The 72,089-nt window shown below is 39.6% G+C and overlaps 1 protein-coding gene across 1 annotated transcript; it reads right to left on the reverse strand.

Annotated features, from left to right (window-relative positions):
* Positions 1–8,648: 8,648 nt before the first annotated feature.
* On the reverse strand, positions 8,649–56,695 carry Trpa1 (transient receptor potential cation channel subfamily A member 1). The gene is made up of 27 exons (XM_075974650.1): positions 56,482–56,695; positions 49,991–50,150; positions 48,135–48,310; positions 44,790–44,897; positions 43,459–43,567; positions 43,147–43,292; positions 42,144–42,280; positions 39,687–39,735; positions 37,891–37,990; positions 37,223–37,323; positions 35,919–36,088; positions 35,671–35,835; positions 34,085–34,199; positions 30,849–31,015; positions 28,627–28,720; positions 27,686–27,745; positions 26,649–26,747; positions 25,477–25,547; positions 24,793–24,955; positions 23,813–23,902; positions 19,353–19,522; positions 17,442–17,571; positions 16,753–16,935; positions 15,281–15,349; positions 12,555–12,665; positions 10,887–10,984; positions 8,649–10,225 (listed from the first exon to the last, which is right to left on the reverse strand). The coding sequence occupies exons 1-27, from the start codon at positions 56,590–56,592 to the stop codon at positions 10,027–10,029; spliced, it is 3,351 nt and encodes a 1,116-aa protein (XP_075830765.1). The 5' UTR covers positions 56,593–56,695; the 3' UTR covers positions 8,649–10,026.
* Between the last annotated feature and the right edge of the window lie 15,394 nt (positions 56,696–72,089).

Below are 72,089 nucleotides of genomic sequence, written 5' to 3' on the forward strand. Positions count from 1 at the left end.
TCTGCTGTCTGAGGGAAGGGTTGTTTTGGTTCATAGCCCACGACCAGCCAGCCCTGTTGCTTTAGGGCTGCAGCAGGCAGACTATCTGAGAAATGCTTGGCAGAGGAGGCTGCTCATCTCCTGGTAGTCAGGACACAAAGGACAGCAGAGAGCCTAGGGCCTAGGATCCCCCTTTAAGAGCATAGCTGCTATGACCCACCTTGTTCCCATTAGACCTCACCTTTTGCAGGTTCCAACATCTCTTGATAGAACTACAGGATAGAACCAAACTTCCACTTGGCCTTTCAGTGACATTCGGAATTCAAACTACAGCAATAGACATCTGCTAGAAAAATGCTAGAGATGACCTTAAGTTATGTAAAAGAAAAAATATAAATGTCATTATCATAGTCATATTTGAGGCTCTAGGAAACAATGGGTCTGGTCTGGACTAGCCTTGAAGACAATAGACAATAGACAATACAAATAGCAAAAATGGATCAGGTAGCATTTTTTTCCTTTGTCCAGAAGAAGGATATTTTATATGCATCTGTGATGCCATCAATGACACTCAACATTCATTTCCAAATAATTATTGTCAATCACTGCCATCTAGTGTTAGCCAGATGTATTGATTTTTCTACATTATCTCAGCAGTTTTCCAGACCTGCACCTCTGGTTTAAAATGGAATATATGAACCATCTCTCTGGCATGTTGAGGGTAGTGTTATGATATCTATACCCTGAAAATACATGGCTTATGCCAAACCAGGCACAAATTGTAGCTCAAGGTCCCCAGTTAATCTCTTTTTGTGTTCCATGGGCTGTTGTCACTAGTACGGGCCTGGTTCATGACCTTTGTCTTCAGACACAGTCTCATAGGACCAAATGTATGAGCTGTTGGACAGAAAGTTTATAATTCACAGACAAATGAAAGACATAATTGAGAAAGGTACTTCTCCATTTGTTGTAAGGGAGATTAAACAGTGTGAGAAGTACCTGCTGCGGAAGTACCAGACCCGGAGTTCAGCTCTCAAGAACCCATGTGAATCGAGAGCAGTTTGCATATGTAATCCCAGTGTGCCTATAGAGAGATGGGAGGCAGATAGAGTCCCTTCAAGCTACTAACCAGTGACCCTGGTCTACAGAGCACATCAGAGCACCTGATACAGGAGGTTATCCTCTGACATCCAGGTGCGCACACACGCGCGCGCGCACACACACACACACACATACATACACACAGACCACACACAGTGGGGGGAGACAGAGAGATGCAGAGAGACAGAATTTTAAAAGCTATGTATTTGAGCTTCAAATCTTCTTAGGTAACACTTACCCAATATTGTCTCTTGAGTCTTCTTTAACTATAGTAAGCTGTTTTCCTCAAATCAATAAGAAAAGAACAATGTTTCAAACTTTTCTAGTGACTGAATTGCTCATATTCCATTGCAGCTGTCTTAGTGAACTCATTGTACAAAAATTATCAGCACAATATTATATCAAAAGTACCCAGAAAAGAAAAAGAAAAAACATTTACTCCTAATAATATAAGTAATCTGCTCTTGTAAAACAGTATTCTGAGCTCTATCTGACTTTGTCTAGAGCAATTGTATAATAACTTCATAGACATGAAAGTAAGACACATGACCCTCAATATCATGTTGTCTGAAAGATGAAAAGTAATTATCACCATACTTCTGGATTTGGAGTGTTGGAGATTGAATCTATTTCCACTTTCTGGATGTAGGAGGAGAAAACAAATCCTTCACTTAATGGAAGGCCATTTTCTATTGTTAACAGAGTTAATGGGGTAAGGACAAGCTCTTGTTCTGTTCAGTTGACCTGCTCACACTGCCTCCTAAAAACCAGAGTTTTTAAAGACAAACACTTCCTAAAGACAACACTTCCATCCACAATGGTGCACTCGTTCCTTCTGTCTGGAACTCCTGTTAAAACTGCATTTCCACTGTAACAAGGAAGAGGTGGAGTCTTAAAGAGGAAATTAGATCATGGGGTCTCACCCCTTTCGAGTGGGATAAAAGGTTGTGTTTGGTACCGTCTCGCCTTCTGTCTCACCATGTCATTATGGAGTCAACAGAACCTTGTCAAATGTTGGCACCTTGGCAACAGACTTCCAATTAGGGTCCCAGGAACATAATTCTGTCTATTAGTATGTATCCTGCCCTGGTGTTATTACAGCAGCAAGAATGGATGAAAACATTGTCCCATGTTTCATTCCTATAGCAGGGTTCTCCAGAGAAATACGCCCAAGGGGCCATGCGTAGGTCCGTAGAACAAATCATAGCATAGCATGAAGTATTGGCTCATGTGACTATGGAGACTAAAAGCTTCCCAGATCTGCTGTCTGTGGAGGCCTGACAGAACTAGGGAAGTGGTTCCATTCCAGACTCAAAGGCCTGGGAACAAGGACACTGATGATGCATGCTGTTGTTCGAGCCTGAAGCTCCAAGTGCTACGGGGAAGGGCGCCGTTTATTGGCAGGAAAAATGGATGTTTTAGTTCAACAGAGCCACTCACACTTGTACCACCCTCCTGTCCTAGTCATGCCTTCAGTAGACTAGTTAATAGATGCCCGTTCACCAGAAAATGGCGATCTTTACTAGTTACCTCACTGAAATGTTGGACTGCTCTGGAAACACCTCTGTGCACCTTTGCTTGTGGCGCTGGAATTGGAATTTAGGATATGCCAGGGAAGTACTCTGCCTCTGAGATACAACCTTGCCATCCCCCTGTAGGTTTGAGGAGTCCTTTGTTAAGTAAGCGTGCACTGGGAAGCCTGAGCTTGCAAGGAAGAGGGACAGAAATGGCGAGTAAAATGTGCACCATCCTCGTATCTTGGAGCAGCCCTGTTTTGGGTTTTGCCCTCTTTGCCAGATTCAGGATCCAGCACTGTCACTGTGAAACCTCCATATAAGAGCCTGTCATAGAGTGCATTATGCACGTATTTCTGTGAGTGGATGACCAGAAGCTCTCGATAAACTGCAGAGTCTGCTTCTGCAGCTCCAAGCGAGGTTTGAAGTTCTGCATGTCTTCCAAGCCCGAAGGACATGCTGCCCTTTCTAGGACTCCACACTGTTGGGCATTGCAAAGTAGAAGAACATACTGGAGATATGAAGAAATATTTGATACCAGAGAACCATTATGATACCATGGACGTTTCTTCTTCATCCTCGGGGTCAATAATTTAAACAAGTGTGCTCTTGAGTTGGAGACGACGGAATGAGGGGGAAAGCCATTTGAAGAGTGGCTTGCAGTGAAATGGTGACAAGGTTACATTTAAATAGTCAAGGAGGGCAGACCTCATGAAGCTGGAATCTTCTGGAGTAGCGATTTTCAACCTTTCTAATGTTGTGACCCTTTTAATACAGCTCCTCATGCTGTGGTGACCGCCAACCACAGAATTATTTTCATTGTTAACTTCATAACTGTAATCTCGCTCCTGTGATGAACCATAAGGTGCAGGATATCTGGTATGCAACCCTGTAAAGGGTTGCTCGATCACAAAGGGGTCATGACCCACAGGTTGAGAACCACTGGTCTAGGCAATCACTTAAGCTCACAAAGGACTCAGCAATGGTGTCACAGCCCTTCATTGCAATTTGGGCCAAGGTGGCTTCACTTTGGGAATGAAAACCCAGGCAAGGAGTCCAGGTGAAGTTTTGGTTCTCACTAATTTTCTCTTTCCATATACAAGCACAAATTCCATGAGTTCTGACAAAAATAAAAATAAATAAATAAATATTCTCTTTAGTCATTCTAAATGGGATCAAGTGATAAAAATTGAAAGAGCAAAATGTGGACAGATATAAAAATAGATAAAGCCATGCCAGGTGAGGGGGTGACATTTAGCTAGGAAACACAGTTATCTATTGATCTGAGCTGTAAGCCCTCCTCTCTCATTGACGCCATCTTCCTGGCCAGGCCCTGGACTAGTTTGGGGAGTTCATTTGAACATCTGTATCAGTCTAGCAGCTGGCATCCTCTGCCGACTGACTCATCTTAGCAGACTCTCCTGGTTGCTTGGCAACCGTGTTTTAATAACCTTTGCGGGTGGGATGCTGTGTAAGAATAGAGGACGGGACAGACCAGTGTGGGCGTGATAACACTTTCCGTTTTTCTACATACGGTTTATCTCCATCAGCACCGTATTTTGTTAGTTTACTTAAAATGTAAGAGTGATAACATGATTTCTCTGTCAGCCAAACACCCCTTAGCGTAAGTAATAATTTTATCTAAATTTGTACTTTCCTTAGAGTTTTTGTATTAGACTCCTTTTGCTACTTCTGCTATGTCCACTTCCTTGTTTATATACCTTTAATAGCTTACGTCAGAATCTGGAAACCACTCCTGAATGCAAATGGAGACTATTTTGCCTTTTATTTTTGAATTTTTTCTAATTTTGTCAGAAATGACAACTTTATTTTTTAGTTTATGCAGTATTGATTATTATTTAGGACTTCTGTGGGTCCTGGTTTATTTAGTAATTTTAGTTATTTCATAGCAGATATAACCTGAGAGCAGGAAGATATTGGCTTAGTCTTTGGGACATGGGCTTCAGTGGTGCTAACTTGTGAATGTGTGAGTTGTTTGCTATGAGGATTTGCCCTTGGATCTGAGGTTATAGACCACATTTAACTCTAACTACATTTCTGGCCTGACAGGCACCTACACACGTGTACCCAGATGCATGTGAGCACACACATGCAATGAAGATGTTTTAGGCTGCAGTGGTCCAACATGACACAATGAAGCGTCATCCATCATGACACTATACAGTGAGCTGAATGGAAAGCCCCGTGGAGTTGGAAACAAGTCCTCTGCCTTTGGACTCTGACGTCGCTGGGTAGGAGGCGTCGTGTCTACATGTGATCTGGAAGTTCTTCAGTTCCTGATTTTCTCAGTTTACTCCCAAAGACATTTCAGATCTTGAAGCAGAGTTTGGTAGAAAGCTGGGCATGTCCCAGTTTTCACTGCATATTCTGACTAAGTGGTTTAATAAATATTTCTTAGTACTGGGGTCGTTTAAAAAGAGTGTTTTCTCATCACAGTCGATGGCTCATTTTTTTGAAAGGATGCAACAATGTCTAAACTGCATTTTAAAATAGAACTGTGCCTAAAAGTATCATTTCAAATAAGCCTGTGGCTTAAATACATTTGACAGAGAAGCTGGGGGATTGCATATAAGCACTAATATTTATACCTAGTTCTCAAATTCCGTGTTTTCTCTTCATTTTCTTCTTTTACCCCCATGCCCAATTTTTAACCTTCTTATGAATCATCTTCCCTTGAAATCAGGTGACTAAGAGTCTATTTGAGTCACAGTAAGAGAAGCAACTTGCCTGTTTCAGTTTTAACAACTTACAACATGTCATTTGCGGCCTGATGAGATAGTGATGGCGCATTGAGTATATCAATCAAATTATGCTTATGAAATCTGGAGCCAAGCTGGAAAACGTTGTAAGATATGATACATCACTAAAGTTTTGAGATAGATTTGCATAGTTTTTATTTTCCTTTGTCTAGAAGAAAAATAATCTTTAAATAAATGCATAATTTTCAGATCTTTGTAACTAATGTATTTTCCATAGTATTTATTGAGTGCTATGTTGCAAGTCACTGTTTCAAATATTGTACTGCTATTCACTCATTTAATCTTTAGGGTATCTCTGTGAGACATGTGATATTATTTAATCTAACAGCCAGCTACAGAATAGAAGGCACTGGGCGGTCTCCGAGAAGGCAAGCCTGCACTCTTGATTTCATTGCCTGCATGTCCTGTGTCATCCCCCAACCTTCTAATACCAGCAATTACAATGTTTCCTTCTCTGCTTGAGTCCTCTCAATAACCTAAGCAGGAAGCCATTGGTGGAACAATGTCCCCTTCTCTTGTTTGTTTTTAAAGAGAAAATGTAGGTGCCTGACTGAACACAAAATCAGGAAAGGTGTAGTCATGTCCCTGTCTGTTATGTGACTGCAGGTTTGGCATTCAACCTGGAAGGATTACGAGGATTTTCATAAAACAGGAGCTATCATCAACATCTACATATTGTTTTGAGAATCTCAAGAGTTGAGATGTGGGTTTCTAACAGGGTCTGATCGACAGGAACCCTCACAAACCTTTCTCTTGTTATTATTTAACCTGATCCTATAAAATGTCTAAGATAGTTTAAAATGCTCAATGATGCTGCTCGGTGGTCAGTGCTCAGCAATGTCTGTTCATATCCATCTGGGGCAAAAATAAGTCTAAAATGTTGAGAAGTTTTATTTTAATGAAATATTTTCACAATATGTGTGATTTATATTATATCCTGAATAATGGGCTCTAGGAGTATCTGGGAACTTCAGTTTATAGCAATATGATAATTAACTTCAAGGAAAATTAAAGATTTAATTGGCAGGATGCAAAACTTCCAAAGTTTTATGTCTACTTTTATCTACTGCACCAGTTTTCTTAAATTAGCATTTTTTGGCTAGATATCCTGGGTACACACTGTCTAATCTTGCCAATTACACAAGGGGTCTAAGTTATTGTCATCAATGTAGAGATGAGAAAAATCAGTTACTGAACTAATAGGAACTAAAGTCTGCAGGCATACACACTGACACACTGTTCTATTCTGAAGTACAAACTCTTTCTATTGTCCATTCTGACCATAGTTAAATGTGTGTGTGTGTGTGTGTGTGTGTGTGTGTGTGTGTGTGTATCACACAGTTCAAAGTAGTGAGAAGGAAAAGCATGGTCACGTGGCTCTCATGAAACTTGCACTCCTCAGGAAGATGTCTTTTGTTGAGTAGGACAGGGACATAGCACAAGGGCATAAGCCACTTTTGGGGCAGTTTCCTTACCTCCTTTTTCTGTACTTGTCATTTTCACTGATTTTTGTTGATTGGTGTTTGCATTTGTTGAGCACCAATTATGTGCAAAGTGTTCTTCTAGAAACCACACAAAGTATGAAAAAAGTGAAGAAAGAAATGTGTCCTAGTTTGTGTCACCTAAGACTGAAGTGAGCCATAAACAAATCTATGTAGTGCCTGGTTAAGGGGAGGAGGCAGGTAACGGTCACCATCATGGGCAGAAGTAGGAGAGACCAGGAGCATAATTCAGAGGGATTTCTATGTGAAGACACCACAGAAAGTAAACTTTGAAAGAGTTGGAGGGGGAGTGGTCTACACAGAAGACAGTAGGAGGAGGGAGATGAGAAATCACAAACATTTTGAAAAGTGAGTCCCTACCAGAAGTGGCTAAAGTAGATAAAGAAGGCTATGCTATTGCTGTGGAGGAGAGAGGTCTCTATGATCTCTGCTCTTTAGTTAGTAATACTGGGGAAGGACTCGGGACGTCAGAGATAGCATGAAAGCATTTTACTAGGGAGATATTACTTTAGTGTGGCTATAAAACCTTGGAGTTTTTCCTTAGGAAGAATGCCTCAACAGACATTGATGCATGTCAATTTCAGAAGTAGGGGCCTGAGAGAATGCTGGAATCTTTGATGGAAAGTCAAAACTAGAGCAGTCAAGATCTGTTCTAAATTCAACATGGGATAGTGGAGAAGGACGAAGGACAGAGATGAGGAAAAGGAAAGAGTTATCTTGATTGAGGAAGCCATTATAGGGTTAGCAAGAAACCTGGTTTTAAAGAAATTTCCAGGAATCCACAAGGATGATCCCAGTTAAGACCCTAAGCAATAGAGGAGAGGGGCCTGATCTTGACTTGCCCTGTAGTCAGACTGATGAATATCTTAAATAATCACCATAGAACCTTCATCCAGCAACTATTGGAAACAAAGGCAGAGAACTATATTGGAGCACAGAACTGAGCTCCCAAAGTCCAGTTAAAGAGTGGGAGGAATGAGAATATGAGCAAAGAGGTCAAGACTATGACATCGAAACCCATGAAGACAGTCTACCTGAGCTAACAAACTCCAGCCAGATTGAGAAGGAACAACCATAGAACCATACTAGTCCCTCTGAATGTGGTTGACAGTTACATGGCTAGGGCAGACTGAGGGGCCATAGGCAGTGGCACCAGGATTTACCTCTACTGTATGTACTGGCTTTTGGGCAACCATCTCTTTGGATGGATAATTTGCTCAGCCTAGATATAGTATGGAGGGCCTTAGACCTTCCCCAAAGCAATGTGCCTTACCCTCTCTGAGGATTGGGTAGGGGTGGGGTGGGAGGGTATGTAAAGGGAATGGGAGGAGGGGAGGGAGTGAGAACTTGGATTGGTATGTATAATGAAGAAAGATAGTTTGTTTTCCTTTTAAAAAAATAAATAAAATGGGGGAACTTTCGAAACAACACTTTCCACATATAACATAAAACCATGCATAGCCAAAGTCACGCTCATGGAGTAAATGTCTTCTGGAGTTGGTGAGAGAATAGACATGAGAATCACCATATGAAGTTTGATGCTAGCATATGTGAATTCACAGCTTTGTATTACACATGGAAAGAATAAAGGTGTGGATCTGACAAAGGACATTTGCAATTTTCATAAAACTTAATGCAATAAAAATTCATACTGCTGTCCCTGAGGGATGATTGTATAGTCCTTATCCTTTATTAAGACCATTGGTATGTAAGTCACTTTCTGTTGCCACAATACAATACCATCACCATGACCAAACACGATCTGAGGGAAAACAGTTTATTTTTGCTTACAGCTCTAGAGCAAGAGTCGATAATGGGGAAGAGGTCATGGTAGCAGGAGCAGGAATCTGACTGGTCACATTTTCACCCACACCCAGAATGTAGAGAGCAAGCAAAGTTGAATAACTTCCCTAAACAGAATCATCAACCAAGGTCCAAGGGTTCAAAGGCATGAGCCTGTGGGCAACAGTTCTAGTTTACCAACACAATTGACAGCCAACACAATTGACAGCCAACACAATTGACAGCCAACACAATTGACAGCCAACACAATTGACAGCCAACACAACTGACAACCAACACAATTGACAGCCAACACAATTGACAGCCAACACAATTGACAGTCAACACAATTGACAGCCAACACAATTGACAACCAACACAATTGACAGCCAACACAATTGACAACCAACACAACTGTCAACCAACACAACTGACTACCAACACAATTGACAACCAACACAATTGACAACCAACACAATTGACAGCCAACACAATTGACAACCAACACAATTGACAACCAACACAATTGACAGCCAACACAATTGACAGCCAACACAATTGACAGCCAACACAATTGACAACCAACACAACTGTCAACCAACACAACTGACAACCAACACAACTGACAACCAACACAATTGACAGTCAACACAATTGACAGCCAACACAATTGACAGACTAAGCAGAGGGGGAACACACAGCTACTGTCACATTCACGTGTATCATCATTTGCTGATTAGGACTTCAGTTAAGTGTCTTAAAGTGATGCTAATGAGAAGAAGATGAAGAGCAGGACTATTGGGACAGGATTACAGTGTCCCACCCCAGGTTCTAACACAAGAAGGCCTTACATGGGAGAAGTTTGAATCTAATACTTGGAACTATAGACATCTCATGTTATATAGTTATGCTATATCACCGTATATATATATATATATAAGCTATAGTCACACGATTACATTATATCAATAAATATTGAATAGGAATCTAATATTGACATTTGTGTCCTGGCTTAATAGTTTCATTTATTCCTGTCCTTCATAATGTGTATTCTAACGACTTTGCTTTCAAATGAGTCAAACTCAGTCAGAGGAGATTACCCTTCACTAAAGTCCAACTTGAACAGGTCAGAAAGGATATTCCCAATACAGAGTGGTTGACAGAAAATATGAGCATATAGAGACAATTTGTAGGAACTACAGTTTCCCATGCAGCGGCATCTGCCAAACTCCTGTTTCTTTGATTTTCCAAACTGAAATTCACTGAAGTAAGTCAAGCAGTCCCCACTCCCATTAGGCATCCCACTAAAGGCCTGGGTGAATAACACTTAGGACTAATATACTTATAATATTTAATATCTAATAATATTTAGTGTGGTTTGCTCTTAACTGCATTCAACACAAAATTCCATTTGCTCTGCATCTGTTCTAGCCGCTCCTTTTTGAACTTGTCCTGGAAAGAACAATGGTTATCTTCGTCCTCTGTCTCTGAGATGATTTCCATCTTCTGGATGATGAGTTTGATGAGTTCATGCTGCTTTTCCAAGAGAGAAGTGAGGTCCTTCAGCCTGTGAGAGCACACATGTGTCATGAGCTTATTTTCAACCCTCCACCCCCATGTTTAGTCCCTGACTGCAGCAAGGACTAGGGACTAGAAATGTTTTATACCAAGTACCTGTGCTTGGCTTGTAGCCTCACAGTTGCCAGCACATTCCTGAAGCTGGAGTGAGTTTCCCTAAGTTCCAGTCTTCTTTGTGACTAGCTGTTGTTTCTAGCTATTGTTTCCAGTTACCAATATGAAACCTGCATAAAAAGGTTAAGCCGCCTTCCTATGGATATAGCTACTAAATAGTTGATTGGGAATCTAAACTCAGATAAACTGTAGAGCCCTCTTGCATAACTCCTGTCCAATAGGTAGCTATTCAAGGAATCCTCCCACTCTTCTTATGCTTCTGTTATATGAACTAAGATGACTATGAAGAATACAGTTTATGATAGTTAACCCAGTAGTAAGGAAATCAGCATTTAATCCTCACCTATTTATTCCTTGGAGGACAAACTGGCTGGCGAATTGTCACAAGTAAATTCAGTCCTACAAAATGTCTCTTGATTTTCACTGCATGAGCAATGTCCCTCAATAAAGCCTAATTTCATATACAAAATAAATACCAGTATCATAATGTAACTGAATCTGATTTCTCATATGACAGTAGATGGAGAAATACAAACCTGTATTTCTGCTTCAATATTTCTATTTCCAAACACATGTCAGTGTTTGGTGCTTCTTGCCGTGTTTCTTGTGTACAAAGAAAGTAATGAAAAAATCGCTGTGGGTAAAACATGGAAGTTACTAAAGGTGAATTAAATTTAGAACTATTTCATGAGCATGCACAAAAGTTCAGTCCCCAAATCAGGCTCCGCAGAATGAATTTTCCTAGGCTACCACTATGGCCTCACAAAGCTCCTGGTCTACGTGGGAAACCATCAGGCCAAAAACTACAGCGAAGTTATCTATAAGAGAAAGATGTTAAAATGCAAATGCTATAGAAGGCATAAGAGGAAGAGGGAATAGGGGCTTCTGAGAAAGGGCTTCATTGTACCATTTTACAAATACTCGTGCAAAGTGCCCAATCTGCACTGTGTGCAATACCGTTCCATATACAAGGTGTTTATTCTTTGAAAATTCTCTGCCTCATTAGTCATCACAACTCAACTACTGAACAATATTTCACATATAGACGTTTTAACTTTAGTAATTTTTAACTTAGTGCCCTCTTTTTCCTGGTACCAGGAACAGAACATACAGGGCCTTGCACACGATGAGGAAGCTCTTTAGCCTAGAGCTGTACCCCAGCTCAACCCTTTATATTACAGTTGACTAGAGAAGGTCAAGAGTGAGATAATTCTAGGGTCCAGGACACAGAGGAACTCAAGTGAACTCTGTATAGAAATAGAGTGGGCCAGAAGAAGAAGAAGCGGTAAGGGGATGCCGTATAACCAGGATGGCTGGCCCACCCAGGCTGACGAATTGCATGGACATGAATTGCAGAAATGAACCTTAGGAAAACACTGGAACCTTTTCACTGTGGAGAAGAGAGGGTGAAAGACAGTGAATGTGAAGATTGCCTTTGAGTGTGCTAAATTTAAAGAAGCTTTAAGACAGACAGTGGAAACAAAAAGTAGTCAGTTGGACATGGGGACCTGGACCTTAAAAGTAAGCTCTCAGCTAGAGAGACAAGTTACTGGAGATTCTGGGTATAGATGATGATTGAAACCATGTACAAGGTTAGGGGATAGCGTAGAGACAAAATAAAGCCTAAACTGCTGTGCAGAGATTATCATTTTGTGATTACACAGGTAAAATCCACCTAAAGAACTCAGGAAGAGAAGTCGTAAGACATGAGCAGTCTGGGCATGGAAGTTAGGTTCTGGAACTTGTGAGTTTTAGTATGGCTCTTCTCTCTTACACCACACTGACCTGGCTTTTAATTATTTTTCATGTCTTTTAAAGTAGACACTCTCATGCATATTCTCTATTTTGCATTCTGTATTTGCACTTAGACACACACATCTGGACATAAATATACACATAAACGTGTGTGGCAAGTGATTAGGAAAAGCAGATGAAGAACGCCTACCCTGCTAGACAGCTACTAAAAGGGTACAGCTGGCCCATGTGTCTGCCTGAGCTCACAGGGATGCGATGCTGTGTATGATCATTTGTTTCCCTCCCGACATCCTGTTTTTTGATATGTTCTGTGCACTTGCAAAAACAGAACCACGTCTTTCCCACAGGCAGAGTAGATCCAAAGCCTCCCTGGGAGTACAGCTGAGGCCAACACAGTGAATGGATGTCATGCAACATCTCTTGGTATGCTTTCCTTTAGGAGTACTTACTAACATCCTGCCATGCCGAGGTCTGTTTGGATACACGACGGTGTACTGCTGATCTACTTTGCGTAGGAACCACAGTGGCAGCTTTTTCTCCAAGTTGGTATGAAGTTCCACCTAAAACGCACATTGGGTTTATTGACAGACCTGTTAATTAGTATCTAAAACTATCACCTCAAGGGCATAATAAAAATGAATTCCTGTGTCCATATTCATACACAGTGACTGAGCTGGCTTCCTTCACCCGCCACCTTCCATAGCTCAGTCACCTAGTTGTCCCTCCCTCGCCTTATCCTCCATGAGGCCAGAAAGCACTCTTCAAGCAACGTGGAAGAAATGGTTGAAGAACTTAATGTAAGCAAGTGGGTGGTTAGTGTTCAGGGGCTGTAATCCACATTGGAGATACAAGGAGGATGGCAGAGCCTGCACTCTTAGGGGGTTACAGTGCCAAGAGTTCAGTACTGCTGGGAAGTGCGAATGGTATGAAATGCCCAGGACAGGAGAGGAAGGGTGGCTTAGCCGGGGAGACACAAAGTGAGAAGACAAATGCAGGTAAATGCACAAAACAAAAGGAAAACAAAAATGCAAGCTCCTTCTGTGGGTTTTTCTTTCTATATTAGCAGATATAGAGAGTTCTACTCATGACATATATTGAATATAACTTCTTTTTGGAGGCACAGTATTTTATCTCTTTAATGTTTTTGTTTTGAGCTTGTATTTTGTTTAATTCCCCTGTTATTTATTAATTTTTTTTAGCAGTACTGGGGATCCAACCCAGGCCTTTAGGCATGCTCAGCAAAGAGTTCACATAGTCTTCCACGGAGCCCTTTGTCTTTCACATTTCCTGTATTCCAGCCCTTGGTGTCTCTTTGGAAACAGTGGTTGTGACAACCGCATAGCGGTACTCATGTTCTAATCTAAGTTCACAGTGCTTTTCAATACCTAGGATTTCAATGACCTTTAGAAACAGTCAACTGTAAAGACCGTCCTGAGCAGAGTGCCTCAAATGAAGTGTGCCCCAAGGAGGATGCACTGACTATGTGGCTTACCGTTTACTATTGTGATGTGCACAACCCTTTACAGACTGTAAAGTCGTTTGTGTTTCAAGACATCTGTATGGTGCTTTGCTTACAATTCTGGTTAAATATTTGTTTTAATTTTTATGATAATTTGCTAAGGATCAAGCCCGCTGTCTTTAAATGCTAGCCAAAGCCTTTACCATAGAGCAACATCTCCAGGCCCTCATGATCCACACTGCCCACAACCTTTCAGCTTTCAGTCACCCTTCCTCTAGGCAGTGCAGACACACTGGCAGGAAAGAAGCTTCTTTAAAGGAAACACTGTCTCTCCCCAGGCCTCTTTGCCTATGAGACTGTTCAAACACTGGAGTCAGGTTCCATTCTGAAGAAAGGAAAAGGGTGGAGCCCTGATGCCAGCAGCATGTTTGATAGGAAGATATTTCACTTGGTTTTTACCACCTGTAAGACCAGTTTGCAAGACAGCGTGGAGCCAAGACAGAAATAAGTCAATGGTGGGTGGAATCACACCTTGATAATGAGTACTTAATTATATGTGTTTTGGAGCTAATTATAATATAATTTTTAAGTTTCTAGTTGCATATATTCAACTGATAATTAAATATTCCAGAAGCATCCATGGTGCCATTCGCAGTTGAAATTTAAAGACAATGACATTAAGAACATTAAAAGAAAAAAACTACGTCAAGATTCAGTAGCCAAAGACCCATCCACAAGTCTTTCACTCTGAAGGACTTTATATTAAAATGCCTAACAATATAATACAGAGAACTCAAGAGAACAAAGCTTCATAAATCTAGATAGAACTTCAACATAAAACATGTGTATGGACTGTGTGGTCACATGGCAAACTAACAGGAGCACCCCTGAGCTGAACATTTGGACTGCAGTAGGAAAGAATTCTTCATATTGGATTATGGTGGCACTCAGGCCTATCAGCCCAGCACTCAAGAGGCTAGGCCAACAGGATCATAAGTTCAAGGCCAAAGTCAGTGACAAAGAGAGTTCAAGATCAGCCTGGAGGAATACTCACGCCTACACATACACCCCTTCACATGCACACATACACACACCTACACACAAACGTACATACATACATACACAAACACACCTACATACAGCCACGCATGCACACCGCACACCTTTACACATGTACACACACATACACCACACCTACAACGACACATACACCTACACACATACATACACACACATCCACACATGCACACTGCACACATTCATACACACATATGCTCATACATACACATATATAGATACACACATACAAACACCTATACATACACACCTGCATACACATATATAGAGACATAAACATACATACATACATACATACAGATACATGCACACATACACACACACACCCACACCCTCAAACCAATGTTGCTTTTGGGTTGGCATGTAATTAATCCGGTTTCTCCAATTTATCATACATTAACCTGATACAAGTTGTCAAACAATTTCTCTATTTTTTCTGGGTATATTACTCCAGGGTGTTTTTTCTGATCTATTGATTATAACAAGAATACCAGAGAACACACAAACAGGCACAGGCGGCAATTCTCCATATGGATAAATAGCCACACTAAGTGACAGGGCTCTTAGTAAATCAGCTCTTCTTATACACAAGGACTCATGAGAGTGTTGATTTCAATACGTGTTTAATAATTATAATACCTGCATAGCAATCCTCTTCAATGCGGCATGCTTCTGGACCTCAGCAATGTCCCCAACTGCCAAACCTATCTGTAGTAAGACAAAAGATCAATCAAAGCACAACAAACAATACAATTAATCAAGTCTTACTTTCCACTCAAGCTTCAACAACTAAATACCATCGAATAAATGGTATATAAGCAACTAGACACCATGGGCCAAATCATATAATATAAACAATGTGAATTTTCTCTCTACGTTTCTGGGGCCAGGAAGTTTAAAATGGCGGTGTTAGCAGATTCAGTGTTGCACACAGTGTTGTGTATGTATTCTCAAGCAATAGCGGGCATGAAGGTCAAAGGTCGTACCGAGCTCCCTCATGTCTTTTTCACACCGTGTCAAGATCTCTGCCAAAGTGGAGTAGTGACATAAGATAAGGAAGCAGCATCCAGTTCAGACTAAAGTGATGGGGATGGAGCCATTGACTAAGAAAGTCTGCTCAAAAGCCCTGGCACTTGGACTGAACTTTGAAAGATTAGAAAGAGTTAGCTCGTGGTGGAAGGGTTTTCCAGGACGAAAGAAAAGCCTACACAGGAGTTCTGGAGGCAGGAAGGAAAAATGGAACAGTCCTGGGGAAGATGGGAGTTGGGTGAGATCAAGATGGTGGTGAGCCAAGCATACAGAACAGACGGGTCTGGTCTGGCTTCTAAGGAGTCATAAAAACAAATGTAACAGGCCCACCTTTAAATTGAAATGATCAGCTTTTGGTTAGCTGTCTCTTTAGTGACAATGAGTGGGGAGAACTTGGCAGAGAAATGAGATAGGAGATTCCTCCAGTGACTGCTGTGACAGAGCAAGTGCCTTGAAGATGCAGGCCAACTGGAGGAAGCTGTGGTAGTCACAGAGCAGCAAAGGCTGGGAGGTAAAAACTAAGAAACTTTTCATGATCTGGACACAGGGCCTTTGGACCATGGGAACCAGCAGGTATTAAACCGTATCTTACTAAGTTTGCTGCCCTCTGAAGTTTCTTGTAACAACACAAAGCTGACTAATACACCGCCCCCCAGAAAAAAAATTCTTAAAGAGGTTGAGAATCCTTAGTATTTGTGGTAGTTTGGGGGGAAAAATGGCCCTTAAAGGAAGTGGCACTATTAGAAGGTATGGCCTTGTTGGAGGAAGTGTGCCACTGTGGGGTGAGCCTTGAGGTCTCTTTTTCTCATGCTTCCCTCAGTGTGACAGTTGACTTCCTGTTGCTTGGAAGATGTAGCATTCTCAACCCCAGCACCGTGTCTGCCGGCTCGGTGTCATGCTCCCTGTCATTATCATAATGGACTGAACCTCTGAAGCTGTAAGTGAACCCCCTCAATTAACTGTTTTTTGTATAAGAGTTGCCTTGGTCAGCGTGTCTCTTCACTGCAACAGAAGCCCTAACTAAGTCAGTACTATTAAATGTCCCAAGTAACTAACAGAGTGAACAATGAGGTGCCACTTACTAGTAAATTCATGAGAACAATTGGGACAAACATTGTGAAGGCAATAAGTTGCCCAAAGGTCAGGACTGGATATGCCAATTCCTTTTTTAAGAATGGTTCTAGGAAGGCATCTCGATAGTTGATGTCACCCAGCATCATACTGAACGTCTGGATTAAGGAAAGCAACGGAGTGCTGAAGGCGTCCTGAAAAAAAGAAGGAAAGGAAACAGGAAATGAAAATCTCCTATCATGAAAAAGGGTTTCCTGATGACTAAGTGATAAGAATTATACTAAGAATACTTTTTAAAATTCACAATGCTGCTCTTAAGATACAGTCATGAGAAGTATTATTAACTACAATCAACAAAAGTAAATACAAAAGACATTTTAATGCTTAAATATAAATTTCTTAACCAGAGAAAAATCTGATAAAATTATATTTTTTCTTCAATAAAGATATATAAGATATAAACTGTTAAGTAAAAATAATAAGAAAAGGGCAGCTCCGCCAATGCAAGAAATCCAATTAGGTCAAATCAAACCAGGCCAGGTTGGCTGGGATGGATGCCAGGAGCTGAGGGTTACACTCCCAACTTAACATTAACTATCCAAATAAAGTTATTAATTTACTAAGCCATTAGGATTTAAGTGTAAATATCTGTTTCCAATATTACTAGTAATGAAGTCAACTAGAGATGTAAATATCTCACTTGGAAACTCAGGAGGACATAAAAGCTGAGGCCAAAAGCCAATAGGAGGAAGATGAACACTCCTGTAGATCTCAACAGAGTTTTAAAAATCACCTCCAACATAACAATGAAAATGCCACAGTTCTCAAACCTAGAAAAGCAAAAGGAAGAAAGCAGTTGCTTACTCTGGTGTCAAAGGGTATTAATTCTGTATTTATTGTGGAGTAAGTTAGATAGGAGGTTTAACAGATGAAATCGCTAAAGCAAGGCCTTTTGGTACAAACAAATGCAAATCTGCAAGTAACCAAATCTTTTCAACTGACTATTGGACTGCTTCCTCCTCCTCCTCCTCTTCTGATTCTCTTTTGTTTTTTCCTTCCTTCCTTCCTTCCTTCCTTCCTTCCTTCCTTCCTTCCTTCCTTCCTTCCTTCCTTGCTCTCTCCCTCTCTCCCTCCCTTCCCTCCCTCCCTCTCTCCTTTCCTCCCTCCCTCCCTCCTTCCCTCTTTCACTTCTTTCTTTTTCTCCTTTCATTTCTTTTTTGAGACAAAGTTTCTCTGTGCAGCCCTGGGCAGAGTGTTTCTTTCTTATTAATATAATATTTGCCATCTTTCATCGTTTTACCACTTGACCAAGGTGATGGCAGTTTTCCCTAAGTAATAAACAGAAACCATCACAAAGTAAATAAAAGAAAATTATGTCAGTTGTTTAATAAAGGCATTAGGGACAGAAACCCTGTGGTGGATCAAATGGAGATCAATTACAGGAGATCACGTTTTCAGAAGTCCCCAAGACTGGGCACAAATACACATTTACACTCATCCATCCCTACAACCCACCCCCAGCATACTATACTGTGAAGTGATTGACACACAAGTGCGACATCTGGCTACGAGCTTGCATTCTTCCTTTGTCAAAAACTCTCAGAAGAAGGAATCACATGTAACAAAATCCCACTACTTAATTTATACCAGAATCTAAACATACACTTTTTGGAAAATCTGAAAGGAAATTTAGCTATGTTCCCAAAAAGAACCAGAAATGTGGCGAATCACTGATAGTGGCTGATTTGAATCTGTGTTCCTTCAGGGTCACTGCTCTTTATCCCCTCTCTCAGTCAGCAGGGCTGCACTATTTACATAAAGGTACACAAATAAGAGTAAGCTTATCCCTGGAGACTCAATACTTCGGTCCAAACTATTTCTCAACTTACTAGCTGACCTTCAGTAAATTTCCCATACTCAGTGTTTAAGTTTCTTCTTTGATGCAATGCAGATAGGGCCATTTACTTCTTGTTATCATAAACACATGTAAAAAAAAATGATGCTTAACTCAACACCAGCAACTGTTAAAACAAGAATTTAGCCACTTTCTCTTTCTTGAATCACTTACTACTTTTTTTAAAAAAAATTAGATTATTTTATTCCCTGTTTTTTTTATTACTTTTTTCAGTTAATTTGAGTGTTTTAACCCAAAGTAAATTTTTACCAAATGTCAGATGAAACAAGAGTAACTAACACTCTCATTTTGGTTTCTGTCTTTGTTTGTTACAGGCTTGCTGATGAAGGTAGACTTGGCACTCAGGGGCTGTGGCCATGTCTGGGTACCTTTGAATGCTACACTGAGGATGGCGATCTGCAGCTGGCATCTAGTGGGGAGACATCTGGAATGTTGTTCACTACACACAACGTGGTTGCATATACAGAACTGCTCCCTCTTCACACTGACATGCACCGAAAATAATTAATGGTCCCAAATTGAGGAGCTAAAGCCTCAGTCTGCACACTCAGCCCTTCAGGATTAAGATGTTCAAATCCTTAAATTTAAAACAACTAGAAACAGCGAGATGCAAGTTACAAATACACATCACTTCTAATAGTCTTTCTTTGACATTAAAAGTTTAGAGAACATAAAAATCATCCAAACTGGTCTTACCTCTGAAGATATAACAGGAAGTTCATCCAGTAGAAGAATATCGCTATTGCTCCGCATTCCCACTGCATATAGGCCGGGATGTTGAGAAACAAGGGCAGCACGAAGATGATGCTGGTTGTGTAGATGACCCACTCCAGAGCATTGTTGTAATCCAGGAAGTAGTTCCTTTTCTGCACAGAGAAGGATGGAGAGTCACCACATGGAGAAACCTGGGGTCACATCTGTCATTCTGGAGTGACTTACAGTCAGTGCTAGAGACGGCTGAGGCACTGGCTGTCCTAGAGCCACGAGCAACTGGTAACTGAGAAAGTGCTACAGTCTTTTTCTTATTTGCCCTGTCTGTGATGTATAGCCTATTCCCTCTTAAGAGAACTTTTTTTTTTTTTTTGGTCTTTTTACTGTTGTTGTTGTTTCCTGTCAAAACAGGGTTTCTCTGTGTAGCCTTGGCTGTCCTGTAACTCACTCTGTAGACCAGGCTGGCCTCGAACTCAGAGATCCTCCTGCACCTTCCCCCAAATGCTGGACTAAAGGCATGTGTCACCACCTCGCAGCTTTAGGGAACTTCTAAAGAACTGCAGATTGGTCTCATAATTCTTGAGACCTTTCTGCCTCTTAGGGCACACGTTTGTGGTCAGGCTCTGTGAGTAAGTCCAGCTATAAAGACGGTTGAGACATGAGCAGAAAGTGAAAGAACAAAGTCAAAGCACAATGGGTGCTTAGTGGAATGTTCTGGACGTTAAATGCTCCACACTGTAGACCATTTCAACATAAGCCAGAAAGAGGGAGATCAACTCTAACAGAGAAAGTGTGTAATGTCAGAGTTTTTAAACTATCAATTGCAATGTAAAGTTAGGAAGATGGGAGAAGATAAGAGAGTCTGAATAAAGGGTCTTAAATCATTTAAGGTAAAACAACAATGCAGCTTTACTCTCAGGAGTGTGACAGTTCACTGACCAAAAGAATACACACACACTAGGGAGTATTTGATACATTATAGAAAGTGAATGTAAATTTGCATTAATGTCATTTGTCTTTAATATGGATATCTGTGGACTTACATTATACAACAAAGAATATTTTTAAAATGTACTGCTATAAAAGAGTTATCATTTATAAAAAGTTGAAAAATATACAAAAGCTATAAATGAAAATTTTCAAACTATATTCTTAGAAATACAGACTCTCAGGGCTGAGCGATGGCTCAATGGTAAAGAGCACTGACTGTTCTTCCAGAGGTCCTGAGTTCAATTCCCAGCAACCACATGGTGGCTCACACCCATAAGATCTGGTGCCCTCTTCTGGCCTGCAGGGATATGTGGAAGCAGATGCTATATACATAATTAATAAATAAACCTTGAAAAAAAAAAGAAATACAGACTCTCTCTCATTTGTCAATCCAAGAAAAGATCTTTGGGTACTTTATGTAATTTGTATATCTAAGCTGCACCTAACCTAACTCATCTTAAAAAGAATAATTAAGTAAGAGACAATGCCATGAAAAAATTTCAAGCCATGGTTTGGCACATTCAGATAACCACAGGATTCCAAAGGTGGTGGCAAGCAGACTGTGAATTCAAGGCCAGATTCAGCCCAAGTAAGAACCCCAGCTCAAAAAAGGCTCCAAATTTTATAACAATTTGGCTTTCAATAAAAAGAAAAAAATCCTCTTATGGCAATGATTCAAAGATAGACCTGTTTGAAATGGGGTCTAGAGAAGTTCTTTAAAAGTACTTATATTTCAAATTTTAAATTGGATTTTAGTAGTACAATTAAAATTGACTATAAGCAAAAATACCCTAAATAATACAAGAGCAAACACGGTGAAGTCATTTCTAATGATTGCAGTGGAAAGACAGACCCACCTGGAATCTGAAAGGGTAGAGCAACTCTCTCATGTGTATCAAAAGGCAGAGTGACCTTACCAAAAATTACGTTAAATAAAGGATCTTCTGGAGGCATTACCATCCCTGACTTCAAACTCTATTACAGAGCTACAGTAATGAAAACAGTGTGGTACTGGCATAAAAACAGAAAAGTCGACCAATGGAATCGTATAGAAGACCCGGATTTTATCCCACAAACCTATGAACACCTCATTTTCGATAAAGGAGCTAAAAGTATACAATGGAAGAAAGAAAGCATCTTCAACAAATGGTGCTGGCACAACTGGATTCAACCTGTAGAAGAATGAAAATAGACCCATATCTATCACCATGCACAAAACTCAAGTCCAAATGGATTAAAGACCTTAATATCAGTACGAACACAGTGAACCTGATAGAAGAGAAAGTGGGAGGTACCCTACAACAGATGGGCACAGGAGATCGCTTCCTATGTATAACCCCAGCAGCACAGACATTAAGGGCAACATTGAATAAATGGGACCTCCTGAGACTGAGAAGCTTCTGTAAAGCAAAGGACACTGTCACTAAGACAAAAAGGCAACCTACTGACTGGGAGAAGATCTTCACCAACCCCGCATCAGACAAAGGTCTGATCTCCAAAATATATAGAGAACTCAAGAAACTAGACTTTAAAATGCTAATTAACCCAATTAAAAAATGGGGCACTGAACTGAACAGAGAATTCTCAACAGAATTAGTTCAAATGGCCAAAAGACACTTAAGGTCATGCTCAACCTCCTTAGCAATTAGGGAAATGCAAATCAAAACAACTTTGAGATATCATCTTACACCTGTCAGAATGGCTAAAATCAAAAACACCAATGATAGCCTTTGCTGGAGAGGCTGTGGAGGAAGGGGTACCCTCATCCATTGCTGGTGGGAATGCAATCTTATGCAACCACTTTGGAAATCAGTGTTTCGGTTTCTCAGGAAATTCGGGATCAACCTACCCCTGGATCCAGCAATACCACTCTTGGGAATATACCCAAGAGATGCTCTTTCATATGACAAAAGCATTTGTTCAACTATGTTCATAGCAGTATTATTTGTAATAGTCAGAACCTGGAAACAACCTAGATGCCCTTCAATGGAAGAATGGATGAAGAAAGTGTGGAATATATACACATTAGAGTACTACGCTAATAAAAAAACAATGTAAAGGTAACAATGTAATATAATAAAAAAACATAGTAAAAAACAATGACTTCTTGAATTTTGCATGCAAATGGATGGAAATAGAAAACACTATCCTGGGTGAGGTAACCCAGACCCAAAAAGATGAACATGGGATGTACTCACTCAAAATTGGTTTCTAGCCATAAATATGGGCCACGGAGTCTACAATTGGTGAACCTAAAGAAGCTAAATAAGAAAGTGAACCCAAGGGAAAGCATATAGTTATCCTCTTGGCTATGAACCTTCATCTGGTGATGGATGGAGATAGAGACAGAGACCCATGCTGGAGCACTGGACTGAGCTCCCAAGGTCCCAATGAGGAGTGGAAGGAGGGAGAACATGAGCAAAGAAGTTGGGACCACGAGGGGTGCACCCACCCACTGAGACAGTGGAGCTGATCTATTGGGAGCTCACCAAGGCCAGCAGGACTGTGACTGAAAAAGCACGGGATAAAACTGGACTCTCTGAGCATGGCGAACAATGAGGGCTGATGAGAAGCCAAGGAAATGGCTCGGGGTTTTGATCCTACGTAATGTGCTGGCTTTGTGGGAGCCTAGCCAGTTTGGATGTTCACCTTCCTAGACATGGACGGAGGGGGGAGGACCTTGGACTTTCCACAGGGCAGGGAACCCTGACTGCTCTTTGGACTGGAGAGGGAGGGGGAGAGGAGTGGGGGGAGAGGTTGAAGGGTGGGAGGAGGGGGAGGGAAATGGCAGGCTGGGGTGAGGCCGAAACTTTTTTTTCTTTTTTTTCCTTTTCTCAATAAAAAAAATTTTTAAAAAAAGCTAGATAATCATATCCATTTTTAGAATTTCTAAAGAATAAGATTACAACTGTTGAGCACATAAAGGTGATATACAAATAATTTAAAAATTGACTTACACCTGAAAATAATATCATAGGTATGGCATAAAACAGTCAGCTGATAACAAAAATTTAAAAGTGTCATATTGCGAAGGACTAAACATAGAGCTTGAATCTCTTTTATTTTTGTAATTGCATGCCTGCTGCTGGCTCGGCATAATATGGATAGGATGTGCCTGGTTAGATAGAATCATTTGGCTTGCAAGATAAAATTAATGATATAGGGTAAAGGTCAATGACATCAAGAGAGTGGAGAAAAGGAAAAGAAACTAAAATGGGCAAACATTAATAATTCTTAAAAAAATCATTTAAGAAAAATGTATTGAAACTGTTCGTGCTTGAATACATTAGAGCTTATATGAATACAAAAAAATATGTTATTTCTACAATTTGAAGTATCTACATGAGTCACACTATGTGAATTGAATATGGCAAATACCATTTAAATAATTGTTTATTAGTTAATTCTCTATATTAAAAGGATTAGAGCTTAGAAATACAAACTGAATTATGTACCTGTTGGAAGATTTGGACCACTTCTTTGCAATATCCAAATAAACTTGATAAAAACACTAGAATCATACATATTTTTATTGGAAATGAATTCTGAAACAGAAAGTATAATGAGGGGTTTGAGTAGATTAAATTTAGTACCACTATAATTTTCCACTAGTAAATTTCATTTTATATTTGTTTCATTTCTATGCATTGTCCACAATCGCATTAAACTGAAAATTCTCAGCACGCCAATCCTTCTCTCACTTAGTAGAGATAATATACTCATTTCTTAACATCCCTATTACTATATGTTCAAAGATTGTCAAGTGAATTATAAAGGGACACAGATCTGCAAGTCTACACATATTTTTTAAAAGTATGGTAAAGTACTTATCATAAAATTTATTGATTTAAAATAGTATTAGATATATTTGTTACTTTATTTAGTGTGCATGTGTGTGCACACACATGTATGCATTCATACACTCATGTAATAGGATGAAGGTAGACATCAGAGGACAGTTTGAGGAAGTAGGTTCTCTTTTCCTATCATTTGGGTCCTAGGTATTGAGCTGAGGTCATCAGACTTGACGACAAGTGCTTTTAGCTATTGCTCCATCTCACTGCCTTTCCTCCTAATTTGTAACTTTAAAAAAATATACATCTTAAATACTTCTTTACACTATAGAAATACAATTCCTCTCATTAACCAATTCATACCATTACATCATCATCACAATTATTTCCAAAGTTTTTACATTTTTTCATAAAAGCTTGGACTCATGAACCAGCTCTTCCTATATCCCTTTCTCTGCATTCTCCACAAAGACCATTTGTTAATATTTTTTTCTGAACTCAAAAAAAATTTTGAAGAAATTTATACCACAAATAAGTTCTATTAACAATAACTGATGTCAGCTTTATCATAAACTTGTTATTTCTAAAGAAAAACACAATTTTACGATCTTTAATTTTAAAATGTTGAAGTTTTGAAATACCAGAGTGTCTACTGTTTCCAAATGATTAGTAGTTTCGTTGATTATTCCAGTTGAGTTGAAGGCCATTCCAGGCTTTATTTTGACAACAAGAAAGGTCATAGGTATGAGACCAAGACAGTAAGATCCTAAGTTCATCATATGAGCTCTGAATCCATAGGCACACCTGCAAAAAAACGAACAAATCATAACTGAGTCATCTCAAATAAATACATTTACAGATATCTACGGAAAATAGTAATGATCTATTTCAGACATCTATTTTATAAATTCCTTATATTCACAACCAAAAGTTCTTCTAATATATGTTCCTCATTTTCAGAGATAGAATCTCAGTTGCTGAGCAAATGGCAATGTCTCACTTGCTCATGGAAAATAAATCTTTCATCCATGTGTCTTAGCTGCAAATTGAGCCTTCCTGTACTATGCCCCTATTGTCTCACTGCTCACTTAACTTTGTGACCCAGAGGGTGATTTGTCTCACATTAAAAACCACACATTCAAAATGTATTAGAGTCAAAAGACAATATTTTTTAATGACAAAATTTGTCTTTAATGCTCATTCTTCTTAAATTCTACAATATAATAATATCTAAAACAACAAAATACAACTGCAATAAAATGATTGAGAAGGCTTTGAATAGAGTCAAGGGTAACACTGTTTTAAGCAGAAGTGCTGGTACCCACCATTTCATGAGTAAGTACTCCTTACACACAGGGTGGTTGAGGAGCTCTATGCGGTTATGTTGTACCATGACCTGAACAAGGAAAGAGCAATAAGTACACAGTGGTGTTAAATAACTGAGGATGAACTGAGCCTTCTGCTTTGCTTTTATATTTATAATGTTATTATGGTACTTTAAGAGCAATGTTTGCTTATTTTAAAAAAATCTGAGAAGTTTAAACTTTCACAGGAACTAAAAATGTACTGGGCAGTGGTAGCTCATGCCTTTAATCCCAGCACTTGGGATGTAGATGCAGGTGGATCTCTGTGAGACCGAGGCCAGCCTGGCCTATAGAGAGAGTTCTAGGATAGCGAAGGTCACACACAGAAACCCTGTCTAAAAAAAATGCTAGAGAGACAGAAATACATATATAGGTAGGTAGGGAGGGAGGGAGGGAGGGAGGGAGGGAGGGAGGGAGGGAGAGAGAGAGAAATGAAAAGAAAGAGAGAGAGAGAGAGTCAGAGTAAATATTTTTATGCAGGTGCAACCACTTGATTTAGTCTGTCCCTTTTAATCTCTGTCCCAATAATATGGTATAATCTTATTGATCTAAAATAGAGTTACAGCAGAAATAGAAATTATAGACAAATTGGCAAGGGTTTACCCTCATTCTGTCATTGAAGAAATTCAGCCTTACTTTTTTAGAAGGAATTCTATCAGTAGGGTACATACAAGCAGTTAAAATAATATAGACATTATAAATCTGGGGGGTGTTATTTGTAACTACAGGTATCTATATCAAAATTATTATACTTTAATTATCCTAGGCCTATATAAAGAAAATTAATAATCTCTAGGGAATAAAGAACCCCCCAGATCCTCTATGATTCATGAAAACGCTAATGTTACTATAATACATAGACATACTACTTTGGTGAGCAACGGATCCTCATTTAGAAGGATCTTCCTTGCCAGATGAGCATGCCAACCTAGAAAGGATATCCTACAGAGCAGATGAATCCTAGGAAGGCCAGAGTGATAAAACACAGGCTTGGGCAACAGAAGGTAGTAGATATGGACGTTGAACTAGAAAACTATTTCCCCAGAGCTCTTCCATTTCCAACCATCATGTTGTAGGCAATCAATTCAGAGTCCAAGAGGAAACAAATCAGTTAATACAAGCACTAGACTTACATTGAGGGTTGCAAGAGGCTCGTATCTCACATCCTGGGTAGGTGTTAATTTTTTGGTCAATGCTAGTGGGCACTGAAGATATTTGAAATTATATTCAATCTGTGGAAGACATAAATTTAAAGTATTAGTCAATAATCAGCCTAGTAAAGGCCTCCAACTACTTCTTTTTAAAATGTTTGTTGAGATGTATTTGTTTATTTTAGATGTATAGATGTTTTGCCTACATATATGTCTACATAATGCATATGTGCTTGGTGTCCACAAATTCCAGAAGAGGGATTTGATCCCCTAGAACTGGAATTGAAGACAACTGTGAACCACAATTAAGGTGCTGAGAATTGAACCTGGGTCTTCTGGAAAAGCAGCCAGTGCATTTAACCACTGAACCATTTGTCTAGACCCCTGTCACTCCTTCTTGATAAATCAAATATGAAAACTCAAACTTTTGCTGAAAGTCAACTGGTATAACTAGTAGTAATCTCAAATGGAGAAAAGAAAGCCAAGTTATTCATGTAATTAATAAAAATAAATAAATTGGAAATGTATTTTTAATTTCTTTACAGAAAGAAGAAAAAATTGGCTCCCTGTTTATATAAATGATCTAAGTCACCCAAAATCTGGTGGTCTAGATTCTTAATCCTGAGGGGAAAAATGATTGCTTGTCATGTTGTCCTCTCAGAGCTAGGAATAACAAGATATAACAAGATAGCTTCATATATGCCTAAGAAGCTCCTAGACTTCTTAGGACAACTGGTCAGCCACGCCCATGAGACATTAGTCTCCTAGATAGTCACTCTTCCCATAAAATATACAAGTAAGTGTAAACACTGGAAGCAACACTAACTGATGGGATTAGAAATAACTAAATATTTGGGGAAACAGAATGTGAGGAGAATATTCTCTCATAAACAAATAATACAATATGAAGCCAAGACTCATCATCTACTATAGATTGTAGAACTACAATAGCACCACTTTCATATTTCAAGGAATTTTTATAAAATACAATTCAGATTATCATAATAAAATAAACTTACATGGTAGTCCTGACAGGATTTGTCCTCTGTGGAAGGTATCATGCAGAAATCTAAAAGAACCTTTGAGAAAGAAAACCCAGCTGAGATGTTGGGGGAGTAGGCTGCACATGAGAAATGACTTTGTTTCATGTCTAAAATCATATACAAGCTGGTTCCATGCTTTACTTTTTCTTGTTATTCCTCCAGGAATAACAAGAAAGTGAGAGTTTTCTTTAGTGGCACTGCTGCGCTAGGAAAGGCCATGGCGAGTTAAAACCATGACTTTGCTTCCTGTCACTAATATGGTCCTTTAGGTTATATGTTCATCTGGGGTGCAGGAGCCTTATAAACAGGTTTTTCATTGCTGATCAAGCCACAAACTGTTATCTTCATGTTTGAATAGTCACATATATTGAACAACATCTTCCTAGTACAAAAAAAAAAACAGTTCCATAAGAATAACCATATATGACCACTGCCACTTAACTGAGCATGAGAAAGGAAAAAATGGGTGTGCCATGTGGGAGAGGTTTCTACACTCAGAAGCAGCTGGTGTTCAACCAAGCAATTCTGTTGTCTGAGAAGGCTGTCCTAGGTATTTTGATTCCTATAGGAAGTCAGGTGCCTGTATCCTTAAGGAAAGGCATCTTAGATATAAATACTAGAAACAAATGCAAACTTGAAGACCTTTCATTCAACTATCAAATACTACTGTGTTTCTGCCCTAAATATGAATTATTTGAAGAAGAAAATCTATTTACCAGATTTTATTATATTACAGGAAATAATTGTTAGTATTATTTTTCCAAGCAGGCCCTCGTTAACTATTTGCTAGTCTTTGAAAATGAGAAACTGCAAAGGTAGGAACTGCTCCTGCAAGGTTAAAATTCTAAGAGCAAGCCCTCCTTCCACACTACATGTCAAGCACATACCCACAAAGACTTTTGTTTTAAGGAGCTTACCTTCATGCACTCAGGTAGGTATTCCACCATTTCCATGATTGGACATCGATTGCTTGGAGAATAATGGCTGAAAACCTGAAAACACTCATCCCATCTGCAAATAAAACAGAAGAGAAGTGATGTGGAATTCTCTGTATGCTGTGAATACCACTGATTAATAAAGAAGCTGCTTTGGACCTATAGGCAGAACATAACTAGGTGGGGAAAACTAAACTGAATGCTGGAAGAAAGAAGGAGGAGTCAAAGGATGGCAATCACCAGAGACAGACACACTGAAACCTTGCAGAAAGGCCATGAGACTCATGGTAAAATATAAAATAATGGAGATGGGTTCATACTAAATGTAAGAGCTAGCTAGCAATACACTTAAGTAATTGGTCAAGCAGTGATTTAATTAATACAGTTTCTGTGTGGTTATTTCGGGAGTCTGAGCAGCCAGGAAATAAACAAGTGGACTTCCTACTACAGAGAAGTACAATAATTAATCACCCTTTTGAGTTGCAGTTGAAACTGAAGATTTTATACTTGTAGTGGAAGCCTAATATCAGCTGTATTCTATAGCATCATGTTCACAGGCTGACCGCAGTGGAGCCATGTGAGCCCAGATCAGTTCATCTACATCACACTAATCTGTTAACGGGGATTAGGAATGTGGGTGAAGTTCAGAATGGCTGCTATCTTTCTTTAAATGTCTTTTAAAGAGGCATGTCTTTGTCTTAGTTCCCACCTGCAATTCTGACATGCTAAGTAAGTACTTCCAGAGGTTATTGTGTTAGGTGGGGAAAGTTGTATTCACATACTTGAATCAGCAACTTTGTATGACATCCATATTTGACTCATATATGTGATGTATTGAGTAGAATCAAAACATAACAAATCTTGAATGTCGTAGTGAGGGTAGAACCTGACATAACATTACAGAGTGTTTCTTTATCACCTTCTAAAGAGATGGAACTGGAAGGTACTTAAAGAGAAATTAAATCAGTAACAAGAAGCAAAGATGAACTCATTATCTCTAAGATAATACCTGTAAGATAAGCCTTATGGTACTACTACTAACACGAGTAAATTCAAGTGGAATATCTGCTTTGTTATCAGAAAAGATGGCTAATCACTTTGCCTCACTGGTGTTTCAAAGCTAACAAATTGCTCAAAATTCCACAAGCTCCAAATCAAGGCTAGATCTGCTGCCTTGGATATAAATTTTTGGTCACTTTGTGTCCCCAAATTGGTGACAGAAGTTGTCTGAATATTTATTTGTGCTGTTATAGAGAAGTTTTGTTTGAAGAATGGAAAAACCACCACCAAGCTTCATCATTCAAAGTCTTTGTATGTGCTAGAGCAATGGCTCAGTGGTCAAGAGTACTGACTGTCCTTCCAGAGGACTTGGGTTCAATTTCCAGCACCCACATGATGCCTCACAATTACCCACAAGGCTAGTTTCAGGGGCTAACTTGCTCTCCTGACCCCTGCAGGCACCAGGTACACATGTGGTACACACACACACGCACACACACACACACACACACACACACATACACAGAAACGATAAATTAAATAAATGTTTGAAAAACTAGAGTAAACTCCTTAGAGGATGATTTACAAAGATATCTATAAAAGGTCATGTGTTGTAAAGGGACATTTCATTAAATTCCATTAGTAATCTTTATTATACTTTTTATATTGTTATTATTTACATGTGTTTGTTTATTGTGTTTGTCTGGAGGAACATGCAGCATGGAGGAACTGGCTGTGTGCTTATTTGGTTAGAGAACAACCTGTGGAAGTCAGTTCTTTCCTTCTACCATATGTGTTCTAAAGATCAAACTCAGGTAGCAGGGCTTGCGGGCAGACATGGTGACCTGATGGGCTACCTCCCTAGGCCTAGACCCATCTTCATCAGCAACCAGTTTGCGAGTTTTTGTTGGCAGGCAAGTCCAGGAAGGCAAAGCAGAGTTTGCTTGACCTTGTTGCCGATCATTCCCTGTGTGTGGACCCCAGGGTCTCACAAAGGGCTAAGCAGGTAGTGTTGGGCTATCACACTTGGTTTGTAGAAAGGAAGACTGAGGATGAAGCAATGCTCCCATTGTTATCAGTAACTGAACATTTGCGTAAACTGATTCATAGCTGAAGCGCGTTCCTTCCCTCTCACTTGTCCTCAGGCTAGGGGTGCACCCTGTTAAATGCGGACATAAGTTACAAGGAGACAGGAAGACACACACCTTTTACTCCTGATGGTTGTGAGAACCACTTCCTTCCGCTTATTGTGCAGCGCGATATGAAGAAAGGAGGCGTGCTGCTTGTTCAGGAGGATTTCAGCGTTGTAGTTCAGGAGCATGGCAACAGCCTTGGCGTGGCCTTCCCGTGCTGCAAAGTGGAGCGCTGTGTTCTTTCAGACAAAAGCAGAGCACATAAGTGGGTTGAGTGTGGTAAAGCCCTTTGTCCTTGCCTTGTTTCACTGCCGAATTGCTTAAAAGAACCATCAACAAAGCTCTAACTACTTAGTAGCCAGCATATGATTTAAACAATGGCTTTATCACCCAAAGACTCTATGTGTGTTACTTTATGGTGTTCTGTGTTGCTTCTGTGGTGAGATGATTGCCCAAGGACAAATGAGAAGCTTCAGAAGTAAGGCTTTGATAGTAAACACAGAAGCACTTGTCCCTGAGGACTTAGCACCTATTGGAACTGTGGATTCCAGACTTCCGTGTTCTACAAGCTCATTAAGAAGTCAGAGACTGGCATAATGTTGCAAATTTGTCAATTTCCTAAATAAAAATATTTTTTAAAATAGAAACAGAAATCGTGATGGCCTATCCCAGTCATTTCTTGAGGAAATACACATTTCAACACTCCCTAAACAAATAAGTAAAGACTGCAGCTTTAATTGTTATCTTGACACAACCTAGAAGAGCATTTCATTTGAAGAACTGTCTAGATCTGGTTGGCCTGTGGCCCTGTCTAAGGGGATGTGGCTTGATTGTTGATTGTTGTAGAAGGGTTCAGCCCACTGTGGGTGGCATCATTGCTTTGGCAGAGGTTCCTAAACTAGAAAAGACAGGAGAAAGCCATATGGGAGCCAGACAGCCAGGGTCCACTCTTCTCTCTCTATTCTTGGCTGTGTATGTGATACAGCTAGCTGCTTTGAGTTTCTGCCTTGACTTCAGTGACTGGCTGGAACATGGAATTGTGAATCAGATACACTCTCTTTTGTGTTTTGTTGGCCTGCTTTGTCACAGCAGCAGAAATGAAACCAGAACAGAAATCAGCACTAACAGAGATAGGGCTTTCGCTGTGATGAACATGATCTCATGAATGTTTATGCCTTTGAATCATTTCGTTGGAGGACTGTAGGTGATTTTGGAACTTTAGGTTGGAAAAGACATTGAGTGCTCAGGGCTTAAAGGGAAATTCTTGTGTGGGAACTTGGACATTAAGAATGCTTAAGTGACCTCCAGATAGTGGATCATGATACCGGGGGAGTTTATTGATAGCAGAGATAGGGGCCATTTGTGTGATGTTTGGCTAAGAATCTGTGTGCTGATCATGCTGGGGCTGAAGAATCAGCTGTAATTAATAGGAGGTCACAGAAGCCCAGTGAAGCCTTCAGTGCTTCCTTGGGAAAATAGGAAAACATTTCCTCGGGTTTTGTACATGGGAAGTAATACAGTTGTGGTCTGGTGAGGTGAGGGCAGGCAGAACTGGTAGTGAAAACATTGCCCATGGGGGTATGGGATTCTGAAGACAGGAAAAATGAAAGATTGAGGAGATCATGGAGTGGCTGAGGCTTGACCCTTTGTATTAGGATGGAAATCCACATGGAGAGTCCTCACAAAGCCATTGGTGCAGGTGAACATTCTGCTGCATGAAGACAGGCCAATACTGTGGTATATCCACCAAGACCAGATGCAGGTGTGAAGCAAAACTGGCCCAGGCCTAGAACAAAAACTGTGTCCTGTGGATGGCAGAGCTGGAGACGTTTGTGATGCTTTTTGGATCTCAGATGTTGGACGGTGGGATACGAGATTTGTATATCCAACTGGTGGGGTTTGGGTTTACTTAGATGCCATGGTCCACTTCTTCTGTGGTTACTATTGCTGTGATCAAACACCATGGCCAATGCAGGTTAGAAAAGAAAAGGTTTATTTGACTTATGGTTCCATACCATTATTCATCACCAAAGGATGTCAGGACAGGAACTCAAACAGGGTAGGAACCGGGAATCAAGAACTGTTATAGAGGCCATAGAGTAGTGCTGCTTACTGACTTGCTCATCAGGGCTTGCTCAGCCTATTTTCTTATAGAACCCAGGACCAACATCCCGGAATAGCACTGCCCACAATGGACTGGGCCCTCCCCCATCAATCACTAAGAAAATGTCCTGTAGCTTGATCTGATGTAGGTATTTTCTCAATTGAGTTTCCCTCCTTTTAGATGGCCTTAGCTTGTGTCAAGTATACAAAAAACTAGCCAGCACATTTCTTGTTGGACTGATCATGCTTAGGTATGAAATTTATTTTTTACAGGATCCCACACTTAAGAGATTTTGGACTTTTAAAGAGACTTTGAATTTTTAAAGAGTTGGCTTTATAAGGACTGGAAACTTTTACATTGGATTTTATTTTATATATAATATTAATGTGAGCACTTGAATATAAAGAAAGGAAGACTATGGTTTACAAGTCATGATGGTGTTTATATGTCAAGTTGACAAGTGTAGGATTATGATGGTGATTGTCAACTTAGAGACTAGGGTCAACCCAGCCTAGGAGCAGAGTCTCAGTTAAGGAGTTCTCTAGATCTGATCCACCTGTGGGCATTGTCTTGAGTGTTAATTGACTCTGCCCACTGTAGGCTGGAAGAACCATGCTGAACAGAAAGCAAGCAGCAAAGGCACATTCATTTCTTCTGGCTCTGTTGTGGATGTGATGGGTCGGTGCTTTGAGTTCCCGTCTCATGTGCCCCGCCTCTGCCCCAGTGATAGGTTGTAACCTAGAACTTTCAGTCCAACAAATCCCTTCCTCCCCTAAGTTCCGTGTTAGGATGCTTTATCATAGCAACAGAAAAAGAAAAAAAAAGCTAGAATAAACCCCAATAAAAATCAGTAAAGTTAATCCTTTCAAATTGCTGTAACATATCAGATGCCTCTCTTTAGGAATGAACACTCAGCTCTGCTTTCTTTATTTTTCTGGGTTCTCAGAGACAGCTAAAACTTTAAGGTGAAATCCCAGGCTCTGTAGATATGAAGGGGAAGCTTCAGCTCACACACATCTCCCACTCCTCTCTACGTCTATTCTCCTTTACTTATTCCTCACTCCAAGAGACGACTTTTTAAAAATTCAACAAAAGACTAAGAACAGAACGAGGGATGGAAAGAGGGTCATGAAGAACGCTTTCTATCAAGCTTGGAAGTTTGTTTCATGTCAAGATTTATTTGGTCAGAGGATCTAGTACCTACCCCTTCTTCATCTAGTCGATCAGTACACTTCAGGTTAGTGTCAAGGATGACCTTCATGGTCTGAGTGTACCCACCCATGGAGGCATGATGCAAAGCCGTCCAGCCATTGTGGTCACTGTTAAAGAGGTAAGAAAAGTCATGCAAACACACTTACAGAACAAACATGGAAAGTGATGCCTCTAAGCTGGCTGTAGCCTGAACGGATGGCCAGGCATGAGATGTAACAACTCAGTATTTCATGTTTGTTTATGAAGAGCTTCAAGCAGAGCAGTCTTGTTCCCCTGAACATTGTGTCAGAAAAATTTCCATAATAGGTGCGTTGTCCTTACAGTCACCAGAGATGGCACTGTTGTAAGACGGTTAATGTTGTTTCTAAGTGTTCCAGTCTATGTTCTTTGGTGTTGTCAACGGCATTTATCCCTTTTCTCCAGAAATTAAAGACGCAAATATAATGGAAGCTTGTCAGATTGGGGATACTTTAAAAACTACGGCACAGGAAGGAAATTGCACAAGTTAATTTTGTTACTGGTTGGTAATTGCTCAGGTTATGAGAGCCACCTTGCTATTTCAGTAGTACATAATTAAACAGCAACTACAGAGCTGGATCTGCGTGTGTCCCTTTTGCGGGTCGAATGTTCTGTGTCCCTTAGAAGCAGGAAGAGGGGCAAAGCACGCAGATCCAAACTGTCATTCATGTTACAGTAGACTGATGAAGAACCTGGCTCAAGGACATGAGCCTAAAAACCTGCTTACTCTCTGCCACTTCCGGGAGCTTGAAGATAGCTCATTGTACCTGGAGAAGTGTCTCTAGGGTGTTTTTTCCTTCTATGAAGATGGTATTCAATTACTATACATGGTTTATTCTTTCTTCTTTTAACTTGGTTTTGTTAATCTTGTTAACTCCCCTTAAGTATAAGAGGGTTCAGTTCATGTTGAATGTTGCCCATGGCCACTTTTTTGCATCTCTCATTTATTAGACTGAAGGAAAAGCCTTTGTTCTTGGATGGTTCTGTTTCTGTATGTGTGCTATATACATATACATGTACTCAAACACACAAATGTAGCTCTGTATTTGTAATTTGTACAAGAAGATGAAGGAATAATGACATAGAATACAAAAAAATATTTCAAAGATCCAAAGCCACTTACTCGGTGACAACAAGGTCCTACTGCACGTACTGGCTTTGTGGGAGCCTAGGCAGTTTGGATGCTCACCTTACTAGACCTGGATGGAGGTGGGACGTCCTTGGACTTCCCACAGGGCAGGGAACCCTGATTGCTCTTTAGGCTTTCGAGGGAGGGGGACTTGATTGGGGGAGGGGGAAGGAAATGGGAGACGGTGGCAGGGAAGAGACAGAAATCTTTAATAAATAAATAAATATCTATACACTTAATTTGTCATTTGAGAATTATATTGAAAACCATCTTAGTGTTCCAGAGATTATTTATGTTTTGAAAAATTAAATTAGATAAATAGTTTTTATTTATCAGTGGCTAAAGTCTTATGCCCTAATTTAAAATATTACAGAAAACAGTCTAAAATGCCTAGATTTAAAACATACACAATCCCACACATTCTGCCTCACCTGAGGAACAATGCGCCTTTCTTCAGAAGAAGCTGAACGACTTTATCGTGCCCGTTCTTTGCGGCCAGGTGAAGAGGGGTCATCCCATGGAGATCCCCTTCGTTCAAAAGCCTTGTGTCGCTTATGTCTTGTAGAAGCCTCTGACATGTGTTGATGCGTCCATAGCTTGAAAAGGGCGGGTTCATATGCATGAGACAAAACATAAGACAGAAGCAGACATGCTCATGTGTTGGGAGGCTGGTCCTCACCTGGCTGCAAAATGCAGGGGCGATTTCTTATCTTTGCTTTTGGAGTGAATGGACACGTTGAACCCGAGGAGGTTATTTACAGAGACTGGAACTCCCTGCCTGCACGCATAGTGGAGAGGCGTACACCCATCGTTGTCTTCGTCCATCACCAGCTCCTTAATGTGTTGCATCTGTGGGAAGAGGAGTGTTATAATAGAACTGCCAACATAGTCATACGGTAGGTTTCATTCTACTCTGTAGCATAGCAGCTTCTAATCTATTCAGTGAAGACAAACCTACAAACCATGTAAAAGGCAGCGAGAGGAAAGTAAATACAGATGAGGTCTCTTTCTTTGCTTCCATCATGTCATGTCAAGGTTTGAGAGACCCTGCACTTAGGGAAAATGCATTCTCCAAACTAGGTGACCAGGGTCCCCTCAGCTTCTTCCGTCATTGTTTCCATAAACAACACTTAACAGCCTAAGATGTTACATTAGGCAAAACAAAACAGATGGAGGTCTTGAAATTGGATTTACTTAATTTCAAAAAAATAGATTAAATGAGAATAGAAAAGGCAATTAGTAAGCCAATCTATATCATAAACATTTACTTTTGTTTTAAAGGTTGAAGCCTATAGGCATTTCGACTCTTTATTAAACACACTAACAACATGAAAATCTACTTATTCTATTATGAAATCCGATGCATCACATACACTTAATAGTAAAGTAGTGAATATGAACTTGCTCGCTAAGTGTGGTCCTGCTGTCAGACTCAGATGTGTTCAGTAGTTCTCTTAATTGATGGTGGAACATTACTGATTCATCTTTATACTTGGCTTCTCCACTCATGGGCAAGTCACAGAAGTGAGCCGGTGAAGGAAAATGACTGATTAGCCATGGGCCCCAGTTATAGATGAGAGTACAAAACCCCTGCACCTTTCAAAACTCAGCCTGGATTATCTTTATCAACTAATTATCACCATCCCCACTTTCATGATGGAAATAAAGTTTCTTCATTTGGAAGCAGTTCTAGAATTCTTAGAATGCACTCTCATGATACAAATGGCAACAAAATCAGTTTACTTCTTTTATAAGATTATTTATTTATTATGTATGAATCTTCTCCTTGAACACTAGAAGAGGCCACTGGATCTCATTATAGATGGTTGTGAGCCATCACGATGTTGCTGGGACTTGAACTCAGGACCTCTGGAAGAGCAGCCAGTACACCTAATCCCTGCGTCATCTCTCCAGCTCCTGCCCCCCAATTTTATTCTTTATTGAACACAACTCAGTTTACAAAAACTCATGGAGATACAATACCTGCATAAACTCTGGCCGCAAGTTTTTTAGTCCATAAGGCTGTTGTACAGTCAAATGTAAAAAGTTACGCCCCAGATGGTCTTTTATGTCTACTTTGGCACCTGGAAAAAAGCACAACAAGAAAAGTAAAATCTGTTCCTGTGTTCATAACACAGCCTTTGGTGGGCTTTCAACTTTCCAAGTCTAGGGGCAACTGCACTTAGGTGGAAGAATTGAACATATTTCAAAAACAAGTTTACTTTATGATGTGTGGGTTTGTGTGTGAGTAAAAGGGTGAAAAAATCTGATACTTTACATTTATATGTGAATCCTTATGTTTTAAATATAAAATAAGAATATGAAATGATAAAGAAAGGAGAAGCTATGGACAGCCCCTTCTGTTCCCATAGCCCCGGCTTGTCTGCAATGCGGACAGCGACAGCAGTTATACATATGTCTGCTGTGACAGAAAGCTACAAACCTTTGGTGTTTAATAGCTGTCTGATACACATTAAATATAACTGCTATGAACTATCCTTTCAATATTTTTTTACTGGACTGAACACTATTGGAGGCATAAACTGTATTCCATTAACATTTCTGTGTATAGAATATGTCCCTGTGTCTGGAAGGAGACAGACGGTTGACAAATGTTTATCTAAGGAAATCGGCTTGCTTCCAGTCGGTACCTTTAGAGAGGAGCAAATTCACAATATTCCAAGATGCAGATGCAGTTGCTAAAATAAGTGGAGAGCGTCCTTCAGAATCCGTGCTGTTGATGTCTGCTCCCTAAAACAAAGCAAGCCGCTCAACAAGATTAGACAAAGTAGCAGTTGATTCTGTAACACTTAACAAATGTAGAATGTCTGCATTACCCCAGCACTCGATCTAAAGACTAATCATAGGATTCCATGACATTTCTCTAAAACTCAAATAATATTAGAAATCTCATAATTTCAACAATGAAGTTATTTTCCCATGTTAGGCTCTTGATTAACATCTGTCAATAAATCAATTACTACTCAAGTTTTTAAAAACAAAAGTCTCTCATCTAAAACACTATTTTAGTTTCTTACATACATCATTTTTTAAATGTCTCTAATTTTGAGCTTTCCCACACTTATTAAATTAATTACTTGTGTAATTTTTAAATCATTAATAAGAAATCACACACTTAAAATACTTTATTTGAAATAGATAAACTGAGACAAGTGAATTGAAATCATGAAGGTAAGAATTTAGCCAAACATCCATATAAAAATTCACATTTAAAAATTACTTTCGTTATTTTTCTGTGTTATGAGACTATATCCCACATGATAAGAAACAAAATGCCTTTAACTTTTCCACAGATTGAATTCTCTCCTTTGGGCAGAGTAGTAAAATCAGCCTTGCTTGAGTCTGTCCTTTCTCTTTGCTCTTGCAGAGCATGGGGGCCATGACCAGCAATAACTTCATGGGAAGGTAATAGCAGTGAGTGAGGGTCAGCCGTGACTCTCCTGCCAGGAATTTTGCAAGAAAGCACACATGTTACAAAAGATGGTTCTAGTGAAGCTCCTCCAAATTTTGCTGTGTAAATATCACAACTTCAGTAGTTACTGCTAGCTCCACAAGAAAGGCCAAATATTATGAGTGAAGCTTTGTTGGATGTCCATCTCGTGGAGATAATAAAGCTACCACACAACCACCCAAGTGCAGATTTGTGAAAATGCCAGCCAGGAGGAGCTAGCCAAGTTGGCTTCTCCAAGTGAAGAGTATCATGTGCTTTTGTTGGCAGAGTTTCTTCAGCATAGTTTTTAACTTCATTGTTTTTCGTGGTTTGGAAGATGATGCTGAGGAGGTGGGGCTAAAAGCTTATATTGGAAGATGAAAGTGTCATTGATGGCCTGCCCTCTATCTCTCCCAAGAGAGCAGTGTTATTAAGACTCAGCTGACTGTCTGCACCCAACAGTCCTCAGAGGACCCATTGACAGCCCTCCAAGGGGCTTTCTTTGCAACAGACCCATGAACCCTAAGCACAAACAAATGAAAAGGACATCAAAATGTACACCCCGGTTCTTTTAACTCCATAGGCTGACTACTGTGTATCCACAGGAAACACCCTGCAAATGTGTCAGTCAGACCTCTGGAAACTTTGGCTGCCAAACAACTACCCATAATTTCTTTGTACTTCCTTTTTAGTAAACCTTTAACTCCCACCCCACATACTTTGTTTTTCTTAGTATAAATTGCAATTAATAAGAAAAACTCTTATGGTCATGATTTAAAATGGCACTTCAAATATTTTTATCATACTTGAGTTTGAGTCTAAGATTAAAATAATTTTAATTTTCATAAATATATCTATTAAATTTGAAGTACACAGATACAGATACGTTAGTGAAGAACTGCGGTTTCTTTTAGAAAACCCATGCTATATATTTAAATGACGTTTTTAATGTAGCTAGTAGTTTCAGAAAACTAGGCCCGCCAGTTGAATAATTACCACTGAAATTAAGTAGTCTGCCAGGTCATGGTGATCAAACAATGAGGCTCTGGAACAAAAAAGAATTAAGATTCTATTAAATAAATGGGAGAACTAAAGCTACTTCATTCAGAAATAAGTTGAATGGGACATTAAATAACAAAATGTTATATTAAAGAATTCAGTTTCTGAGTGTCAGAATGAGGAAAAAGCACAAAAATCACTCTCTCGTTTTCTAATGAGCCGTCTCCCTATAAAATCTTCATTCTGAAGTGAGTAACACCATCTATCTTTTAACGGAGATGAAAGAACTGGTGGACATCGCTGTGATTGTAGGGATCACGTAAGACATGCCTAAACTGTATCTGTAGCACTCAGAAGGTCTGAGGGGAGGGTGGCTGGGTGGGCCTCTGCTTCAGCAAAGCCAATACATACACACATAATTTATGTACATACGTAAATTTCAGAACACACTTGAGTGTTAACAAAAGTTCACAAGATATAGCATGAAGGCCCCATTTTCCTAATATAATTGTTTCTTTGGCATATTTGTATGCTAAACTATGTTATGGGAGGTCAGTGGGTGTCCAATAACTGAACCTTAGAATCAAAAATATTCTAAACAATGTCTGAGCACACTCAAGTGGTTCTAATAGAATCTGGGCTGTCAGAATCAGCCCTGGGAACTCCCAAGCTCTTGCATGTTTCTTATGTGCAGCAATTTTTTGCTTCTTTTATTTATTTTATTACATTTATCTATTTATTTGTGTGTGTGTGTGTGTGTGTGTGTGTGTGTGTGTGTGTGTTATAGTGCACATGTAGAGGTCAGAAGACAATTTGCAGGAGTCATTTCTCTCCTTCTTCCACGTACATCCAGCCATCTTGATGGCCAGCACCTTCTACTGAGATCTCTTGCTAGCCCTACGTTTTTGGTTTTAAGGTTTCTGTTGGACTCTTCTGTACTGACATCTTGCTCATTCATTTTCTATATTCTTCTTTTGTCATCATATAATTTATCATTCACTTTTTCAAATCTTTGAAGCACTGAAATATTTTGCTTGTCACTCTTTCAATCTGGCTCTGTATTTTATGTCATTGGAAGTAAATAAATCTTTTGCTAGTTTGGAGATCTACTCCTTTGTTCTGCTTTTTAAATACTTTCCCCTTGTATTATGGAATTGTAGTTTTCCAATTCATCCTATGTGAGACCCTGCCTGCATATCTGATCCATTCTAGTGGTCTTGCTCATCTGGATTTTACCGCTGCTTCCCAGTTGAGAAGTACATCTTATACTGCCGGCTTGCTATTCTTATCTGGAGAGATGATGCAGCTTTCCTGCTCCAATTACTGACTGAGAATTTACTGTTTCTCTTCCGTCATTCCAGGCTTTTACTTACTTAATAAGTAAGTATGGAGGAGAAGAGAGAGACAGGTACAGAGAAACAATGCTATCAATTACAGAAGGAATATTTAATCCTTGTCTTCTCAATGGGATCGAATCCCAATCTACGAAGTCTGTTTCGCTGCCCAGCACCACTGAAACAGTTCTCTTTATTTGGAACCTTGGTTAGAGAATTTCCTATAGATACTTCACATTTATGTATACTTTTGGGTGAAGGTAGAAGAGATCAGAGGGGGAACACAGGGGAGGCTGCATAGATCTGCGACCTGCTCATCACTGAGACCACAGCAGAACACACCTGAAGAACTGAGTGTAGAAATGGCTTAGATAATCTCATGTATGGGCTTCCTTAGCCCTTCCTAGAGGATCAATGACTGGCCCAGAGTATGTCCCTGCTCTTCTGTAAAGCTCTATTTACCATCTTACTTTGATTCCTGCAGGACATTAGAGCTTCTAACTGCAACACATCATTGTGATAAATTCTCCTCTGACCTTTGTCCCTTTCATGTTTGTCTTCAAGCCCGACATATTTGAAAGGCATATAGCTACTGCAGCTTGATTGGATCTTCACTGCGTCATGTGTCTTTTTCAAACCTTCCCACTTTTGTTTCTATGTAACTTTACTAATGAAGTGAATTGCTTGTGTTGTTGAATCTTGTTTTATGACTCTTCCTGTTGATGTCATTTGACTGGTGAATTTAATCTATTACTCAAGGTTTTACTGTTAGGCATAATTTTCCACCTGACACTTTGGTAATTGCCCATTGATTTGTACGTTTTTAGAAATGCCCAAATTCATTCATTTTTGCCTCTATTAAATTATTCATTATTAGGGTCTTCTGACTTTCTGATTGTGTGATTCTTCATCTTCCATGTATAGGCTTTGTTTATGGGTATGGTTTTATGATAATAGTTATCTTTTTCTCTAACCATTGCAAAAGTGTTGCTTATAGGTTTGTTGAAAATTCCTTTGCTTCCTTGTCATTTGAGATGAATGATAAAACTTTAGAGCATTAACTACCATACTGGCTAACTTTTTTCAGCAATATATACTTAACATGTGAAAGGCTACTTGCCTGTGAAGCAAGGTCTCCTGGTTGCCATCGACTGCATTCACAATATCACGGCTTCCAGTGTAAGATGAGATCATGAGTTTAACGATGTCAGTGGCCCCTTGGGTGGCAGCAAAATGGAGGGCCATGCATTTGCCATTCTATAAACGAGATTGATGTCAGCATTAGCTTAGATCCCAAGGTAAGGACCTAAAACAGGTAAATTCAGCAGGAAGTTTATTCTTCCCAGATCTAGGATGTCAGAAGGTGATGAGCTGCATCCTTTGATTTACTGAAAACCATGAGTATGGAGGCTTTTCTGGCAAAGAGTACTTCTTAGCAACCCGAGTGTTCCTGGCACGCACTTCCATCACCATTACTTAAATACCATTCTCTGCTCAAGGAATATGAGTCCCTTTCATTTCTGCGGCTACTGCAGCAGCTGAATGGAATGATTTCATATGAATAGGGTCATTTCTATTTCCAAGAATTTGGAAGCCATAGAAAGAAGCTTCATGTGATTACTAACCAAGTTCTGCTTCCTTTAGGAAGAAAAGGCCCTTGTGGTAACCGACTCAGCATACTCTAGGGAAAGTCCCTGTAGTCTAGGCTTATCATCAGGCCAGGACCCAGACTCAGTCAAATCTCTTGCATACATATCCTGAGGAGTGAATTAGGTGATCCTCAGTTAAAAGATGCAAGTTGTTAAACCAGAACCCAGGACATTCAGACTGGGCTTCAGAGCTCCTGGCTGGGAATATTACTGCTATTATTATTGCTGTTAGGCCTTACTACAGCTCATGCAGTTAAGAAGGGGGGACCTATTGCTGCATCTGCTTTGTCGCTTGCTTTGGAGTATTGGAATTTATAAAATTAGGGAATATTTTTCTCAGAATGGACAGAGGAAAAAATTTCTTTGTGCTAGATGTATTTCCAATCTTACCCGAGTATAAAGGAGCCACAAAACATTTGGGAAATACTAGATGGGAATTCTCAAGTCACGGCGCCGCACAGACTGAACACTTGCCTCTATCATGTCGACGTGTGCACCGTTGTCTAGGCACATCTGAATCATGTCCAGATCACCACTTTGAACTGCGAGGTGGAGCGGGCTGACTTTCTTATGATTCACGAAGTTGATATGAGTCTCCCTGCTAAAGCCATGCTTTTCGCCTTTAGAAGAAATCACCATTTAAGATGAACAGTGGAAAGAATAGGATCCTGAAGACAGGACATGTAGAGCTACATAAAGGCCCATGTATAAAGTCTATCCTTTTTTTAGATGACGGGTATAAAGGTTTCTTTACTATGGAGAATATAAAAGAAAACATCAACTCACCATACTTCAGTATTAATTCCATGCATTTTTTGGCACCTGAAAATGCAGCCTGGTGAACGGGGTAGTCTCCCCATTTATTTGATTTACACAGTTTAGCTCCTTTTTCTAACTGGAGGCAAAGAAAAAAAAACAGTGACAATAATTAAGTGACAGAGGTAGGCAAGAAATTCTGTGCTCCTAGCAGGCCATTCCAGCCAGCAGGCCACTCCAGCTAGCAGAGCCTGGGGGAGACCACGCAGAAAGCTCTATAGATATGCTGTCTGTGCAAGTATGCAATACAGAACTGGGTAAAACCTTATCTTATAAAGATGAAGATACACATAATACAAAAATATCAGTCTTAATCTCCTAACAAGTTCAATGTATATATTTTTTCCATTTCATGTGAAATATTTAATTTTTTAACACACGGGTTATTTGAGTAATATAAATATTATACGTTTAAAGATAGCTGCTTGTGGCCAGCAGAAGTACCTAGTGTGATGAGTAACTCAGAAACAGTTGAAAAGCTAATTTGGTGAAATTCCTGTAATGCCCTCATCAGGTGTGTTGCCCAGGACAGAAGCCATCCCCGAGACAGGCATCTCCAGTGTCGTGGTGTGACTTTTCAGAGAGAGATGCCTGGCTTTCGGATTCAGCCTTCAGAGAAACCACAGCAACAGTGCCATGGAATGGGAATGCAGTGTTTTTCTTCCGCTTTCACCTTAGAAGTCAAATAACTCCAGAACTGACTAGATTCATCTTTTTCTCTTTGAACACTTAAAAGCTCAAAATCAAATGGTTTAAATTTTAGCAATTTGTGTTTATGGGTGTTTTTATTTATACGAATGTCTGTAAACAATGTGTGGGCCTGATACACACCTATCAGAAGGGGTGTTAGATCTCCTGTGGATACAGAAGATTGTAATCCACCTTGTGGGTGTGGCAGCCAAACCTGAGTTCCCTGGAAGAAGAGGCAGGGCTCTTAGCACTGAGTCATCTCTTCAACCCCAGGATCACACACCTCTAGGGTCATACAGGTTGCCATATTTTGGTTTTATATTCTAGCCCTACTACCAGATCCATCTTAATCCCTGCCTAGATCTTCTTTATACCTTGATTTTTCTTGTTTTATTTTCTTTCATGCTTCATTTTTAATCTTCTATGTACAGTCTAGGGTTTGTATTGGATCCTCCAACTGTATCCACATCAAAAGCACTGAGATCTAAGTTCTTTAGATCTATCTTCTATGCTTTCTATTCTGCTCAGCACATACCAGGAAACGCTTCTTAAATCACAGTTTATGACTGATTCACAGAAAGAAAGCCTCAGGGTGTGATAGATTTACAAACCAGAATCTGCAAAGCTTCACTGTTGTCTTTGGCACATGTGGACATCAAAGCTGTGTTTCCGTTCTCTCCTTCTAAGTTGATGTTAGTGGTGCTGTGCTCCGTCAAGACCTGGACAGAAGGAAGACATCACTGGGAAAGAGCTAGACTGCTACCTTTCAGATAGGGCCACATCCCCCCAGACATGACTGTCAAACACCAGGTCTGACCTGTCTTTTCCAATTCCTCTTCCACCAAATACATAATATATAGAATACTATAATAAAACTCAACATGATCTTGAGATCATTTTTTTCCAGTATCGGTAAGTAAGCCTAGTTGTTGGAAAGTATTCAACTACTGAGTCATTTCCCCAGCCTTAATTGTGGATTTATTTTCAAGACTGAGACAGGGATTGCCCAGGATTGCCTTTATGTTGCAGTGTAACTTAGGCAAAGGCTTGAATTTCCTATCCTTCCTCATTAAACCCTATACCACTGGATCGCAAAGCCATGCTGCTGGCCTGGCAGTTAAATTGGGTTTGTTATTATTGTTTGTTTACGTGTTAAAGCTTATCAAACCAGCGGTTCCCTAAAATCTCTACTTCTTCAAAACCAACAGCTTCCTAGCAGAACTCCTTTCCAACAGGGTGTGCTCCAAAGTGACCCTCAGCAGATGAATTAGCTAACCAATGAGTCCATAGGAGAAAACTTGAGCTGCGGTTTGGTGCAGAAGAATAAACAGGGAGCTCTTTATAGGTGAAGAGAAATTAGAAGCAAAGGGTCTCTCCACGGATTTCAGGCACCTTCAGGAGCTGTTCTTCAAATTCAGTCTCACATGCAAAGGAACCCACCAAGGTCTGCTAGCAGGATCCTCCCCATCCTTGCCCTCACATTTGCAGGTCACAGATCTGCAGGATGCGATTACGGTTCCATCATAAGCATAATCTTTCAAAGGTTGGGTTAAATTCTAGGAGGCAGTGGTCACAGAGAGTGCAACCTAACTATGTACCTATTCCCATTCAGTCATGACCAGACATGTCCAGAAGCTCTACAGGTCTCTCCTGGGTCCTTTGATAAGAAGCCAGAAAATCTAAGGAAAGGCTTAAGCTATTGAGACAAATTAAGCCCCAAGGACAAAGACCATCAAGAAATAAGGTCATGTCCAAGCCTCTTAGTGAATGGTCCCTAGAGAATACTGCCTATGGAAGAACTCAAGGTGATTCATAGATGACGGTTTTGGTTTTTTAAAACTTCTTAACTTTATAGATAACGTTGGATATTCTAGGGGAAAGTGGGTAGATCAAACAGTGAAAAAGACTTTGGAACTGGGAAAGGTTGTATAGGTACAGACAAGACGACAGGCAAGGCTAGAGGGGTAGGCTGGGGATAGCATTATTGTCTATGAGCAAATCTTCTCCTCTTCCTCCTATTGTCACGATGCAGGCAGATAAGAACACTCTAAGGCATGGTTACGGCTGAGAATACAAAGACTGTCTAAGGCAGAAACAACCCAACTCTCTGGCTCTCTTGATTTTGTGTTGTTCAGGACAACCAGTTTTTCTGTTTGGTTTTGTTTTCCTTTTATCTATACACTGCCTTCACAAATTAGCTGTGGGCTTTATTTTTGAACTTTTATTTCTACAACTGGTCTGAGGAGTCTCCTCGTTAACAGTAGTTTCTCAACAACTACCTGCCTTCCAACTCCCAAAACACACCTTGAAAGACAAGAGAAATGAAGCTAATGACCATTTGTTTATGGAAAGAGTCTTCAGGGAAAACACCAGAGCTCTGTGAGGAAATAGATGGCACCACTGGGCGGACCTGCAGCTGCTGCTGATGGGAGCAATCTGGCTTTTGGATGATGCAGGCATGAAGAAGAAGGCAAAGAACTGTTTCCAAGGACATTTTCCAGTCCCTTCTCAGGGTTCCTGCCCAGTCTTCACAATAACCAAAGCTTTAGCCACCTCCTCTGCTATTCATTTTTCTATTTCATTCCAATAATTACCACTTATCAGGACAGTGTCAAGAGTTATAATTTTGTTCAGACAAATAAGACATTGTCGCTCCTTCAGAAATAACTGGCCAGCCGGGGCACATCAACATTTAATGACACTGTCGTGTCACAAAAAAAATTAAGGTAGGATTTCAAAACCAAATCACAGTGGGCGTGATGAAAGGGACTCCTTTCTCTCTCCACACACTAGACTTCAGACCTGGGCAAGAGCTGGGAGAAAGCTCCGTGACAGAGGAGCCTTGGACTCTCTTTTGTGATTTGTTAACAATTGTCTTGGGTGTGGGTTAGCACGTTCACTATAAATATCACTTCTAGTGATGTCTCTGTCTGCAGAAATATCTATTGCTAAGTTCCAAACAGCCTGACTTCAAAAACACCTTCTAGAACAGTGGTTCTCAACTTTTCCCTTTAATACAGTTCCTCGTGTTGCAGTGCCCCCAACCGTAAAATTATTTGGTTGTTACTTCATAATTGTGATTTTGCTACTGTTGTGAATCATAATGTAAATATCTGATATGCAGGATATCTGATATGTGACCCCACTAAGGGGCTCCAACCCGATGACAACTGTTGTGGAACACAATCTGTTTATGACATTCCTCTTTGAAGAAGCAAATTTCCTTTCCAATGTGCCTGTGAATCTATGAAGTATAATCTAAAAGTGATGGGCTGAGTCGTACCCAAGTCTTTATCAGGGATTTCTCTAATTCATGAAATTAAAGCCTTGAAAATCAAAACTTTTTACCTACGATCTCTGTACGTGTTACTGACCTGTCATTTTTAGGCTGTTCGTCTAACAAAACTGGCATATCCTAGCTATGAGTCCTGCCTTCGCTCAGGTGCCAGTCATCCTTTGCATTTTAATCAGGGAATAAAAGAGACCTAAATGGCCAAGCCTAGAGCTGGAGTTGTGCAATTGTAGGCAAGTTATTTAATTCTCTCTGTGCCTTTTACTCAGCTATGAAATAGAGATACTAATAGTCTTAATTTATACTTTTTAATGAGAAGTTAAAGCTCTTTTTTAAATGTCTGATAAGTTTAAACTCAAGCAAAGCTGAACTATGATCACTATGACCACCATTCTCCCAATCTCACTCTTCAGTGTCACCATCACCATTCTCCTCCCCATGGCCATCATCATCAGTACCACACATGGCATCATCATCAGTACCACAGGATCTCCATTAGAATTCTCCATCTCCTCCTCCTCCTCCTCCTCCTCACCGTCGTTTGGTGAGAAATAGCATCATTGTTGTTATGTTTCATTTGCCATTGCATGACACTCGAAGTTGGTTATTCTGAAACAGTAAACAAGTCAGACACGCCCCCCTCCCAGTTGGCCAGTAGCCTCACCTTGATCATTTCATTGTATGAGGACTGTACGGCTATGTGAAGGGGTGCCATCATAGTGCTGTTCCGGAGGTTCGGATTTGCCCCTTGGCTAAGAAGAAACTTCACACTTTCGACTTGGTTTTTTTCTGCAGCCCAGTGTAGTGGAGTATTTCCACAACTATCCATTATATTCAGTACTAAAGAAATAACAAAATAGACATCAGATTGTCTTCGGGATGTTTTTAATACCGCCAGGGTAACTACCCACTTCAAAACTCACTGTTGAGTGTTTATAAAGCTAGCTATATTGGCTTGGAATATAGAAATAGGATATAGTTTTAATTCTCAAAATTATCCAATGAACACTGATGGAGAATATATGAAAGTTTGTACAGATACTACAAATTCGGTTAAATTTTTAGGTATTATTTGTAAAAACAGATTCTCTTATTGCTAAATTCTCATCTGTATATTGTTTTCATAACTGTAACAAATTCTGAGATTCCATCAGAGCATATCCTAACTAGGTACCATGTGACTGTGATTCCAATCAAGCTTACAATTGTCCCAAAGATGTTCCCAGGACAAATAGGCAAAAAGATGGAGATGCTGAAACTTAGAGGGACTGAAAGTAGCACACTGCTACTAAGGAATTATATGAATCACTCTACTATGTCAGCCAAGCTTGATAAGGCTTATAAGGATAAATCCAAATATGTATCTGTAAGTATAGAAACACACATTCCTTACAAAGCTGTGGGGAGAATAATATTGGGTTATGTCTGCAAATATCTTAGAGTGTGTGGCCTATGGCAAGGATTTCAAAAATATTCATGAGAAGAGTGGCAGGCCATCACTAAACTCCTGAGCTAGATTTTGAGCCCCCAGTGGTGGACACGCTTTCCACATCTTTGTACAGTAAACATGTGGTGTGATTCGCCTTGTGAATGCTGTGTGAGAATAGACTGTTCCTCATCCTGCATTGCCCTGTGGCTGGGATAAGGTAGTCATGGTGGTATAACGGTAAGTCTGAAGAAACAAAAGGTGCTCACTCATGAATGAAACTTGGTAACAATCAACAGTAGTAGGAACCACGAGGCAGCCAGGTTTCCTGTTTCTCTCTCTTCTAAAATTTCCTTTCTCTACTCCTTTCATTCATTGACTTTTTAATTCTCAATCCACTCCTCCCCAAATACACCTTAGACTCCCACTCTGCTTAAGCAAGACAAAATATTTTTTCAGCATCAAACAGTTAAACAGTTTCGTTCACCAATGCACAACTTGAAAGAGATTTTAGCTTGACCCCTTTTCATAGTTCATTTTCCTGTAACCATGGGGGCCTTCTTAAGCAGGACTTTCCTGTGACCTCTTTCTAGTTGATGTCTTTGTCATAACTGATCTCCCAAACTTATCATCCAGGTGACTTTCTCTCCTGCCTGTGTCCTACCACCCTCTTGTCTCCTCCACTCTTCCTCTGCCATTGTCAGTCCCCCTAGCTACCTCTTATTCATGATCCCTGGTCCTAAACAATGCCCATGCATGTCCTCAATCTCGTTAGCTTTATCCAGGCAAGGTCTTAGAGCAATGACTCCATCCTCTGCAGTTCTGGTTGTGCATGGCATTTCCAAGAGAACACACCCAACTTCAGAGTAATTCAATCTCACACAGTCACACTGACTTTGTTCCTGTTTGATCCAGTTGGTCAAGCTGTCCACTTGATCTCCTAAAGTCATACTCCCACTCTGGCTTCCCTGCACCTGCTCTTCACCTTCAGTCTACCCATAAGCACAGTTGACATCCCGGGGGCAAATTTCCTGGTTGTCCACCCACCTAAGAGGTCGATGGCTTTACAAACCCACACTGCGGCCCTTGGTTACCTTCACAAGAAGACCCATGGATGATCATCTTCATGAGCTCAATTTGCCCTTCTGCTGCTGCATGATGTAAAGGGGAGATATTTTCATCTTCAAATTTGCTTAGTTTTCTTCTGTTCTTTATGAAGTCTTCTAGTCTATACGTATCTCCTTCCATGTCCACCTAGAGGAGTATAAAAAGTCCATTACCTAAAACAGCATGTACAAAATTTTAAAATATAAAATTAGTCTTGTAATAGCCTTATGACTTTACAAGTATTCAAACTGCCATGCTTATTGCAAATAGCTTTCTTAAAGAATGCAGTATATATAGACATAAAGTAAGCAAATGCCTATGCATTGATAAATATATTAAACAAATGTTTTATTTTTTTCAACCATAATCTTATATATATTATAGAAACAAAGGCATCGAGAAAAGTTTTGAAGGAAATTTTTAAAATGTGCTGAGAAAGAATATATTAAAAACTACAGAGGGCTTTGCTTTGCTGGGTGAAATGTATTTCAGTTCCAACAAGAGGAATCAAGAACTACTGGATATATGTGATAGTGATAATTGTCTTTCTGGGTCTGGGTTTCCTCACTCAAAATTATGTTTTCTAGATCCATCCATTTTCCTGCAAAATTCAAGATGCCGTTATTTTTTTCTGCTGTGTAGTACTCCATTGTGTAAATGTATCACATTTTCCTTATCCATTATCCAGTCAAGGGACATTTAGGTTGTTTCCAGGTTCTGGCTATGACAAACAAAGCTGCTATGAACATAGTTGAGCACTTGTCCTTGTGGCATGATTGAGCATCCTTTGAATATACACCCAAAAGTGGCATTACTGGGTCTCGAGGAAGGTTGTTTCCGAATTTTCTGAGAAATTGTCAGACTGACATCCAAAGGGGATATACCAGCTTGCATTCCCACCAACAGTGCAGAAGTGTTCCCTTTGCCACACATCCTTTCCAGCATTAAGTTGTCATCAGTGTTTTTGATCTGGGACATTCTTACAGATGTAAGATGGAATCTCAGAGTTGTTTTGATTTGCATTTCTCTGATGACTAGTGATGTTGAACATTTCCTAAAGTGTCTTTCAGCCATTTTAGATTTCTCTGTTGAGAGTTCTCTGTTTAGGTCTGTATTCCATTTTTTTAAATTGAACTATTATCACATGTATTCGCTTATAAGTGGTTTTTAAACATAAAGCAAAGAAAACCAGCCTACAAATCACAATCCCAGAGAACTTAGACAACAATGAGGACACTAAGAGAGACATACATAGATCTAATCTACAAGGGAAGTAGAAAAAGACAAGATCTCCTGAGTAACTTGGGAGCATAGGGACTTTGGGGGAGGGTTGAATGGGAGGATAGAGGCAGGGAGGGAAGCAGAGAAAAATGTAGAGCTCAATAAAAATCAATTAAAAAAAAAGAACTGGCAGGGCTGAAAATGATCATAGTATAGTAAAGCAATGTGGAAATGGTATCTGAAAGTTCTTATTTTGTATTTAATAGACCCTGACTAAAGTAATAAGAAGGGGTGTCTATGAATGTGAGGGTTGTTAAGTCTAGGAATCTAAAGTATTTTATCTTTTTTGGCTTCTCCTACTTGCAGTCAGTCTCCACCAAACCTCTCCTTACACTCTGAAGCTAAAATCATCCCAAGGCATCCTAAGGACTTGTTCAGGGATCTAAAACTGCTGCCCTACTCCTGAGCACAAGTAATTTCTGCCAAAATTCAAGAATTTCCACTTAATATGCATAATGACAACAAGCAGTTGTCTTATTTGGCTTCTTGAAATTTGTAAACATCTGCCTGACACAGAAAACGGAGAACTTTAAAAATCAATAATTACAGAAATATTTAACTTTTCCCCGATTGTTTGAACAAGATTTCCATTCAAAGTTGCATATAGAATTACTTTTTTTTTTCCCATTTAAACACTGCCCGGCCCATTAGCTCTAACTTCTTATTGGCTAATTCTTACATTTTAATTTAACCCATTTCTATTAGTCTGTGTATTGCCATGTGACTGAACTGATGTATTTGCAAGTGAATGGTGACACCCTCCTTCCTTCCTTGAGGCTGGCTTTGAACCTACTGTGTCCCTGAAAAAGATCTAAAATCCCTGACCCCCTTCTACGCAGCATTCAGACTATAAGTGTGAGCCACCCCACCTGGTCTGTTTTTAGGTTGTGTCCACTTTCTAATACACAGTAGCTGTAGCTCACACAACCAGGCTCTCTCCTAGACAGTGTTCAAACTCAAACGACTTCTAAGACAAAGGTTTGAGAAGCACTCTTATTCTTTCCTCCTCTTTTATTTTGTTCACCGTGTGCAGTGTTTGCTACACATTTGTATGCCTTATTTTCCATGATAGTCATATGCATAATTTTCTTTTTCAGAGAGGAATGGAGGAAGAAAGCAGTCTTCACAAAGAACATAGAGGGACATAAAGACTTTTGCTTGCTTTTTAAGACAGGGTCACATGTAAGACAGGTTTGGCCTCAAACTTGCTGTATAACTGAGGCTGACCTTGGACTTCTGATTGTCCTCTTCCTACTTCTTGAGAGCATTGCAGGCTTGTACAACCACCTAAGTCTATTCAAGGCTCAGATGCAAACCCACATCCACATCCATGCGAGGCAAGTTTTCTAGGGGCTACAACTCACCTCTATACAGACTTTTGTGCACATTGGGTTATTTGGTGAGTTTTAGTTTCCTAGAGGGTTAAATGCAAAAAAAAAAATAGGAAGAATTCACAGAAGTCCATTGTAGTTCTGGGGCAACACCAAAATTCAAATGATTTACAATCACCCTGCCAAGTAAAAACATTTGCCTTCTTTTGCTGCTCTGGGGACCCTTTTCCTCCTACTGGGTTGCCTCATCCAGCCTTGATATGAGGGTTTGTGCCCAGTCATATTATAACTTGCTATGCCATGTTCAGTCGATGTCCTGGGAGCACTGCTCTTTTCTGAAGGGAAAAGGAGGAGGAGTGGATCTGGGGAAGTGGAGAGGTGGGGGAAGGACTGGGCAGAGTGCAAGGAGGGAAACTGAGGCTGTGGTGTAAAATATGAGAGAAGGAAAATCACCCTAAGTTGTTTCCGAAGCTCTCTCTCAATAGCTACTTCTTTACAAAGACCCAAATGAACCACAAGGCAACAGCTTTGCAGAGAACCAAGATAGCTTGATAAATGTTTCTCAAACCACAGAAACAGTGCCCAAACAGAAGATCAAGAAAGTTGCTTTGAATTCTCCCTGTGGGTATGACTGGTCCCCTTTGCCTCATAAGATAGCTGTTCAAAAGATAATTTGTAATTTTAAATAAAACTGCAACACTTCACTATTGCAATGAAAAATTATGAAATAGAGCAGTCATGGATTTGGCATGTTAAGATTAATTCACTAAATGTGAGGACTGAAGAACCTAAAATATCTACATTTCCCACTTTGGATTTTATTCTTCTAGTCATATAATAGAACCTAAAAAAATAAAGAACAAGAACAATTTGTGTTGGCAGTATCTTGAACAAAAATGTGGCAATTTCCAACTAAAAACCAATTCCATGTGCTTTGGTGATAGACTAAAGACATCCAGCCCTTCTCAGATTTACACATAATCAATAATTAAACCGAGGTTCCTGACGAAATGGAGCCGCCTCCTCTTAACGCCTTGCCTTCTCAAAGAAGTTGCTCACCTAAATCAATTGGAACGCATTTTAGTGCTTGAATTCGATTTCTTTGAATGCTAATATGGGGTACTATTGCCCATCACCAGTGCTGAAAAGAGCAATTTCTAAGTCTGTTGTGTGGTTGGTAATGGACATAAACGCTCCACACTCTTTAGAAAAAGGACTAGCTTCAGAGGTTTGAAAGATACTATTGAGTTCACAGTGACAAAGCAGTCTACAAACATGTCACAGGAACTCATGAAGTGTTTTAAGCCCTCTCTGTTCAGAACTTAAACTATCATCAGGAAATTTCTTAAGAAAGTTCTTAAGACAGACCTGAGATACTTATAGATAAATTATTATATAAAATAAAACCGTTTAATGCTACTGACTTGTAGTACATTTTGCTTTTGCTTTTTGTAACAGGATATTTATTTATTAAGAGATATCTTTGATAAAAATTTATGCATATTTTCAAATCTGGAAAGCACACTAAGAAATCGTTTTAATCTCAGTGTTATCCCAGAACTGCCATGTGGTTTCATTATTTCTTCCTAGTTTATATATTTAAGCCTCTGGTGGATTACATATAATAATTAATCTAGAATAGTTTCCTGTTCTGAGTACTCCCTAAGCTCTTAGGCTCTTGAATTCCGATCTCTATGATTATATTCACAACACTAGGCACTAGATTATTTTTCCAGAAATCAGTTCTAAGTCAAGTCCTTCAAATTAGAGACTTCAGGTTCATCTGTTTTAGTCTGTTTGAATGAAATATATCTAATCAAAATAAATCAAAAGGGGAAGAAAACTAAAGGGAGAAACTATATATAGCTAAATCATGGTTAAATGCCAAATTATTTTTTTAAAGCCCCTGGTAGCTTGTTGGAGGCCATTCCCTATGGTGGGATGCCATGCTCAGCCTTAATGCAGGAGGGTGGGGGAGGGGCTTGGTCCTGGCCCGATTTAGTGTTCCAGAGTCTCCCCATGGGAGCCCTTACCCATTGGGAGGAGTGGATGGAGGGTGGGCTGGAGGAGGAGGGGGAGGGGGAACTGTGGTTGGACTGTAAAATAAGGGGGAAAAAAGCATTAGCTTCTGTTAATCCATTGAGCCAGTCAATAAACCTAAAGATACTAAAATAAAAACATAAAGAAAATATTAGGACTAGATGGCAGAAATTCCTCTACAGATCTCTAGTAAACTGAATACAAAGAGGATATTTTGAAATCTTAAAATTCTTTTCTGCCCCACATTAATTGTAATGATAGCATCTTAGTACTGAAATTCACCCATGATGTGGTTCCTCCTACTAAAGCAAAAGGCCTTGTTTACACGTTAAGTTTACATGGGATGGGGAGCAGTGTTCAATCTGGAGGCCTTAAGTATAAGTTTCTGTGAGGTAGGACGCCTCTGACTTGGCAGGAATAGCATCCTAGACGCCGGTCAGGCAATGTCTACCAAAACTAAATCTGTTTTGACACTCTTGCCTCTGTTAGGGCAAAACTGCCAATGGACAAATATACAGATTGCGAAACCACATTTACAGTCATAGATTTTTTTTAAAAAAAATCAAAGCTAAGTAAAACGGCAAAACAAACAAAATGACCAAAGTATGTATCAGTATATAAGTAGTTAAATAAAACATGATGCGATCCCCCCACAATGGAATGTTGTAAAACGGTTATTTATTTATTTTTTTAAAAAAGCAACTTTCTAAGTACTGAATTGAAAAGTATTCTAAAATTTACTTAATGTGTGAATTAAAGTCCAGTCTCTGTGAGCTCATACCTTTGTAAGCTAAACAAAACTCTGTGAAAGTTTGTGTTTGCACAAGCATTTTGTTTTCCCCTGAATAATGCATAAGGAACTATTAACATGGTTCCACGGTGGAGAGGAATTCGCAATGGGTGCTGAAAAACCACAGTTAATATCTTGACATTTCAAAAGAACCCCTCCCTTTCTTGCTATCAAGCGATGGAAATCTAATGGGTTTTCTGGGCAGCGGACAGCCAGTTTAGAGTGGCGGCTTCAGCATCAGCTTGGTCGTGTGTGCAACTTTCTTGTAAGTCAGAGCATCCAGTGAGAACTCTTTGGAGCCCCATCACAGCTATTCTCAGGTGATCCCTAGGTCTCCCCCTGAGGAGACCCCATCACAGCTATTCTCAGGTGATCCCTAGGTCTCCCCCTGAGGAGCCCCCATCACAGCTATTCTCAGGTGATCACCAGGTCTCCCCCTGAGGAGAACCCAGCCACACCCACTGCTGCTCTTGCTTCCATTTGTCGTCATCAGGCACCATTTGCAAGCGCTGAGTTCTCTGTTCCACTTTTAGACAAAACTGTTTCTCCACCCCCAGACACTTGTTGGATCTCTGTCTGACTACCACATTCTCGGCTATAGCATCCACCTCAGTTCAAAGGAAAACTCCGCTTAAACGTCCAAGTGGAAGGGAACACCCTCCACATTTGTTCTGGCTTCATGCCGTCCCGGGATTCTAATTCTGTTATATATCAAAAGTACTTTCGGGGAAACATCTCTGGCATCAACCCATCTCCTGGCAAGATGGGGTTAAACAAACAAGTAAGCAAAACAAAGGACCATCTGGCAGCTTGGTGACTGGCGCTTTCCTAGTGTGACCCCAGGGTCCACAAACTTAAGCATCACTTACCATAGAGCTCAGTACCCTGATACACTGGTCTCCTGCGCTGTCCACACTCACTGCTTCCTGAACTTGTGTAGCCAATGAATCAAAACACTCCAGGCAAGGAAAGCCCCAGCCTCCCACCTCCCACACGGTCCTAGCATGCTCCAGACCGCCGACTGATTTCCCAGTACCTTAAAGGAGTCTTTAAAGCAGTCCATGTCTTCCTTCACGCCGCAATAGGCAACTCCCTGGATCTCCTTCCTCTCCTCTGGGCGCAGCATTCTCCTCAGGCTGCACTTCATTGACTCCACCTGGACGCCAGCTGGTGCAGCTGCTCCCCACAAGGCGGCACCTGGTGACAGGGCACTGTGAATTGGAGCCAAGCTTGGGACCTGTACTGGGGCTCCGCTTGGGAGATCCTTGCACCCAAAGCCCAGCTCTGCTGCAGGCGAGGAGGAAACTTTTGTAAGGAGTTTTCTCCCGGGCAGGGCTACTTGTAGAGCAAGCAGCGCAGGCGGGGCTCGGGAATCCAGAAATGAACCACGTGGGCATCTGCCCAGGACTTGCCTCTTTGGAGGAACACAGTGAGATTCCAAATTGGTGCGAATCCAGTGAAATTGTTTAAAAACAAAACAAAACAACCCATCAAAGAAACAAAACAAAACAATCCATGACAGGGAGTGGAGACGAAATCATGGGACAGGAAAGCGTGGGGAAGGAGAGAGGGAATGTAATCCAGAACTTGTAGAAAAAAAGTTCCCCCAATTTTAAAGTCTGGGAGTTGGACTTGGGATATTGCCGAATGGGTGAAGCGCTTGCCTAACCTTCAGGAAGTCCTGGGTTTCATCCCAGTTGGGCATAAACCCGGCATGATGGTGCAGTTCCTCTAGCAATCCTACCATCTGTATATAGTCTCACTATTGGGAAGACAGAAGCAGAAAGTTCTGAAGTTCAAGGTCCCCCTGAACTGCACAGCAAGTTTGAAGTCAGCCTAGGCTACCTGAGATTGTCTCAGTACAACAAAGCTTCTGGGGCTCTCCCATCAATCCCCACTCCTAGTGTAGGAAGGGGCTCGGGAATTTTGGGAAGTAAGAGTCCCAGCAAAATTTCTCTTCCCAGATGTCGGAATAAGGTGATTACAATTTTGAATTGGTACTAGATTCGTATCTCAGATCTCATTTCCTGTAGGTAACAGTATTAACACCGCCTTCTGCTTTTCGGCTTTGACGTTTAAGACTGGTTAATAAAAATGTCGGGTTAATTATGAACTGCTATTGATCTGTGGCGGGGTTGTCAGCAGCATTGTTTTAGGGCTTTGTGTTCCTGGGTCTGCCCTGAATCACTCATCCACAGCGTGGGTGTAAACTGTGGACAAAGAAGGGTGTCTGCCCCATCAAAGAGGCTCGTTTTGTATTAGACATTACACAGGAAGTCTGTGCTACCACGGCTGCCCCTTGCCCAAGGCGAGAAGGCATTGATAACATTTTGTCAAAGTGAGCTGAGTTTGTATAGGACAGAATTTTGCTTTAACTGGCTTTTGCTTTAACAAACTGAGCTCCTTTAAGATTCCAGAGCATCTGATTCTCACCAGTACAGATCACTACCACCTAGTCCCAAAACCCAGAGGAAGCAGGGCCAGCTACAACACAAAGCTACACCCAGGAAATGTCGTCTGTTTGACCTAGTTCTATTGGGCTGAATGTAGTGATGAGTCTAATAGGTTTAAGGACATCGAGAAATCATGAAAAGGCTTGTTCTCCAAGTCTTCTCATCCATACTCCAAGTTGTGACCAGTTCCACCCCTGAGATGGGGGTGATGATTGCTGGGAAAAGGGTGGAGGATGCAGGTATTGAACCTCACCATGCACAACTTCACACCAGCATCCGCTAACAGCACAGGAGGGATCTATCTGAAGAAGGTGATAAACAAAATTCATATGGAAAACCCAACTAAGGAAAACTTATGCGTATGAGATCCACTCTCTGGGTGAACAAGTTTTTCCGTTATTATGAATGACCATGGTTAGTTGTTTCTGCCCCAATGCATAAAGTTTAATAGAAGTTCAAAGAGAACAAAGGAATGTAGTTTAGCAGGTGGTGGTGGTGGTGGTGGTGGTGGTGGTGGTGGTGGTGGTGGTGGTGGTGGCGAGGCAGAGGTAGTAAGAAAAATCAGAGAGCTGTCAGCCTAAGAGAAGAATGTGGAGTCAAGGAACTCCAGCAAAGGAATGATGCTGGAAGAATGGTCACCAGCAGCCATCATCACTCTTTTATTGTATCCCTTGGTGACAAAATTCCTATAGAATGACACCTTCTGCCGGCGCTGCCCATTTATACACACCTATCCTCAAAGATAGACAAGGTCCTTCAAAGACTGGTTGCCCATTCCTGGTTTAATGCTGGAAGACAGCTGGTTAGCATGCTAGGATTAATCTCCTCCTTCCTGCTAGGAAATCAAAATGTTTAGTAATCTCTCTTTTTATCTTCTAAAGGACTTGTCTACTTCATGCCTTTTTCAATCAGGAATTTCTGTGGTCATTTCTAACTAATTGGTACATTTCCTGCCTAGCAAAACAAAAATCCTCTTTTCACAAATGGAGCTTCCTTTCCTGCAAAATACTGAACTTTTAAGACACATAATACAGCCAGACTAAGGCATTAGCTGACCACTTACAATGAGGCTCTTATTTCATTTGAAATTTAATTATTGATGAGTAGAAATAAATAGAATTATTTTGCCAGTGATAATTTCAAAATAATTATAGTTATTAGCAGAAAAAAACTTTGTAGATGCTTCCAGAAGGTGTATTTTATTACCAAATTATGCTTTGACATTAGATAATGCCGTATTCAAAAAAGAAAACAAAATGCTTTTACTCTGGGTATTTCAGGTGAAAGAAACTGTAAAACAACTAACAAGATCATCCAAAGTTGTCTTTATTTTGTTCCAACGAAGTTGCTTGACTTGGCCAATTACAAAAAATATTTCTATTTTTCAGTCATTACCTTCAAATCTATTTTGTTAGTACCAACAATTAAAAGTAAAACTGGCTACTTTAATCTAAACATAATAAACTTACTGAGGAATGCAACATTTTTATTGCATCTTTAAAAAATAACTAAAATCTCTTTGTGGTAAGTGTACAGTTTGATATATTTTTTGCAAATCCGTACAATTGCACAACAGTCGTGCTCCAGTTTTAGAATACCTCCATCAATACAAAAAGTTCCTGAATCCAAAGGCAGTTGGCCCTCCTTCCCACCAACTTTTGACCTGGCTGTCCCCAATGGCTTCCATCTTTAAAGCTGTTTCTTTGCTAGACATGTCAGACACATGGAATCATGCGCTACGGACAGAGACTTTTCCTGTGGCTTCTGCTTATGGTAATGCACTTGGGATCCCCAAAAGTAGCCCTGAATATAAAGAATCTCTTTATTGTTATTCTCAGTTGTACGCTACAGTGGGGCTCCCTCTTATCTTTCTTGATCTATTTGGTAGTTAATGGTCATTTGATTATTTCTGAATATCATTGTGTAGAACTTCTTGTAGAAATACATTTTCATTTACTTGGTCAGACACATAGTAATGATATTATCTACTTGTATGATATATGTTTAGTCACATGAAGTTGATAGATTGTTTTTTACTAAGTGACTAAACCACTTCACACAGCTCCTAGCACTGCAGAAGTATTCCAATTACTCCATGTTCTCAAAACTTAGCATTATCAACTTTTATTATAGTCATGCTAATAGCATTGCATATGATGACATCACCATTTAATTAGCGCTTCCCCCATTGGTTTATAATGCTGTCCATGTAATCACATATTTATCAGTCATTCATTAGTCTTCTTGATGAAACACTTATTAAATTTGTCCCTCCTTGAAAATTAAATTGCCTCCTTACTATTGAGTTATAGTGGCCTTCATTCTAGATATGATTCTTCTCAGGTAAATGCTTTCAGAATATATAACTCTTATTTTCTCAGTGATATCTTCTCAATATCAAAATTTTAAATTGTGGTAGAATTCTAATTAGTGAGTCTTTAACGGTTTGTTCTTTGGATGCCAAATGTAGGTATGTCTGATTATGCTAATTCCAAGTTGTCTGCAATATTTCCTTCTGGAAGAGTATATAGTTCTAGCTCTGTCGTAGATCTATTTTGAGCTAATTTTTAGTGTGGTGTATGGCATAGGCCTATGTTCTTTCTGTGAAGTTAGATGAACAACTGATACCATTTGTTGAAAATATTGTTAAAATATTAATTGATCACAAATTTTAGGGTCTATGTCTATTCTATTGGATTGTATATATTAATACAATAAGTCTGTACTTTAGACAATATTACATGGCCTTGATTTTGTAGCTTCATAACAGTAAACTTTGAAGTTGGATGATCTGAATCACCCAGACTTTTTTCTTCATTTTCCATATGGTTTGCAATATTCTAAATCCTCTGTGTTTCTTTACAAATTCTAGGATCAGCTTCTCAGTTGCTATTAAAAATCATGCTAGAATTTTTAAGTGATTATGTTTGAATTTACGGATCTTATTAATGAAAATGCCATGTTTGAACGTTGGGTGTTCTGATACATGAGTGAGATTTTCCCCATATGTACAGACACACCCTCAAGTCTCTCAGCAACAGGCTTAAGTGTTGTATCTGTTAGTCATGAGCACTTCTGTCTGATGTGTTCCTAATACTTTAATAGCTTTGAATGACTTGGAATGGAATAGTTTTGCCACTTTTTCTTTGAGACGGTCTGAAGTCATCACAGAGGAAAAAAACGGAATTTTCATACAAGTCTAGATTACACATCACAAGTCTTGTTCATCAATCCTAGTAGTTTCTCTTAAAGAACTCATGGAAATTTATGCATATAAATGGACACCGAGAGCCAGTGAGGGTAAAAGTGCTTGATAGTTGATGATCCCATAATAGAAGCATTTGCATATGCATACACACTCATGAGCATATACACAATTGATGATGATGATGATAATGATGATGATGATGATTTACATGCCATCTTTGTCTGAGCTAGGAATGGTACCACACACCTGTGATCCTAGAAGGTGATCAGGAGGCAGAGGCAGCAGGTTTGGTAGTTTGAGGCCAGGCTTGGATGCATATGGAGTTCAAGGCCAGCCTGAATTACATGGTGAGACCCTGTCTATAAAAAAGAAAAACCAAACAGAAACCAACTGTTATATCTTAAGATGATACTTGCCTTCTACACCTCTAACCAATCTATACACACTCTGGCACACTTGAGAAGACATGAGGAGTAGATGTCATAGTTTGTCCTCCCATCTTAGAGGAGAGGTGTTCACCATTAAAAATATTAAATTATCTTAATAGTATACCAGACGGTAGAAATTCTGAGAAACAATTCATAATTTCTAAACCATGTACTCTTCTGTATGGTGTAATCAAATATTGCATCTCCCTGCTTGCTGCCACTCTGGATATGAATGAATGACTTCCCAGTGTCTCCATGGTATAAAGTTGTTCTGCTATTTAGTTACTGTATAGCCAAATCATCTACCACAAGCCGGTCCTTGTCTCCAAGTAACCTGGATTTTATACAGTATTTTCCTTCCCTCTTCAAAACATGAGAATCCTCATTCTGTTAGTTCCAATATCCAAAATAAGATGGGTAAAATGTTTCCTTTAAGCAAAAGAAAGGAAGGGAGGGAGGGAGAAATAGAGGGAGGGAGGGAGGGAAAAGAGGAGAGGTTTTGATTTAGTGAAGGAAAAATTAATTATATGCCAATAACTAGGCTATGAATACTTTTCTATCTATGAATTGTTAAGAGCGAAAAGCAAATTTATGTTAGTCTTCAAAATAGCAAAATAAAACCCAAAACTTGTCACGTATACAAATGCTTAGTTAAGATGACAGGGTTTTAACAATGCGGCTATGTGCCATCCCTGTGTCGGGGCATCAAGGATTAGAACACCTCCTGCAGAAGTACTGGGGAACTTCTCTACTGCGTTCCAAATTCCGTGCAGAACCCATCAGGACAGCTCTTTGTTTGCTTTCTGGGGAGATACTTCATCACTGTTGTGACTTAAACTGTCTCCAGCAGGGTCCAGAGTTCGAACACTTGGTCCTGGTGCTGTTTTGGAAGGTGTCTTAGAATATTAGTAACGGGAGGCAAAGTCATGATGGAGGAAGTGACTCACGGGCTGTGGGCCTGAGGTTTTATGAGATTCACATGCTGAGGTTTCATAAGCCAGCCCCACTTCCTGTCTGTTCCTGCTTCCTGACTACAGATGCCATGTGACCAGCCTCATATCAAGCTGCTGCTGGCACGCTTTCCACACTGTGATCCTAGGTCCTCTCCAAATAAACTTGTCTTCCTCTGTCGCTTGTCTAGTATTTGGCCATAGCAATAAGAAAAATAATGGAAACCGGGAGGTGGTGGTGCACGCCTTTAATCCCAGCACTCGGGAGGCAGAGGCAGGCGGATCTCTGTGAGTTTGAGACCAGCCTGGTCTACAAGAACTAGTTCCAGGACAGGCTCCAAAACCACAGAGAAACCCTGTCTCGAAAAAGCAAAAATAAATAAATTAATTAATTAAAAAGAAAAATAATGGATAAATCACAAATTCTATTTTCTTAACTTTTATAGAATTAGTTTGGTTTATGTTTGTGTGAATTTTGGTAATATACGTTTTTGAGAAATTTGTCTTTTTTTTTTTTGACATAAACCTGTTTACAAAATTCTCCAGAATCTAAGTTCTGTAATAATGGCTTTTGTTATGTTCTTAAAAAAAAATAATGTGTAGCCTCTCTTTTCTAGCCAACTATCATTTTTTATTCATCTTTTCATTTTTTTGAGTTTCTTTTTCTCTTACTATTTTCCTACTTAGTGTTCTTCCTTTCTGATTTTTTTCGATATAACAATATTATCATAGACTATGGCTTGGGAGAGTAACTCACCATTAGAGAACTTGCCTGCCGTACAGGAGGTCCTGGAAGAAGAAAACCCACTTACAAAACAGAGGCCGAGCATTGCACAGCTGCAGCAATCAATCCTGCTCAGTATGCTTTTGTTTGTGGTTTCTTCACTGACTCATAAGTTACTGTTTGGAGTGTGTTGTTTGATTTCCAAGTGTATAAGATTTCTGCACATTTATTTCTGTTGTTAATTTTCAATCTAGTATCATTTTGGTCAGAGGATACATTTAGTATAATTTAAATAGACATAAATCATTAAAATAGACATATATACCAGTTTATAAATTTCTGCTTCATGGCTAGCTTGTGGTCTATCCTGGAGATTAGTCAGTGTGAGAACATGTATTCTGCTGTTGTTTGGATGAGGCCCCGAACACATTATTCAGGTGAAGATGACTAATAATAGTGTTCACATTTTTAATATCCCTGGTCATTTTCTATACTGTGCTCAGTTACTGGAATTCTCACTATGGTTGTGAAAATGGTTCTCCTCCTTGAAGTTTGTCAGTACCCACTTCTCCGAGGGACCCTCTGTGTTCTTAGCTGAGCCCTCTACAGATTTCTTATACACACTATTTATGTGCTTGATATCAAGGTTTCATTTATCAGGTTCGGTGACTTTCTCTTTTTCTCTTGCTTCTTTTCTTTCTTTTTCCCTACACTTAAAGTACCACCATACTTCTGACCATCACTGTTTCTAAAGAAATGCTAAAATGTTCTATCGTTCTGTCTTACAACAAACGGGATTTTTTTTTCTGTATTTAAAACATGTCTTTCTTTTTCATCATCTTGACTGTAAAGGATATGCTTAAGTGTGTGTCTCTGTGTTTTGTCTGAGACATGTTTATAATATCTTGAGTTTGAAGAGTAATACTGCTAAATAAAATTTGAACTTTTCAGCATTGTTCCTTCCAATTGTTTTTCTTTCCCCTTCTCTCTTTTCTTCCCTTTTCAGCACTTCTGTGATATGTGTTAGCAAACTCACTGTTGCCCCACGAGTCTGTCATCAACTTTTAATATTTCTTTTTTTTTTTTTGTTTTAGATGGTTTTCACTGAGATACTTCCTGGTTCGTGGATTCTCCTTCCATCTTGCTGTCCGTTGAGTCTACTAGTGAAAATAACATTTAGAACTTTCTTTCAACTCTAAAAATATCATTTCTGAATTTTTGTTCTAATATCCTTTTCTCTATTAAAATCACATGTTTTGACACTGTGGCATATTTTCACTTACTTTTTAGATACGTTTTCTTCATTCTTCTAAAAATTTCATATTAGTTAACTTGAAATATTTAACTGTCAAATCTAATGTCTACACGCTGGTAAAATCTGTGTCTTTTTTCCCCCACAGTTTTCTCTTGGGGAGTATAATTTGCATTTTGTTGCATCTTTATCTGGACAGTTTTGAGTTTCACCAGGCATTTTAGACTCTCTGCTGCAGCATGTTTCCGCTGCAGTCCATTTTAGAGCCAGAATTTAACTTTTCTGGAATTAAACTCATCCTTAAAGGCTTTACCACTGCTGCTGCTTCTCAGAGTTTTTTTTTTCAATTATTTTAAGTTTTATACCGATTTTTTTAAAACATTCTTAGCCCATTTTCCTTGCACTTAAAGATTATCATCGTGGAGTTTCTAAACATCATTGTCCTTTTGTACTGTATTTTAGGAAGATGTTTTAATTTGACCATGGAGCTGACAGTTTCATTTTCTAGTTAATCTTCATCTTTCAAATATCTGTATCTTTTCATTTTATGAAGAAATTTTATTTCAAAGACTTTTATCCAGTGTCTACAAGGGTAATATGGTCTCACATTTTGAAATTTTTATTTGCTATGTGTGTGTGTGTGTGTGTGTGTACACATTTGTCTGTCTATCTGTCTCTCTCTGTATGTGTGTATGTGTGTACTGTGTGCCTGTGTGTCTCTGTGTGTGTGTATGTGTGCATGTGTGTGTCTCTGTATACATGTGTGCATGTTTATCTGTCTCTCTCTCTCTGTGTGTGTCTGTGTGTGTCTGTGTGTGTCAGGTAATCCTGTCTCCGTCTTACTGAGGCAGGTCTCTAATGTTTTTAACAGCACTGGAGCCAGGGACTCCAGGGCAATTCTGTTGTCTCTGCCTCCTGTCTCTCCACCGTGGTTGTCCTGCTGTTGCGTCAGGAGTGCTGGCATTTAGGACACTTGCACCTCCAGTCTTTCTGTGGGTCCCAGTGATCAAACTCACATGGACAGACTGAAGTCCTCTTAGCCACAGAGCCTTCTGACTGGCTCTCTTCTCCCACCCACTTTACTTCCTGTCCCTGCTTTTCCTCTGCTCTCACGTTCCCCTTTCTCTTTCTGCTGTACTGGCTTCCTTCAGAAGTTGAGTAATCCATCCACACATTTGAGTGCCTTATAGTTCTATTCTCCTGCCTCATCTATTACTAGGGTCAGATTTTGGTGTGTGGGGGAGGGAGACCTAGGTGATGCTGGGGGCCGTTCAGCGTTCAGAAGCTTCCCATCCAGGTACAGTCTCCATCTGTCTTTATCAGCCCTGGAGCACTGACTCCTTGTAGGTTCCAATTGCCCACAAGCTCCCTCAGCCCACAGAACAACAGCACCCACCATCGTTTCAAGCCCATCATTAAGGAGAGTGGTATCGACCCATCAGCTCTGACTGCCTCTCCCCAAGGAAGAATTTCTAACAAACACTTCAAGCCTCTGGTGCTGTGGCCAGGCCCTCCTTCCTATCTTCTCATCACAGTTATCTTTGCTCTACGTTTAACTTGGCTTTTGCCTCATTTAATAACTTTATGAACATTATTTTATCATCGTCTATTTCTGTAATTCTTAGACATTTCCTGATCATTGATGGCTCCAGACATTAACGATCTTTTTCCTATTCTGATTTAGATTTACAGGTTTTTAAAAGCAATGGTTTTTTACAGGATTGTCACAGGCTTTGGGTGAGAACTACGATGATCCTGTGTGTTCAGACCACCGTCTTTAGCCAGCTGTGTTCTCCTGGCTTCTATACAGTTAAAAAAATCTGTTCTGTTTCTGAAAAATGATAGGGACTGGAGAAATATTTTATATGCTGATGTCCTTTTAGTGTTTGAGGGAGGTCAGAAAGGGAGCAGAGAAGGCCGGGCAGTGGTGGCGCACACCTTTAATCCCAGCACTTGGGAGGAAGAGGCAGGTGGATCTCTGTGATGTCGAGGCCAACTTGGTCTACTAGAGCTAGTTCCAGGACAGGCTCCAAAGTGACAGAGAAACCTTGTCTTGAAAAAAAAAACAAAAGCAAAAAGAAAGAATAAGTTTCATTGAGAGTCTGTAAGTCTTCAAGCTATGTCCGCAGTTTAGTAAAAACTGAGTGCCGGTTGGAAAATTCTGCTCACTGTGGGTAAACATGAATAAATACACACACACACACACACACACACACACACACACACACACACAGTGCTCAGACACAAAATCACGGTGACACCAACCACTCCCTTTTTCTACCAAGGGGCAGAGAAACATTTAGTACCTATCCCAGAGAAAACATATACAAATCTTGCCCTCTTTTTACTTCACAAAAACCTAAGTGATACAGATTATCCAAGCCAGTACCAGCAGCCTGTCCCTTAGCTACTGTGCTCCGAACGACTACTACAACAGTCAATAACAATGCAAATCTGGTTAGCTCATTTCAAATGTGAGGCATTAAAAAAAGTTAATTAAGTTGGCCTCCAGACACGGAAAAGCTGATAGCATATCAAGTTTTAGAATGAACTAAGACAGATAAATCTAGTTTATTGATGTTAATGCTTATAAATGCAAACATTTCATTAATCCGACATTGACATTTATCTTTATGTTGGAAATATGTTTTAATGATACTTTTCAGCAATTGTGATATGAATGTTATCTACTGATTCCAGTATGCCTGATAGTATTGGGAAACACATTTGGAGACACCCATTGTTTATAAGCCTCCTCTGCATGGCAATGTTATTAGTTCTTCATATAATTCATAGTCACGGGATTTCAAATGCGAAGTCTGCTTGGAAAGAGGAGCTCTTTCTTGGCCTCTACCCTAGTTCTGTTCCTCAAGAGGAGCGCTCGTCACAGAGCTAGTTAAACATCACATGGACGTGTCTTACTGGGTTTGTCTCCGGTTGCTAACACCATACTTTCTAGAGTTCAGTCTGTCCTCGGTTGAAAGAGACATTCTGGTTGAAGTACTTCTAATTCTCCTTATCTATTACCTGGGTTTGTCTCAGTTTGTATAAAACTTTTTAAAATATTTTACACCATAATAACTCAAACAATTCAAATAGAAGCAAGTTTATTGCAACATTTTTATCTTGTCTAAATTACACTAGAATCTAAATAACCCTGAAACCAAATGATAATAAATATAAGATGGGAAACTATAAATTTAGAGTTGAAACTGAAACTTGCATTTTATTATATATGTTAAGACAGTCGCGATTATACTTATTTTATATTTCAAAAACCTCATGTTGTTTGGCAACTGAGATATTTTCATTGTCCTTCAGAGAATAAGAGAGCCACCAAAACGTGCTTACCTTCATCCACGGATGGTAACATCCTGCTTCTGCTGTTACTGAGGCACAAACACCAAGAGGAGAACTCCTCCCGTTCAGCAGGCTGTGCGACTTTTATAGTCACGCTTAATTATGTGAGGTGCTGTTCATTCTAAGGATCAATATTACAGCTTCATATTAAACTGCCTTACATAAATTACTTTATACACCTCTATAATTTAGCAATTTCAATTGTATTGCTGCCTACTTAAAACCAACCACCTAATTTAATTATGGCTTTTAATTATTTTATGTGTATGAGGGTTTTGTCTGCAAAGAGTGATGGTGGGGGCCAGAAATGGGGGTCAAATGGGGGAGTAACAGACAGTTGAGAACTGCCCTGTGGGTCCTGGGAGTTAAATCAGGTCCTCTGGAGGATAAGTCACTGCTCTTAGCCACTGAGTCATGGATGCAGCCCCATAATTTTATTATTTCATCACAAATGTGTTTCACCTCCATGGAGTCTTCACTATTGAATGGCACAAATTGAGTCAGTCAACAACAGTAACCCCTGCGAGAGCATTTTAGGCTTTCCCCAAAACCTAACTGCCATCCTTTTCCTGAATACATATATCTTATTCCCTAAACATTTCTGTCTATGAGAAACATAATGTCAATAAATAAACTTCTAACGAGTCTAACTGAGGTCAAACCTAGTTTCCTTTCTCTCTACTGTCAGAAATATGGCCTCTGGGTTTATCTTGAAGCCCTTGTTTCATCTGGGGTTGGTTTTTGTGCAGGGTGATACACAAGGCTCCATTTTCTTCTAAACGCTGCCATTCAGTTTGACCAGCCCTCCTTATTGAAGACGCTGTCTTTTCGCCCCTGTGTATTTTGATTTTTACTTTTTTGCAAAAGATGGGGTGTTCCTAGATGTGTGGAGTTGTGTCTGGTTGTCAGTTCAGTTCCACCCTTCTCCATGTCTGTCCTTATGCTGATAGCACGCTGCTTTATCACTCTTGCTCTGTCATATAACTTGGGATGTGGGACGCTCACTCCTCCAACACTTCTTATTATTCAGGATTGTTTCAGCTATCCTGGGCATTTTGTGCTTCCATATGGAGTGAAAGAATTTTTTTTCCAGTTTCTGTGAAGAATTGTGTTGAAATTTTGATAGGGATTCTATTGAATCTGTAGATTGCTTTCGGTAGGATGTCCATTTTCACAACACCAATCCTACTGATCAGCACAGTAGGTCCTTCCATCTTCTGGTGTCTTATTCAGTTTATTTCTTTGATATCTTAAAGTTTTTATTATATGAATATGTTACCTAACTAATACTGCATTGTTTGTTAAAGCAAGCTACCGCTGGGTTTCAAAGGGAAATTAATTGAAAATGCTCTATCTTATCTTCATTTCTGTCTCTAAGGCATTTATTTATTTATTCATTCAATTATTCATTTAGCAACATTAATTTTGTAGTATCTATACATGAAATGATATATGAAAAGCACCCAGCTTGATGAGAAGTTGTGTTTTATTTTTGTTTTTGTTTCAGGCAACAATAACAAAACAACCATGGGCTGACCCACCTGAACATCTACCTATTTAGGGTTAGTTGGATCTCATGAAGCAACTGGTCCTATGGAAGGATACCTGCAGGATCTCCATGACTCAGGGTGTCTGTGGAATATCCCAGAGGAATTTGGGTGAAGATGAAGTGATAATGGTGTACCAGAAACCAGACCAGTGACTCAATGCAATGAACATTCGCTAGTAAAGCTGACTGGACAAAAAGGTCTACTGTGTGACACACTGCTCCCAATGCCACCAGGATGAATGAAGAGGCATTGGAGGCATGGGAAATATAAAGAAGTAGGGAGGTTTTTGTTTGTTTGTTTTCTTGATTTCTTTGTTTCATTTTGTTTTGATTTTTTTAAAACAATTTTCTTTTTGGGGGGCCCTGCAGAGGTAAGAGGAGGATATGGGGCAATTGGGAGGTGAGAGGAATTTGGGTACATGGTGTAAAATTCCCAAAGAATCAATAAAGAAATTATTATTAATAATTAAAATAATGGTAATAATCAGTGTAAGGATTGTATTACGGCAGAAGAAAAGACTGTCAAGTCAGTTTTTCAAAGTGTAGAGCAAGTATTCTAAATATGTATGTTTAAAAAGGTTTAACTGACACAGTAATTGTATGGGACATTTGGTATTTCAATTCATGTGTAATGAGCACTTCTGAAATTGCAATACCCTTTTCCTCTTTCATATACTACTTTTTCCTTGGAAAAATGCAAATCCTTTCTATTAGCTATGTTCCAACACTCTATTGTCAATTGTAGGTATCATATCATGTATTAGGGCTTGAATGCTAAATGTCCCCTGTAGGCTCATGTCCCTAGCTGGAACTTGTGTTTGGGAAGTTGTGGAATCTTTAGAAAAAGGAGACTTACTGGGGGCAGTGTGTCAGCAGAAGCAGGTCTTCAGGTTTTATAGAAAAATATACATAATATACATACATAAATATAATGAATTGTGAATTCATGCTAAGATTTCAAAGTCAGCAGAATCAAGGACTTTTTTTTGAAACTCTTATGCTGAACAATGACCATTATTTCAGTGATATTTTGTGGTTAAAAACAAGGATTTGAAGTGCAACTATTCACAGTACAAAACTCCAAACAAGAAGAAACAGTCTATGAAAAATTAGCAAAGCTAGAGTTGGTAGAATGGGGAATTGTGGTCTTATTAATCAAATAATCTCTCAAGTATTAAAATATCATACATGGGGTTTTAAAATAGTAACAATATCTTAAAAACTAGAAGAAATATTCTAATTGTTATTTGTTTATAAAACCGTTGTTCCCTTTCAAAGGCAATGTGTTGTGCCTTTTTCAATTTAAAGCAGATGAGAAGTAAAAACCTTAAATGGACAATGACCTGCATTTGTACTAAAATAAAAATATGCTGGGTTATTACAAAGACAAAGAAGTAATTTACTTTATGGTATGTTTAGTTTTATTTTTCATTGAGTTATTAAGATAAAAATAATTTCTTCATGTTTGAAAGTAAGACAAACCAAAGAAAACATAGAAAAGCTATAATTTTGGCTTATTTCCCCAATGGGACAACAAACTCCTACTCGATTACCTAACTATTCATGGATGACACCATGGATGCTCTACCTAACCTCAGATTTCAGGTCAAGAGAACAAAAGTTTGTGCAATAATATGAAACTGGTGAGAAGAAATCCAGTTTCATAAGTTCAGGTTGTTCATTGAATTTCCCTGAAATCTGATCACTTAAGCATAGCACATAAATAATAAAACCATCCAAAGTTGGGTTCTATTAGAAACCAACTAGATCATGCATTGGACATTTCCTATTATACAACAAAATACTATAGAACATAGCTGTGTAGCTCTTATGCACCCTGCTATAAAGCTCTTCTTGTATAGATGATGGTCTGTCAGGAATCGGAGACAATACTGGGATCACAGCACAAGACAGACCACATAGGAACTTTCACTTAGAGAAACATTGCCTTGTTCTCTTTCAAAGTCAAGTGCACTTTAGTGAGGTTTCGGGGGCAAAGATGAACAATTGGGAGAATGACTGCGAAGTCTTAATTGAGTTACTGGGATGGAAGGGGATATGATGCCTCTGTTTTCTCAGAAGTATCCTGCGCTCACCAAGTGAAGAATCAGGATAAACTGCATTTCATATTCATGTTTCTTTTAAGTGTTCCTGTTCTGTTTTCATATTGGATGCTTAGAACTTATGAAGGTGCTCCATTATTTCCCTCATTCTATAGGTGAGAAACTAGAGCATAGAGGAATGAGGTAACTCAAGGATGTGAGAGATCTCGTGACATTTTTGGTTGTCATTTCTAAAGTTTAGAAATTGTGCACCAACGTGTTGCCTCATCTGCACCCTCCATTGGTTTACTCGTATGATGAAGTTATTCTGTCTGTAAACACTGACCCTTGATGCTGTGATTCATACTGACTATGTCCGGTAACTACTTTCTGACGAATTGCCTTTCCAAGATGAAATCCTTCCAGATATAAATTTCCTGTGTTGCAACCAAAGACGATGAAACAAATCACCACTCACCAGATAATTAAGGTCAAAATTTATCCAAATGGGGGCTAATATTGAATGAATCATGTATTGTCCTCTTGTCCTCATTGGGAAATAGCAAGCGCAGAGTGTGGGCATAACCAGTTGATCTGTGGAAAAGGGAAAACTGAAAGCCAGCATAAACATGACTATTTCCTTTCTTACAACCATTGTGTCACTGCTATTAAAAACAT

This window comes from Microtus pennsylvanicus, chromosome 5 (genome assembly GCF_037038515.1).
Source record: "Microtus pennsylvanicus isolate mMicPen1 chromosome 5, mMicPen1.hap1, whole genome shotgun sequence".
Taxonomy (NCBI): domain Eukaryota; kingdom Metazoa; phylum Chordata; class Mammalia; order Rodentia; family Cricetidae; genus Microtus; species Microtus pennsylvanicus.

Coding starts and splice junctions, on each gene's coding strand:
- Trpa1 (XM_075974650.1), bottom strand. CDS start 56,592: ATGAAGTGCAGCCTGAGGAGAATGCTGCGCCCAGAGGAGAGGAAGGAG. Junction 37,991..39,686: donor CAGACTACTTAATTTCAGTG/GTAATTATTCAA, acceptor GCTTTGTTTTAG/GGAGCAGACATCAACAGCAC. Junction 24,956..25,476: donor GAGTACTTACTCATGAAATG/GTGGGTACCAGC, acceptor GTTTTTTTGCAG/GTGTGCCTATGGATTCAGAG.